Source organism: Diprion similis, chromosome 3 (genome assembly GCF_021155765.1).
Source record: "Diprion similis isolate iyDipSimi1 chromosome 3, iyDipSimi1.1, whole genome shotgun sequence".
NCBI classification, from domain to species: Eukaryota; Metazoa; Arthropoda; class Insecta; order Hymenoptera; family Diprionidae; genus Diprion; species Diprion similis.
The window spans coordinates 15355792-15427880 of NC_060107.1; the positions used below are offsets into that span (position 1 = coordinate 15355792).

Consider the following 72089-nt stretch of genomic DNA (forward strand, 5'->3'; position numbering starts at 1 on the left):
ACTCGTTTACATAACAATCTAGCACGAATCTTGACGCTTGTATATTACTTAAACCCACATTGGTTTCCCCACTCGTTACGAAACTGTATAGGTATATATACATGTGCATGTATACCTACTAGGGTGTCGTTATTATGATTGTCTTTTTTTTTTACATTTACATCGAAAGCTTGCATGAGTTCTTTAGGAATATATTTATAGGTCAGTTGTGGGAAAAATTTAGGAAACGAACAATTTTTATTTTATATGGAAAAGTCTGGTAAATTCGTATCAAAGTATCTTGTAATGAAGGATTTTGATTCTATGAAATCACAGGAAGTCATTTTCGTTTAATAATTTGTGTCAGCTCAAATAAGATGAATTCAGCCTTTGAAGACTTTGCTCAGACTTTGAAGGTTGCTTTTTTCTTCCCCGAAAATATGGAGCTCCAAATGTGATATAGTAACAGTTTAACGAAACCTGTTGTGTATTTTTGCCTGAAGATATTAATTTTTATTCTCCTCTCTTGAAGTTTCGGTGACAGATTTTCATAGATTCAAGTGTAATTGGGCCTATGAAACATCCGTGGAAGTTCCAGCAGAATCTACGATTCGAAGGGTTGTTACTCTGCTGGTAAGAGTCCTTGAAATGAAGATTTAGAAAAAAAAATTTCTATCCAAAGAGAAAAATAGTTGTTTTCAAGAACTTTGAGCAGCGAGTGCGTTTCCTCCCAAATTTTCCACACGGTATAAATAACGTGGTGAAATTTTTCTAGGCTACTCTTCTGATTTCTTCGAGTATCCGAACCCTCGTGTTTGGATTGTCCTCATCCTCCATTCGAACATAGAAAATAATCGCTGCGTAACCGAACGGCAATTTGTCCGGATCAGCGTCAGGCTAAGCAGATTATGGGTAAGCCGAAACGAACAGCGAGGCACAAGCGATGGTCATCAGGGGTGACGTGTAATATTTCTGACGAACTGCAACGCGACATCATCCAACGAAGGTACGCAGCGTCAAGTGCGATATAGAAATAAATCATTATATATACAAGTAAGATAATCGTCTTGTCTAGCTGTGCAGGCTGTACTAACAATTATCATTGTTGATATGATAACAAGCCCGACGGTATTTCGCGTGCAAGTTACATAAGTTTTTACACAGTGGAGGTGAATTCCGAAAAATATAAGGAATAGTGAAATTAATATTGAAAAAAATCAAGCCTTGCTTGATAAACAGAAAAATTAATTTTTTGGAAGAATAAAAAGAAGATTAATAATTTGCCGAGAAATTGTCATCGATTCTTTCTATGCATATACCTACTCTGAAGCCGTAAAAAACAATTATAAAAGAGAAAAATTATTTTCAAGATCCAGTTTGCCGAAGGCATCCATTTTCTGCTACTGCTGTGCCACGGCAACAGAAACGCCCATACCTTTAGGTTAGTATACGTGTAATTCCCATATCGTATATGTTTTTGCAGAAAAGCGGAACACTTGTGTATATGTACGAATGGGCAGGGCATCGCATATGGACAGGTGTGCTGCTTATAAGCAAATGATAATTTTCCCTCTCCAAGAACCACGAGAAGATCCCTCCCATTTAAGTGACTTGCTAACTGTTGCCTACTAGACGCAGTCAATTTTATTTTACTGGAAAAAACTTTATTCGAAAAGTTCAACATTTAAGAGCCGGATGGCTGTTCTCAGCCGTAAAGAAAATTCCCGGCTTTTTTCGGTTCCACAAGACTTTTTTCGAGCTCATTTAGTCGATTACATTTCAGTTTCAGATATACCTATTCGATGATACTGGTTTTTCTGCAATAAAAATAAGACTCATAGCACTTAGAAGGAAAAAAATTTTAATGTTGATGATCTGTTATGGAGAACATATGAACAGCACTTTTTGGAGTCAAATTTATATTAATTGTGCAACTCTTATTGTTGCTTTTGTAACTCTTATCATCGGATTTGTAAATCTTGCTCTAATTGCTATAGATTTGATTCCAAAAAAGTGCTGTCCATGTATTCACCACGAGAGATGTAAGATCTACAATATTTTTCTTTTCATGTAGGTATGAAAATTAGCTTGAACGGTTTGCGAAGACGATAATGTAGAAGTTTCTGCACCAATCGAATGAATAACACACGCTTAATGTTGTGACGGTTTGGAGTCGATTATTTTTATGTCCGTTATTGAATTATAGTAGAATCTTGTTAATTTGGACTATCGTGGACCCAGCCTACCTCGGACAATACGGACTAACAAAATTATCATGCATTTTTGAGTGATAACGAACATAGATATTATACTTTTCTTTTTAAACAAACAGACCTAAGTGTTTCCATTAATTCAAATACGTTAAAAAAACGAAGAGAAATACAAGTATACACATGTGGTCAAGACAAACAAGTCCAACTGCAACCGACATGTGTACTAGGAGCAAAAAAAGCAGACAATTTTGCATTTTACATACATGACGAGTTCGAATAATCGCAAACTCGGACGAAGCGGGCTTGGATAGGCGAGGTTCTACTTTACTGTGAAAATGTTAGCAAAGTTCCTAGATAGTGGCCGAAATCATAGCTTTTTCTCAGCTTTTCCCGATACCAAAAGAATCACGACTCATTCTCGACACGAGTGGTCAGCATATCTGATCACGAAGAAGCGCTTGAAACGTGTCTGTGAATTAGATATGAAATTGTTGAAGAATGTTTCATTGGTTCTTCATGCATTAGGCCAGTTGACCGGAACCCCAAGTCATCGGAAATAAAATTTTCGGGTGCGAGTAAAAAATTTTTAAAACGATCGTTATAAATAAGTCGAATTTCATCAGCCAGAAGCGTCAAGGCTCTGAATCATCGAATTATGAAGTGTTGAAAGGAGTTTGTCAAAAAATGAACGTGGTTGTGATTTTCGAAAGTTTTTATGGTGAATCCTTTGAACTCTTTGGATGAATTTTTTGTAATTGTAATATAACGAAGCATTTAACAGAGCAGAGTAAAATAATTTTTCGATTGCGTTTTCACCGCGTTTTCCTCACAGGACAAGAGTTTAACGATGTAACACAGTGAATAGGTTAGGCCTAAGGTAATGCGAGACTCTTTTTGACTTGGTAATAAACGAGAGTTAGTCAAACGAGGAACAGTTTAATTCGAAAGTACCCGACAGGCTTTGTCAAAGGAAAGCCGCCGCCACTTCCGGTCGTCTAACGTCTTCTTTCAGGTTTAGTTCCTCCCTGGCCTCAGACTCGCTACCGAAAGTCTGCACCGAGAACCACAAACGTCTCTGTATCTGCTTGTTGCTATGTCACGTGTTGTTATTGTTATAATTATGATTCCCTGTATTACTATCAGCCCAGCTACAGACGGATTAACGTTCGCAGACAAACAGGACGATGAAACCACTTCAAAGAAGCTTTTATACTATACTTACAAGCTCGAGATTGTCGGTCGGTAATATATATATGTCTCTTCTCCCAGAGCTTCGTCACAACTTCCATAAAACATACATGTGTGCATGCAGAGTCGTATTTAGTCAAGACTCACATGGCCTTTGCTGCGGCAACCAGATTCAAACTCCCTTACCTTTGAAATTTTACTATTTTTGACTTTAAAATTGTGACAATAAAGTATAATCAGAGGTTGCTGTTTAGAGCTTCGATAATTCTTTATACATTTAATCAAGCGTTTGTCGATTGTAGAAATATTTGACTGTTTTGGTTCAAAAATTTCGTACCTTACATCCAACGGTGTCCATTTTTCTAGAAAAACTGTACTGAAATGTACATAGAATAAATTTCTCGTGGAGTACATAGGTACACCCGACTTATTCCTTGCAGAAGAAATATGTTGTGGTATACTACTTTCCGTGAGAAATTTGAATCTTATTTTTTGGCACAGCGCCCATCCGGCGTTGCAGGTATATATTGATAGAGCTGACCACGCGTGTAAGTTACATGAATTTATATATTCTTCTCGTGGGCTAAAAGCTGCTGTACTGCACTGCAATTGGCAATTCAATTCAACCGTGAGCGTATATTGATTGCATTAAATTAACGTTGTGCCCACCCGATACGCAGATATCGCGGAACTTAATTGCTTTTCGTACACTTTTTTCGAAACACGGTAATTTTCTCTTCCTTTTTTGAATGCGATAGAACTTCGTATCGTCCTACGAAAAATGAATCAATTTTTTTTTATCCACCCACTATTGATCTCACCTCGATACAATTTAAACTTGTTTTGATCTGTTAGATGATATTTTTTACTTTCATCGGGCAAATGTGTTTAACTTTTTAAACACATCAACGCGGTCTAGACAGACGAAGAAATATTTCTTCAGTAACGCGTCGATAAACATGTATTTACATGTTCGTGAGTGTTTGCTATCTTTCATTATTTCCCAGTACTTGTACAATTTGACCCCAGGAATTCACATTGTGGTACTCGTTTTACTCATCTTTATGAAATTTTGGCTTCCCGCTTTCACGATTAGGTGACGAACAGCGTTACAACGCGGTCGTTGTCGTGTGGCAATTTCCACACTCAAGCATTTAAGAATCCACTCTGTGAAACCCAGCATCATTATTGGCTTGTCGAGATGTTCTCGATACTGTGGCAGTTCATCTCTCGACTCGTAGAGTCGATTCCAAAAAGTTGTGGAACGGCATTACCGGCGCTAGTTAATTTTTCTCTTTGCGCTATAATCCAGTCGACACGAAAAATTGTGATCAAAGATGGCGAATGTCTGTATATAACAGACTATTGGCGATATGATCGGTGTTGATTCGCTGCGAATATAGAGTATAATGGTGAGGAAGTGAAGAGTAGCCATGCAGTGTGTGTCTCGGGTGAACCTGCAACTGTAGGTATTATAAAGAAAACATGTCGGCTGCTCGAGGTATGCGGAGCGCTAACGCATGCGCGGTACTCGATGCATAAATAAGGACAATCATAATATCCATAAAAATAGTAATAAGAGGAATAATAACATAATTGCTTCAAGTGGTAGGTAGGTAGGTGGATAGGGTATACATTGCGATTCCCAGGAGAGTGGGGTCGCCGGGTGGCACCGGGTTTGGACCCCTCCCATCGAGTGCAGAGAACGGCGTCACCGACGCCCCTGAATAAGAAGAGGAAGAAGAATAATAACAAGTACACGAATACGCCTGCACCTCGCTCGCTCACACGCAGCGTAGCAAAAGCGTTTTAAACTCCGACAGCGTAAAACAATAAATTGGTGCTCACCGGGCGCTCGGGCGAAGGGAAAGCAGTCGCTGTCAGCAATTGCCTCCCCTCCTCCTCCTCCTCCTTTACCCGACCCCTCCCTCTTTGATATAAGAAAAAATGGCAGCTGCTGGTAGCGGCTGAATCAGGCTTAGTTATAAGACGCAGGCGCAGCTCCCGTTCCTCTTACCGAGAGGGGCAAATTACGCGGGGGGTTCGGGTACCAAACGGGTCACGCCGCGCGTTTCCGTTGCGCAGAATCCGCATCTATTGGCTGAGCACCACGTCCCGATGGGCGGAGCCTGGCAGCCCCAAAGGGCGGGGCTTGGGTTCGATTCAAGGCCACGCCCCATCGACCGGGACGCGGAGGATGCAGAGCGAAGGGAGGAGGCCAACCAACGACCATCCTGCCGAGTGAGGTCAGTCTACCAGGCACTAGGTCTGTTACGAGGAGCGTCCGCGCGTGCTTTTCACCGCTGATTCAGATTCCTGACCACCCGTCAAAACCGGACGCTGTTGAAACGGTCGCGTTCCGGGTTAATATATAAACCAACGTCGTTTTCCGTGCGGAGGATATCTACTGCGAGCTCGTAGACGAAGTTGCTTGAACGGGGTTGAAAAAAGGACGTTATTTGTACAGTGGTGAGAGGATCGGTGACCGATAAAGGTTTCCTTGTCGGTATATAATCGGTGGTTGGATAATCCTTATCTCCTCTTATGTCGACGCAATCATGTGTCCTTGAAGTACCGTGTCCTTAAATGTAATATGAATTTGTGTCCATATTGTTGTCTCGCATCAGTGCATACGATATGCAGCGTGATGATGTTTGACCGAGTGAGCGTGACCGTCGCCACCGTAACCGCATCAGCACGTCTTCAGGGATCCTTCTGTGTTCCTTTCGCGACCGACACTTGAGTCCTGCAGACCGTCTTAAGGGAGGAACTGGAAGCACCGGGTCGCCTCTACAAGGGAGGGAATGTTGCTGGAGTCGCGTACCTTGGCCGGCTGCAGGAAGAGACACGGACTGACGGTGCGGACTGAGACCCGGGGCGGTGGCGCTGCAGAAGAGGAATCCTCCTGCTCGCGCCTCCTCGGTAAAATGCAGAGCGAGCCTACGACTACCACGGTTAATTCTGCTGGAATACCGCGGTGCAACCGGGACGACGGCGACGAGAGCTCGAGCCCTTCGCCCAACAGCAGCATACCTGGGCTGCTCAACAACCTCAGTAACAATTGCAATTCCAATCGGCCATGCGCCACGGACTTCAGCATAGCGGCCATCATGGCACGGAGAGATTCACGCAACCAGCAACAGCATCATCACAATCGGAACTCGCAGCAACAAGCCGTCGGCGGAGGAAAACTCCATCAGCACGGTGAGTCGGTGACTTAAATTGCTGTTTGTAGTAATTCACATTCTTGACAGTTATATCCAAAAAACTTCATCGTCGAACCTTTGCGTCCATGCGATATCTCGAATTTGTCCGAGATTGATAGTCACTTTTTACTTTCAAGACTATCTTAGATACTCTCTTAACATAGTTGAGGAAATATGAAGTTAGTATGGACGGTATTTCAAACATCCATAAAAAATTACAGGTTCCGTTGGGGCACAAATTAGGTATTCTTAAATGGTTTGGGAACAGAAAAATACCCAACTTCACCAAAAGTTAGTGAAAATTTTTACGCAGTGCGAGTCATTTTACAAGATGACAATATTGCGTTAGATCGCGATGATGATAAATTGATTAAGATATTCAGTGATAGCAGGTCTCGCATTCTCATTCTGCGCAGTCTCGTTATACATTACGTTACTCGAATAGCATAATTTCCAGGAGATGAATAATATGGGGCGACTATTAAGTGTATAATTAATTATACTTAAGTCGCAGGGGAATTTGTAATACATCCTGCGAGGTCAATATTCATTTTGTAACCACTGAATTCGGAATATATCATCGGAGAAATGATCTCCACAAATTAAGAGGTTTATATAATTAAAAACTCACCATTCAATGTCTTCTTCTTCTTCTTCGTTACAAGAAGTATCTTGATTTTCAAAAGTTGTCCAAAGCACTTTCAGCTGGCAAGACTATAACGAAAATATGGATGTGAGAATAAGTAATGCAAAAATGATGGAATTTTGAGAATCGAAAAACACATTACTCAATTCAATCATTTTTCTGAGAAAATTCACCTCAGAAGATTTGCAAAACATTTATTGGCGAAGAAAACTATAATATGAATGATTAATTACTTGAAATTGCTGAGTAAGCGTTACGTTTTTGACTTGAAAAAAAAAAATCACAATAACGTATTAGATCTGAAATAATTGATAATCGGGATTTCGCAGCATTTAAAGATTTTTTCTGTTCTAAAGAGAAACCGGTTTAGATGGATTCGTCTAATTTGATTTTAATCACAGATTCGAAGCATTCGATTCACCAATTTTTTGCTTCGATACTTTCGTCTTGAGACTGTATACACTATACATCTTTAAAAACAATATGAAATTTTTATCGAATGACTTATTCGACGCAAACAAAATTTCAGAGCCTTTGAAATATCTGACCTAAATTAAACGAATTGCAAGAAATTGGACTGAGGACAAAATACAATATCAATTTGCAGCTTCATTATCCAATTTTCGCAAACATGCAGTGAAACAAACGACCAAACCACAAATAAGCGTAATTCGCATTGGTTCTAACACATAGATTATTAGCTGTTTCGATACTTCCGTGTTCTAAACTGCACAAAGATCTCTGGATTCTTTAAAAGGAGAGACAATTGTTGGGTATAACTTAGAATCAAATGGCAAGAAAGTTGATTTCGATTGAATTACACAAGGCAAGGAAGAGAAACTTGCAACAATTTTACGTAGGTACAGTCAACTCTTTCAATAAGGTCTCTCGCAATAGGGCCGCTTCCCTGCATGAGAGCTCAGCAGTTTCTCCCACTACTTCAGTTGAACAAAGCTTAGCCGCAATTGTGCCAGACATTCTCACAATAGGGCCGCCAACAAAAGTGAAATGTTGTAAGAAAATAGCGTAGCTGTTATGGACTTTTGGCCGCGCTATTGTACGTCAAGCTCGTTGGTGTGGCTGTACTAATTCCTAAAAAAACTCTTCCCTACACCCCCATGACTAACCCTACAGAGAGAATCGACTGTACAAAACAGTAGGTAAAATAGTCTGATCAAAATTTTTTTAACTATACAATTTTGGCAACAATTCAGTTGGATTCTATTTCATGGTACAGTGTGTGCCAACCTCGTTGACCGCGATGAAACGATTCGAGTCCTGCGTGATTCGCCGCAGACGTTGCCGTCCAAACGCGGGACCAGGTGCGGACCATAAAGACATTTAAGCGATCGGGATGGTCGAGCGGTGGTAGGGCAAAGGGAGATATCTCGAGACGAGGGATCCGTGGGTGCCCGTAGGTGCTAACCAACAAGCTAGCAGCCGGCCTAACTACTGTTGGAATGAGCCCTATCTCCCCCGGCATCGGAAACCCACTGGTTCGTTGTTTACAAAACATAACAATTTACGCGGGGACCGAACACGCACGCAAAGCGACCATTAATTTATCACCGAGCTCGGCGATCCGTGCCTCGAAGACTGACTTTGGGCCCGCCAGACTCGATGAGAGTCCATCGCCTCTTCCTTCTTTTCCTCCGTCTTTCTCTTCCTCTCAACGTTACGAACTTTCTGCAGGTAGGTCTGCTGCATCCCCGACTTTACATGAAAATTTGTGTATAGGTATAGAACACTCATATTCTATATGGACCACGTTTGCTTCGGTTCCATCAGCTATAGAGGATACAGTACAGTCAGGTCATATATGCTTCGTAATAATGGCTGAAAAAGTTAGGCTGATAGTTTGATCGGATTGCAAAAAATTTTTGTAATGAAGGAAAATTTTTTCGTTAATTTCAAACTTGAACTACTCAATTATTACTTTAAGCCTGCCATCTTAATATCAATGCTATCAGAGAAGTCATCACATTACTCAGTACCTAATATTCGGTTTTTTAGCTCCGTCCAATTCCAACTAAAAATTGCTCATTACTTTGGATTCATGTTTAAATTCTGGACTCGCTTGAACCAAATTTTTTCTCGAACATGGCATTTGGTGAAAAAAATCCGATACTGTACAATAGTTAAGTATAATTCATAGATGAGAAGTTTCTAGAATTTAGTAAGAAATACATTATTGTTATTGACGACGAATAAAGTGAAAACAACTGTTCAGTATAAAAAAAAAAAAAAAAGAAAAACGGTATAATATTGCGATTTTAGTGACATGATAATGTGTTCATAAAATTAAAAGTAATTGTAAAAATTTTTCTTTTTGTACCACGGTTGGAAATTTCGAAATTAAATGTAACAAGATCAGCTTCGCAGAGACTTTTTCGACCTCTGTTTTTTGAAATTTTTGTTAGACTTTCTTGACCTGACTGTACATCTAATAATTCCTTAATAGAGCTGTGCTTCTGTTCGGTGTCGTCTAGAAGCTGATAGCCTTTAAACTTTTAATTTAAAGCCTGATGAGGCAAGATGCCGCTTAGCTCTTAATCATATACACCCACAGTTTACACCCATACCACGTGGCTTCACTCATCGTACAAATCCTGCATCCGGAACGCCGAATCTTGAGTCTATAAAATGTAAACAGGATTGTTCGCGACAGCTAAAATCTGTGTAAAAATCAATGCGAATAGATTTACGTTCTTATTTATGTCTTATTAGTCTATCGAATGTTTCCTTAAATAAGAAAGCGAATGTATAATTGAAAGTTATTCTTGCATTGTGCTCGGATTTTTTTCTAGTAATTTGTGCGAATGAGGGGTAAAGATCGGACTTTTGTTAAAATTTTATCCACTTTACATTAAATGATCTGTTAAAAAGAGAATCGCAAAAAAAATAATTGTTCATCAAAAGTTTAAAAGGTCATTTGTATTTACGCCAAATATTTCAACAGTAAGTAAAATCACTACATGTACTTGAATGTTGCAAAAAATTGTTATTGACAAGCGTTTTTCGGCATGGTAGAAGTTTCATTATTTATGAGTGAGTCCAAAAAAGATGGACATTGTAACAGAGCCAAATAAGCGACAAGTGCTAACGACTCATGGTTGTACGGGTGCCATGCGGAAAAATAAGTTGGGATTCTAATCCGTTCAAATTCAGTTAGAAGATTAATAAACCAATTAACAAGTATTATAAGAATAGATATACGTGATTTTTTTCATCCGTTGAATCGCTATATACATCACATTTACTTTACTAATAACAATCATCGATTTTTGGTAATTTTTATGGGAATAAATGAGGTATTGTGAATTCTTTTGTCAAGGGCATAATCTTTCAGTAAGACCAAAAGCTTTGGTTTAGCGGTACTGAATAGAGCTGTTCAAATTGAGACAAAATGTGTAAAGTAATAGATTTTCATTAAAAAAGCTACAAGAATAAGTAAGTTATTACAGTTGTTTTTTTCCATATTTAGCATTAAAAAAGCTACAAGAATAAATAAGTTATTATAGTTGGTTTTTTCATAAGCGCATAATCGTCAACGCCAATGGCAATTACCATGCGAAAGATCAAAATTATTGGTTCGGCAATTGAAGCTAGATCGATTTAGAAGAAAAAAAACACGTCAAGTTTAGCATGAACCAAAAAATAGACTAAATCGAAGTGGATCATGTTTATAGACTTATTTCGGAGGCATTTGCAGCTTGTATGAAGAGCTAAAAAAAATCTCTTCAAAAAAAAAACAAATTAGTAAGGCTTTTGCATTTGGATGTTAGTTGTTGTTCGTAAATTATGCGAGAATTTGAATACATCGATATTCTCTCATGACAAGCGTAAAAACTGTTTAGAGGGTAACAAAAAGGCGCAGCTTTTGAAGCGTTGCTTGGATTGCGGATAGATAATAAATTTTAGCACTAAAGATAATTGAATTGAAAATATTTGCCATAAAAATGTAACATAGATTATTTATTGTATGTCAAACTAAATCAATTTTTTTACGATGATGATGCGTATGTTATGTAAGAAATGTGTCAAAAACTTTGTGTCTTTCCTATCCTAGAAATAATTCTTGTGTACCTACTTTGCTGAAAAAAATACTGTGAGGAACATTCAGGATACTTGTTTGACAAAGTCTAACTTTTGAAACCCTTTACATGAAGAAATTTACGCGATTGTGGGTGTAAATATCTCAATCATCTCTGAATTTTTCATTTCAGTCATTTAATTTAATGTTCCATAAGCCGGAGTTTTTCAAAAAAGTTTCTCAGAGCAATTTTAGAGCATTTTGCCGCAGTAGGTTACGTGTAATTGTCATGTGGCGAGTTTCTTTATTCAACCCATTGTAGTAATAAAATCGATTTTCCCCCATTGTTGACCAACACATACCTAATTTCTCCACAAATATTTAATATCATGGAAGTCAAAAATGACAATAATAACGCGTTAAACAGACTAAGCAAAAGGTATGCATCACACATAGCGTAACGAAGAACGTCACAATATATGATAAGATTTGGGAGCGTGAAAATCGATGAGAATGAAGTTAGCAACGTTACCGTAACGATGCATGTTTAGGAAAAATGGCTAATTCGTACCTTTATGACTTTCCGAAATTTAGTCAACCATTATAAACAAAAGATGCACTAATTCTGAAAAACAAACTGCTCGAAAGTCACCCTGAAATTGCCCGATAATAAATTTTTAACGATGTATCGTTGCGTGAACGTTACTCACTTCATCCTCATGAAAAACGGCCCCGCAAGCGCCAGTCACTCATGCACGTCACAGAGTTCGTCGCAAGCTTTCGACGTGATGAGAAAGATTCGGAACAGTAACAAGATTCTCACACCACGCAAGATCCCTGAGAGCTTAATAATCTGCAGCAAGGTGAATAATAGGTTATCACTGAAACAGATTTTACTAGCAAAAAAAAAAAAACACGGATCTCTGGCAAGAAGCTTGGCGATTAATGGCCGCTGATCTGTTGTCACTAGCCGCTAAATTCCACGATAAATATAGGAAAAAAACAACTGACAAACTCTCGAAGAATCGCGAGGAACGAAGCTTCACTCATTTAAGCTATGCGGCGTATCGAGATTCGGTGCAAGGTACAAGGAAACAAGGAATTAGTTAGAGATATTACTTACGGAGATACAGAGCGACGACATGGCACGTCGAGTCAGGATATCAACTGAAGAAGGAGGAACGCAATCATAACGTCTTTTCGCCGATAACTCTCTCTCTTTATAGAAGAATAAGCATGAACTTACGACTCCAGCGACGCGTTACTTATGCTCCTGATGGGAATCGCGGCGCTCGCCTTCACTTGTTTCGTCGTGTTTCCGAACGTCGTTGTGGGATGGCGTTGGTATCGAGAAGGTTGAGCGTCGCTGTCGCGGGTCCAATCTGGACGTCAGCCACTAAATGGAGATGCGTGAAGTAGGCTATAGTCCGAATTCAGTAACCACTACTGTCAGCAATTTCGTATCTCTGTTGCACTTTTTGGCACCAGTCTATCTTTGTTCTAGGGAATTTTCAGCCGTGATAATTTGTTCAGAAATCATGTACATACATACGTAGAAGCCCGTCTCAGTTTGTCTCGTGTAATTTTATTTATGTCTTGTAAAAATCAGATTCAGAAACTTGAGAGATACTTATACGAATTCACTCGCAACAATATCGCAGTTTTCTGAATAAAAAAATCTTTCAAATTGTAACAACACTGGTGAAAAGACGAAAAGGTGTTTTCTGCTATGTTTTGTAAATGTTTTTTTTTCCTTGACACTCGAGCGTAAGATTAGTTGTACATGTCTTAAAAAAAAAAAATTATTTTAGAAAAGTAAGAACGCGTGATAGGAGACTTCCGAGATTGGGCTACTAATTAGGAATGATGAAGTAAGTACAGAAATAACAATAACAAAATGAATGCCTTAGGAAGGCAAAAGGGAACGACGATCTGATTGTTATCTCATTTCTGTCACAAGTACATATGTGATTCCCCGCGAATTGCTCTGTTTTTTGACAACACATGTGATGTTCTATCTAAAACTTTTATACTATTATGTAGTAATAATATTATATTATACAAATATGATGGAATATGTTGTTTTGATGTCCAAAAAAAATCTGTGAGTATTATCCGTGAACATTTTCCATTTATTTCTTCTCGTAAATATTTAGAAAATATTTTTTTATTAATACTTATGCATGTAAGGTACAAAAGATGTATAATTTAGTTAACGCCAAAATACCGGCTGACCAGTTTAATTTCTACAAACTGTGCAGAAATATCTGAATTTGACCGACGAAATTTCGGCAGATTTATGGAAAAACTTTCGTGGTTCGTCAAAATTTCTACAAGCTTTTCATCATTTTAGTTTTATTGAAAACATTTTTCTACAAATATATGCAGGTTTTTTCGGCTGCATTTCAGAAAAATTTATTTCGACTATTTTCTAAATGTTTCAATTTTTTCTCAGAAATCCATTCTAGTTTTTCAAAACACTGTACCGTCAGAAAATACGCCAAAACACCATGACTAAATATTTTTCGGACTAAATATATAATAGACTAAGGACTAAATATTTTGCGTTTCCTGACACGGCAATCGCTTCCGCATTCGAGTATTTAAAAGAATTAAGGAATTAGGAAAATAAAAATAATTACACATTAGAGTTCATGCTTGGTTTTCATCTCAATTATTGACGATTTACTTGAAAATAATGAAAAATATTGTAGTAGGTAAAAAAAATTAAAAAACGTTTGGTGTGGCAGGCGTTTTTAGTCTCGCTTAATAGATGCAAAAAACGCAAAAATCATGCATGTGTGACAGAATAGTATATCGTGTAGCAAAGGATGAAAGTTGGCAATTGCGACGTGTGTGAAGTTAGCACCTGAGCGAAGCGCGCGCGGCAATTACGCGAGTTGCGATTGCCAACTTTTGGCCCGCGTTACACACGATAGTTTTTATGACAAGGGAATGAAAAGTGGCGAGGCTTTCCGTGGTAGTTTTGCGGGACGTAATTGATAAGTTTCTTCTCCCTAGGGACTAAAGTGAAGCAATTGTGGACTGCGCATGCGCGAACCTATCCTTACTAGCACTGAGATGAAGTTGACTACTTTCTTCGCACTAAACTGCTACTATTTGATAAAAAATAAAATTGCTCAACGTGTGATGGCGGAACATTATTTACGTTCACATTTCGAATTGTACTAATCTTGCAACTGCATTTTATGTATGTTTTCATGACACAAACTTACTTTAGGAAGCTCATTTATGTCGGGTGGACATGTTTTCATGTTGACAGGTTTGGAAAATCTGGAAAAATTAGGGATTACAGTTTGAACTCTTTACTGTAAGATTCGATATTGTTGGTATTGCAAAACTCATACATTTACAATTTCTTAATGTAAAAAAATGAATTGGTACGATTGAACTAGACAAAAATCATCGCAATTTGCAGTTTCAATTCGTCTTCTGAATTTCTTACAAGAATGTTTTTATCTCTTTTACTTTACACAGTTCCTAACTGAACTTCATATAACAAAAAACAAATTTATTTACAAGGTTGGAATGTTTTGTTCTTGAACTGAATATGATGTCAATGCAGCTCTAATAAAATGGGTCGACTCTTGAGAAGAGGTAAAAGAAGCATAAGCGAACAGAAGCATATATATATGTAAACGGATGTAGGTATATAATTGTCGTCCGTAATGACTGAAGTATTTTTAAATACTTGCTCTACCTTGACGTATAAATCTTGTAACGTACTACTTGCATTGAGTAAGTCACGAAGCATTAAGTGGCATGTAAATTTAGACGCCTTAATTAAGCCAATTAGATACATATTTCTATTACGGATGTACATATAAACACACACGCGTATCGTTATTTTTGTAGATTATCGTGAAATAGGATGTACGCACATATACCTAATGTATTATATATTCTCGAACTGAGACAAATAATTATTTCCAATTAGGGGAACAGTCAGTGCTGAAGTTCGAATGCTATATATTTCTATTCATTTTTTGTGATGACGAATCACGCATATATAGCAAAATATCGAAAAAGTACAGGCTATTGTCAGTTACAGTAGTTTCGTTTTTCAGTTGAAATATCGAAACACGTACATTCATTATAAAGTGTTCAGAAATTTTCTGGAAGATAATATACGTAAATTAATTTGCATATTCAGTAATCAAGTACCTGGAAGTAAAAATAATTTTAATTATTTTTCTTACAAAGTTTTTACAACATTTTCGAAAAAACTCTTAAAAATAGGTATTTTTTTTACTATCGACTTTAGGAATAAAATGGAATTTGGATACGTCTGAAAATTGTCGGGGAAAATTTTTGGAAAATCCTCAAAAAGCATTCGAATATCGAAGCCGGTTTAAAACACGTTTAAAATGTTTAATACTTTTAATGGAGAGTTTTTCTGAGTTCTTTATTCGAAAGAAATTTGATGAATATAGTAAAATTAATATGTTTCCATCAGACTCACGTGATTTATCGAAATATAAAAATTGAAAAGTGTGTGAACCTGTACTCAGAGAATTTAATTTACGCTGGTACTCCGTTCCTGCGTATGTTTGTCGTCTGTCAACACTCAGACGTAGAGTTTCCGACCGTTTTGAATGAACAATATCTCCGACAGGTCGCGGAGCAAGAAAGCATCGGGAACAGAGCGCCGCCATTCTTATAAATAGCATCTTATTTCCTCTTTAAAGAATTCCTGTCGAGGCATGGCATCTGTGCTCTGACGCCACGACCACTTCAGAAGCAAAACGCATCAATTGAAATATCACCCTTGTTATAGCTGTGTGTGAGCGTCTAGACGAACAGCGGAGCGTGTTTTTTGTCCTCCGTTAGTCGCAACTCCACGTTGACACGTTTCAAATTTGTATAATCAAAGTCATTGTGAACGATCGCTGGTAAGCCAGTCGCCCAAATTTTGCTTTTTGGTGATTAAAATTCAGTAAAACTGAAAACGTGAATTGCTTTTTTCAGAAAGGGAACCGGGTGGCTCAGGCGTTTCGAGGGGAAAACCGCCCCCTTTGGATAATGTTGACACGGAGGAAGAACCGGAAAACGATGACGCCGGAAGCACGAGTGGCAAGGCTGCGTCTCCCGCAAATCCTCTGCTCCAGGAGCGGTCGAATTGTGAAGAACTCAGGCACGTCGTCTGCCATTTGGAGACGAAGGAGCTCTGGGACAAGTTCAACAAGCTGGGCACAGAGATGATAATCACTAAAACGGGACGGTTCGTATATGAAATTTACGAGAATTAAGAATATTCGAATTCAAGATTGCACTGGACTCGAAAAGTGGAGGCATAAAAAATTTGAGAACGGAGCCTTAGAACCAATAATTGATCAAGTACTAATGAGTTTTATCGAAAAACTATCCTATTGCTGTGTAAGAAAAGTATTGAAAATTGCAAATTAAGATCGAAATATTTCACTATCGAGCACACACTTACTGATTCCAAACTCGTATAGTTGATTCAATTTCAATGAAAATTAGCTGAGTTTTGTTGGAGTCGGGCGGTTTTTAGATCATAAACCATTTACAAACAAAATAAGCTGTGATGTTCGACTTAGACTTGTTGAAGTACACGTTGTTCGTCTAAAAAAAGATGAAATAGTATATAGTTGTCTGAAAAGTTGTTGATACTTGAATTCTTGTCATGTAAATCCATTGGCTTTTTCCTACACATCCAGAAGGAACATTATTATGACCTCATTTTCTTATTTCACATTTTTCTCGTTCGGACGTCGTTCTGACTGAACTGTGTACAAATTAATAAATTCTTAACTTTGGATTATCAGGAGCGACAAATAGTATAAATACAATGGTTGATTGATGGGATTTTTTTTCATTAACCACAACTAAACATCGTTTAAGGACTATTCGAATGATGTCACTTTCTCGATTTGGATCTCACTGAATGTTATTTAAACCAAAACAAATAATCAAACAAATGATTTAGTAAATTAGGGAAAGCAAGTGAATGTATAATTGACTTACAAAAACTAAACTTTTATCACAGTGTATTAATAATAATGTTAGTACAAATAATAATAACAACAACAACAATAATACAAATAATGATAATAATAGTAATAATAATAGTCAACACTGCCTATTCCGGTAAATCCGAAAGGGTATGTCTCCATGATGTATTGTTAGCTTATGGGGGGCAAACGAGGAACGATCATTACGCGTCTGCAGCCGTCTTCAGGTGTTCCATAGAAATATTGGCATTTGCACGGTGGACTTGTAAAACAGTGAATTCGTTGAAACATGTTAAATCCCAATAAAAAACTGATCAGTCGATAAATGCAACAATCCCATTGGAAACGTGATTCGATTAATCAAAACCGCAACCTAGGATCGGGACCACATTAAACAGTACGTCGCCAGTTCAAGTAGCTTATATAAAATCTTGTAAGAATTATTCTTCTCGACGTTTTCCCAGCTGCCGGTCTTGTCCAGTAGTCAGATTAGATTTCCTTCCAAGTTGATGGTAGCCAAGAGATACGGATTTATGTCCGTGCGATCGCAGTGCATCTTCGAAGGTGTGAAGGAGTACCGTACGTACCATTCATCCAAGGAGTATAAATAACTGAGGACAAGAGCCATCGGTCAGCTCCAGCGCCGATCGCGGGTTACGCGTTATTCGATTAAAAAGCATCGAGAGACGGGTACCTATACCTACAGCCGAATGTGCTTAAAAGGTACAAACAGACGGTGCTGCTCACCGCGGCAGCGGCGCGAACCTCGACTTAGCGCATCGCTGCGCCACCCTTTAACCGTGGTCCGAGAATCCAAGAGGGGAACATTAATACAACGTCGCGCCCCCTGCTGGGCGCGCACTAAACCAACCACGGGGACACCCGCCGATCTTATCTGGACTTCGATCTCGCGACCGGTGCAGCGTCGTCTCCGAGTCGAGGAGGCGACTCGGTATGCATTCATCCCGGTCGAGCCTCGGGGTCGTGAGTAATGCTTTTATTTATCAACCCGTCCTTTGTTAATGAATTGAGCGTGCCGCAGGCGTCGGGCTGAGGGGTTGCTGCAGGTACCTCGAATCGTATCTCTTCCCACGTGGGAAACCCGGGACTTTATAACACAGGAGGACAGGTTTTTGGTGGGGGGAGGGAGTTGAGGAAGAAGGAAGCGAGCAAGCGCGCTACGGCGAACCGGAGACAAAGGAAAACCGACTGATGGGGCGGGACACGTAAGTTGACGGGTGAAGGGAGCGACGACCAGCGTCGCGACGCGGATCTAATTACCGAGGCGCTGGCGGACGCCACGTTACAGCACTGCTCGCGTTTCCCCCTCGCGGGGGACCAACGCTTGGTGAGCGCTAGGGCGTGGAGACCGTGCGGCGGGCAATTAGGTACCCACCCGTCGCCGTAGACGCCCGTTCTTACCCTCGGATTTTCTTCCTCCATTTCCCTCCATTTTACAACGATTAAGGGGAGGGGAAGCTTCGGTGCATGCTTCAAAGTCCGAAAGACTGTGATTTATTTTTTTAATTTGTTAATATCATTTGCATCGAATATCGTGAGCGAAAGATTATTCGAAATGCTTCTCTTCGGGTCTCCAGGTGAGAAAATATTCTGTGAATAGTTGTTGGGATGAGAATTATTGTATTTGAAAAAATTGTTAATTTTTTTTTATAAAATTCATCTTTTCTCGCAATTACTATTTGGGTTCAGACCTCAATGTTTTACACCATGAACATCGAAGAGCATTTCTAACAATCGTTTATTACAAATTTTCGATATAATTTTTCTCTGCCAAGTCGAATCCTCTTGCGAAGAGCTGACAAACTCACTGTGTTGGGATCTATCCAGTTCTCCTGAAATGCGAGGAAACCTCGAAGTGCAGAAATACTAGATGAAGGATTGAAGCATGCTGACTGGGTCGCATATTCAATTATGAAAGTTTATTTTTACTCTAATATTTTACTCTTTATCGACTTAATGTCACGAAACTGAAGCATAACCGTTTGAGCGAAGTTGCCTGCCCCTTAATAGTCGCATAATTCAGTTAAAACCGAGGTTCAAACAATCAGCTGATTACCTAGCGTGACGCCATATTGCTTGGAATCCCAATACATTCAGGAAAACCGATCAAACAGTTGAACGAAATACTCCAGTGTGCGAATATCTGAAATTGGCAATACAGATAGAATGAAGTAAAGGGCACGAACAGTTTGTAAATGACAGGCCGGATAAAAATTAGACTATATCACGTTCGCGTTCCAAGATGGACGCTCCGTTCTTATTCCTTGAATGTGAAAAAAAAATCGCGATGATAACGCCTGCCTCGTTTAACTCTTCGCAGGCGAATGTTCCCGACTTGTCGGGTGTCTTTTAGTGGCCTAAGGGCGGAGGGTCGCTATGCAGTACTGATGGACATCGTCCCCGTGGATAACAAGAGGTATCGATACGCCTATCACAGGAGTTCCTGGCTTGTAGCTGGCAAAGCTGATCCACCCGCGCCTGCCCGTCTCTACCTTCACCCCGACTCTCCCTTTACCGGGGAACAGCTGCGCAAGCAGGTCGTCTCCTTCGAGAAGGTCAAGCTCACCAACAACGATTTGGATAAGCTTGGACACGTGAGTCTTCATCGCTTATACGCCTCCTTTTTTCCATTCTTTCACCGCAATTCTCCAGATCTATGAACATCTAATCGCTGTTACAATCGAATTGCTCGTGTATCAACCAATTTTTCTACTAGAGTCCATTGGATACTACGATAAAAGTAACTAGTTGTTCCACACAGAATGTGATATTGCCACTTTTTCCCCTCTAATTTCTTGTCACTATCATAGTGATTTAGTTCAGGTAATTATATAGTTAAGAGTGATGGATGGATGGATATCCGTCAGTTTTTCAACCCGAATTAATCTGATACGTTAAGAATATATGTTAGCTGTTTCAAACAAAATCTGTTGCCACTTTTCGTCCCATAATTTCTTGTGACTGTAGCAATTATTTTGTTCAATTAATTCAAACTGATGGACGCATCGATAGACCGAAGTGAGAAAGCTCAGCAGTAGCGAAAGCTAGCGAGTTAAAATGATTCTTTTAAATTTCAGCTTGTGCTTAATTCGATGCACAAATATCAGCCTCGGATTCACCTTGTGATACGTCCCGACTCCGGTGCTGGAGGACCAATTTTGGATCTTGAGCAGGAACCGTACAAAACGTTCGTCTTCCCGGAGGCCATTTTTACAGCCGTAACCGCCTACCAAAATCAACTCGTAAGTCGCTTAGTTCTATTTTTCTACTTGTCAAGGGAAAGGCACGAAAACACTTGTAACTGAGTAGCGTTTTTCCTAAAAAAGAAGAACCAAAGGAAAAAGAGCCAAACGGTATCTTACGTTAGTAGCGGGTGTTTTCGGTAAATTGACGTCTGCGGTAAAGCTTCAAATCCTGAAAAACAGAAAACAAATTGTATTTGCTTACGTTGGAGAGAAGAAGAAGAGTCAACTCCTCGGAGGAACATACATGTTGTCAGCTGAGTCGAGGAATGGTTAAATTTTGCTGTGACAGAGTGTCAAAACTTACGCCCCAGGCTTACTTGTGATCTTCAATCTCGCCGCGATGGTTACAGTGGCGCAAACGACCAAGATTTGGTTTGAAATACCTCCGTTGATGGAATGAGCAGCGATAACTTCCGGTGTGCGTTTCGTATTATTCTTGCGAATATACGCTAGATCACATTGTGCGGAATTCCTTGACAAATTTCACTTCACTGCAACTTTACGATCGTGTTGTTTATACATACGTTTGGACTAAACGTAATGGGAAAGTTTCTTCGTCTTACAATTAGACGTCTCACGCTGTTGCACCGTTAAGCGGAAGATTAAGACTGATAAATGAACCTGGAATACGAACGAAACTTTAATAAGGATGCTGGATATTAATTATCCGTGCACTTACGCCATCGCGTAAGCCATGTTATGCGTACTCGCAATCGTCGACGTCCGTTATTGATTATTTGACAATCATTTTCAAACTTTAAATGTTCAGTCTACTCCCACGTAATTCGAACACCTTCATAAATTCTGTGTGTATAGATTTTGTAAAAAGTTTACAGAAATTTGCTCAAAGTTTCAGGTCAAATAGTAAATTTTGTGTAAAGTGTAATTTTGATGACTTAACCTCAAAATACACCTTTATTTTTGATTTCTTGATCGGAGTTATTCAGCAATATCTGAAAAACAAAGTTTACAAAGTATGTACGAGATATATAAAAGTATCCGAATATAATTACTTGGAAATAACGAGAGTTTACATAAATAAAACCGTACTAAGCATTGTCGAGATACTTGTTTAAAAATAGTATGAAATGTTTTGCCCGAAGGATCAAGGCGTTTGACTTTACGACCGTAGGTAGGTTCGAAGGCACGACCGAATTCCGGGAATCCCGGCGGAAACGCACCTGCGAAAAACGAGCCCACGCGTCGCGGTCAGCTCGCATAACAACGAGCCGGGTTGTGAGCACGTAGGATATTGTAGGTTTACCGAGGGCTGCGGATCTGCATTATCGTATTTCACGGGCGTCGTTTAGAGCGCGCGTGTGGTCCAAGCAGCCGCCGACGTCGCCGACGCATTCTCGGCCGTCGCGGCGCTCCCGCCGCTTCCTCCGCGTCCGCGTCCGCGTCCCGGAGTTTCCATCGAGGTTAGGATCGCCCGCTTTGAGACCTCCGCGCTCGCCGTCCGCACGCGACGCGTTGCAATCCCCGGAATCTGGTGCACCTCTGATGTCGTCGAAGTGACAATAGACGAATGGACGGCGCACCGGCTCGCTCTCACGTGCTCTCCTCGTCTTCTATTCCTTCTCTGCAATGACGCAACTCCCTCATAAGAGCTCTGCACTTTGCTTCACGAGAGCGAGAGAGTGGCGCGTGTGCGAGCGGGTGGTCCAGCTACCGTCTTCGCCGGCGTCTCAGCCGCGACGACTCGGCCCAACTGTTGATGACGATGATGAGGTGTGAAGAGATTGCTCCGGCAATTACCTACGCGCAGTTCTTCGTTCATCACTCCGGATTCCTTCGACCACGTCACGTCGAGATGTATCAGCTTCGTTCCTTCCTGCCAGCCTCTGACTCTCCAAAACGTCTCCCCGGATCTCGTTATCCTCTATGCTGTCACCTACTGTTCCGTTTCTCCTGTTTTCACAAATTCCCTCGTCACACCTACGTCGACTTTCTTTTGCTTTTGCGATTCACTCCCGGTTCGATTCGGCGCACAGACTGCAACAACCAAGCTCATCGTCGATTTGTAATCAGTATAGTGATTATTCTTCGCGATAACGAAGTGAATCAGATGTGATTCACTTTCAAGCTTTACTAAACGTTTTGCGTGACCCGTTGTGTATAACTTTATTTTACGGGGGGTCTTTTTTGCTCCATTCTCTCTTATTACATCGGTATTGTTTATGTTTTGTTTCAAGTTGATCTAAAACTTCAAATACAGTTTTCCGAAAAACTTGCTTTCAACAAGTTTTCCGAGATTTCCCTGAAGTGAAAACTCGTCAGTTAGGTTATATAGTTCTGCTGATTTCTAAATAAGCACAGTCTATTTTTATTATACCCTCGCCACGTGTTGTGCACGTATGTGTATAATGTAAGACTGATTCACGAATCTGTTTAGCTAATTGTGCGTTGACTAACATGATAAAACGAAATGACTAAGTCTCCATTTCACCTAAAATCTAGCTTTTAAAACTCCTAAACCGACAACCCTTTAGGGGAATTCTTGTCCAACACTTTTGTAATTGCTTGATTCTTTCCGTAAATTCATACTTGACCGTAGGAAGAAGACATATCGTCAGTGTCATACTGTAGGTGCAGATGCTTCACTATAACTTCATTGCATGGAATCGGGTTTTCAAAATATATGAATACATTTTACTATTTAGTAACTTATTTTACCAAAATAAAAGTGTAACTGTTTATACGAAATTTCCTTCCGAATCATACTAGTACGATTCAACTAAAAAAACCAGCTGATATTCAAACGTGACGCCATATTGCTTCAAGTCAACCGTATTACTTTCGAACCCAATTATACCGCATCGAGAATTGATTATAACATTTTTGAAGAGGAGATAAAAATAAGAGGGCACTTGTTTGAGTAGAAATTTGTGAGCTTAACTTTTGATATCTAACAAGTTTTGAAAATCTTTCACCACTGTGAAAAAAAGTTGGTATCTCATCCTCTCTCAGCGTTCCAAATCTGTTAGTAGAACACGTCGAGCTTGATAAATTGTATCAAACAATGCTTGACGGAAGTTGACGAGAGCTCTTCGGCGTCCGTCACTTCCCGAGGTTCCAACTGCGGCACATTTAGCTGCGTTGTGTTAGTTTTTAACGTGCCGGTTCGTATATTTCGTCGTTGAACTCTCGGACTTCTTTGCGGTAGGCTGGGATCGGTGGTTCCTGTCCCCTCCCTCGACTCTTCGCTCTCGTCTCCGTTTAACAGGATTTTTTTCCCTCCTTTTTCTCCTCCGACTTCCCGTAGCTCGCAAGCCGCGGAGCGCAGGAGCGAGCGACGTCGCATCACGCTGCGCCGGTCGCGCCGAAGTCATTTCACTTTTTGCCTCCATCTCTGACTTCAGTTCTCGACGTTCTCGTAATGACCTTACGAGCGTTTCGCATCCAACGTCCTTCTCACTCACACGTCATAATTCATAACTTAACTGCCTCGCTTTCCCCTCGAATTCTCCTCGATCCTCGCGCGCATGCCTATTTGTCTCTCTTCCTCCGACCATTCTTCAGAAACACACTGTCATTGAAGTGACGTTGCCACCGCATTCTAGAGTTGTTCAAAACGACAAAGACGTTGCTCATAATCTAATCATTCATAAAACACAGACGAGTTTTCCAAATCAATTTATACCCCCGTTGGTATTTATGTTCGATTGAAACAACTCCCAGCAATACGTCGGATAACGGCATTATTCAAAAATTTTATCATTCGAGAGATACTTTATTCTTGTCTTTTAAAATTACTTTTAAAGACTGCCAATATTTCTTCAACACCATTGAATGCTTCTTTTACTGGTTTGGTTCTACTGTGAAATTCGGATATACTTTTAAAATTTTTTATTTCAAATCTGATCTGGTTAAAATTCTGATTTCAATACCAATTCAGAAGATTCAGTCAATTGAGAAGATTATCGGAGCATGAATCAATAATTTTCCTCAAATTACTGAGACTGTTAATTTTATTCAGAAGACTCTTCTTTACAACCCCAATACAACTATTTCGTAACAAAATTAATTTGATCATCGCAATGCTAATCGTGAAAGAAGCAATGCCTAACCTAACCTAATTGTAAGAACAAATAATACTGATTGGAAATAATTGCGACCAATGATAACCAAGCAGGTTGAGATCAGTAGTGTGGTTAAATTTCGGCGAGATTAGCTCCCTCCCCCCTCCCCCCTCCCCCCCCTCTTGCTCCTCTTTTGCTTACTCTTTACGCGGTACGTGGCGCGTGGGTGGGGGTCAAAGAAGGAGGCGATGGTTTTAGTGGCTGCAGGCGTCGCCGTCGGCGGCTGAGCGAAAGAAAACATAAATAATCGGGCTCAAATGAGACAGCAGCTCGAAGCCACACACGGCGGTATCAGCAGCGTCGGTAGCGTCGGCGACGGCAGCTTGGTCTCTCTCTCTCCCTCTCTCTCTCTCTCTCTCTCTCTCTCTCTTTGCGAGAGCCATGAAGAGAGACGGTCACCAAGTTACGGTATGGTATAATGACTCAGAGCGCTCCGCGCGAGACGCTTTTCAATGAGTGTATCTCTATTAAATATATAAATAGACACGCCTTTACCTACGTGCAAAGATTCAGACCCTCTATCCCTCTCTCTTTCTCTTTCTCTTCCTCTTTCTCGACGGTCGCGTTACAACTCAATTTAACAAAAGTCGATCGCCGGCTGAAGTTGGCTATCATTATTGTCAACACCGCTGACGGTTAAGTTATGTTGATTAGTTTTATTACCGATTTTTTTAAATCCACTTATATATGAATCTCAGATGTATAAGAAAAAAGAGTTATGTGATCCTTTATACTGCATCAGATGTTCTCATTACTTTATTCATGAACCAAACCGATTTAATTGTACTAAATAATAATAGTAATAATTATAACTACTGAAAATAATTATTATAGTTAGTTTTGCTTAGAAATTCTTATCCGAAAAAAATCTGTGCTATACCCTAACCAAATGTCAGGGTTCCTAACGTTTTGTCCAAATGGCCATTGCTCTGAAATTCTTAGAAGTCTGAAATTTATTTGAAAGGACTGCTGGGTAAAGCAGAACAATTATGATTTACCATCGTGTTCGATTTTGCCGTAATTGGATTTATCGTAAAAAAAAGACTGAAATACTTCAATACATCTTTGTTTCTGTGTCAAATGAAAATGTATTGGAGTGTTTTTGTTTAGAATTGCATTCAGAATCGCTTTGTTAAGCCTTTTTCACGATTTTTTGCGATACGTGGAGTTAGATATTTGGAGATGTATATGTCAACGTTCAAATCGACTAGGGCATCACATTAACCTCACGTCACTGTTCTAACCTACAAAATCTTGATTTTGATACATTGACATGTTGGAATACTAATTAATTACATTATCAGAATGTTGCATGAAAAGGCATTTTGCAATCAGTTCTTGTGATTATCTACAGCTGCTTTAAATCATTTTTCTCAATAAATTAAACATATAAAGCAGTCAATCGGTACGATCGGTACAGATTTCTGAAGCCCATGTTTATAAACGTAATTGGTCAGAATTTAAGAGAAAATTTTTTTTTTCGGATAACTCAGTCTTCATTTCGTAAACCATTTGAACTTCAGCACTTACATATACTTGAAAAACGATATTTTGGAATTTGGTAAGTCTACCTAAAAAACAAATCTAATCGGTAAAGCATAGATTCAGGTTACATTCAAGTGAAGTAAACCCAAATAAATTTATGAAAATCGTTGAATTTTCAAAGTTGTGACTTACGTTTTAGATTTGGACTTTGACTATGACATACACCCGTTTCCTGTGCAATTATATATATATATATATATATACCTGTGTAGTATAGTATTAGCCCTGGAAATGCGAAAAAATGTTAAAGTGTTGAGGATCAGGGAACGTGGAAGTGGTCCAGATGTTTGGCTAATGATGTCAGCGGATTCGTTACTGTGTGTCCAGAAGAGGACCCGGACAAAAGAGTCTTATTACCCCGGCTAAGGCTTCACTTGCCTCCCTACGACTCGGCGAAAGCCGGGGCTGCACGTGGTGCTGGTGCCGCGCGAACACCCAGTCTAATTGGACCACCCACATGCTTCACTTCGCTATACCAACCTACTTCACTTCGGCATGCCATGCCCTTCTGGATTTTCACTCTCTTTTTCTTTCTCCCTGCGTTGTAACGCCGTTCGTTCCTCTTCTTCGTGTTGTTTTTCACCTACGAACCTTACACAACACGATTGAATACAGCGATCTTATCAATGAGTTTGAGAGATTTTTGAGAGATGCCGATCTCTTTCTAATGATCACGCAATCACGGCCGTAAATCTTATCGATTTTTGTTATTTGAAAAGACTCGATTCTTCCGGAGAAGGGAAAAGTGTAAAATTTGAATTGCTGAAACTGTCGAAAAAACAGAATAGGAATGAACCGAGTTGGCAAATTATATTCTATACACTCTTTTTCTTTTGGCAAATGATGGAGTATGCAATTATGTTTGTAGGGTGATTAAAAAAAATTCAAAAAATGAACGAGATCTCACTAATTTTGTTGATTTTTAAAAGATTTTTTTGTACTCATTCATCAATTTTTTGAACTCTTCTTAATGGCCACTGCAGCTGCATCGTAAACTGTATAATTCTCACGAATTTGAAGAGATTTCATCACTCTAGCAAATGAAAAAAGTTTAAAATACGGTTTTCCCAACCTGTCGGTGAAACATTGGAGTTCGACCATCCCTTTAAGGCGAGAAGCATCTTTACGGATAGTTAATACTGCTTACAGAGTAATAAAACCGTTGAAACAACGTGCGGCTGTTGAAACCGATATCCACAGTAACTTCTCTGTCCGTTACATTTTGGGTTGAGCTGAGCATTAACCGCTCGTTTATCAGTCTAGACAGTGAACCAGCGGAATTGAATATTGCTGAATAGTTCAAAGAAAATGTATTTTTTAATGTCTCAACCAAACAAATAATTCGCTAACCGTTGGCGATGACGTTGCGTGACGTGAAACTGAAAACTACAAGAAACGTCAACTCTGGTGGATCGCATTGTATAATTCTGGCGAAATCCAGCCAAGTTTCGAATCTTCTTAGGAGTAATTTGAACGCTTTAAATCCTGTCTTATGCCGATTAGCATCAGGTTCACTGTAAAATTTGTCCTTTGGCGGTGAATTCATTGACAGAGCTCAGAAGGCTTCTGCAATAAACGACCACCGTGTCGGTGTACTTAAAACCTGTCGACATCTGGGTGCGTGCGAACAACACGCGGACCTTTTTTTTAAGCAAAAGCATAAGCGTGACTCGATCGCATCTAGGAGAGGCTTCTCTTTGTTTCGGCTAATCACAGGAACGGGTTTTGGCACAAGGTTGTTTAAAATTAATAATTGTAAATATTGAAGAAATTTATTATGAGTGTATTTTTATGGGATTATTAAATTACTAATTTGAATTTAATTGTTACACAATCCCAATAGAAAGTCGGGAGTTTCGATCAAATGAATTAAATTGGTGTTCAAAAACGATTCGCTTTGATTTCAGATTACGAAACTGAAGATTGACAGCAATCCCTTTGCCAAAGGTTTCAGAGATTCTTCTCGACTAACTGAATTCGAGAGGTGAGTGTATAACCTGATCCGACGAATTTTCATCATACTTTGGTTACAATCCGCCTTACGAGAGTAAGTAATCAGCTCTGATACCTTGCTGCATATTGAACATATTCATTATACATTGCGCAACTCGATTTCGTTCAATTTCAAACCGAATGACACGCGAAAGTAATAACGGTGTCTGATTCGAAAAGTGTGAGCCTCAGTTGCTAGATTGTATAAGCTTCACAATTATTCGGAAACATATACTTTACGAAATAAAAAGAAATACAGATTTCCCAAGTAATCGTAATGTATGCAGCAATTCACCAACCGGCTATATAATCATGAAAATATATTCAATTTTTGCATGACGACTTTTTCGTTCTATCTTTATTATAATACTGTCACAATTTTGATTTATTCAGCAATAGACTACACTTCTATGAAACTGTACACACAAGTGCAAATTTCATTTTTTGATTGAACTAAATCTCATTCGGAATTTCTTTGCCGTCTGGTTTGCCAGCTTGACGAAAGCAGGCTTTCGAGGTTATTTTTAATTTTGAACTGATACATGATTTGTTCCACAATGTTAGCAATTAACTAGTTATTACGTATAGCATCAAACTACTTAGTAAAAAATTGCTTTTTCCTGCGAAGTTGACCCAACCAGTCGGCAACTCGCCACAACTTCAAGCACTTAGAAATGTGAACGAAATCAGTCAGGATCTAATTGGGCGAAGTTGGTCAGCCTGCTTGAGCAGGCGATAAAAAATTGGCGCCTGCGCACTTCAGACTACAGTTCCTTTATACTGTCACGGCAGATTCTACACCTTGGTGAAAATTCTGAAACAGAATATTTCAGACAAATTTTTCATTGATTTGCATTCCACTAAAAATTTCGAATCCACAGAAGATTTTAGAATAATAGAATCTAGGGTAGAGTGAACATCAGGCTCTTTCATGAAAATAGTAGTTCTCTGTTGAACTTGTAATTTTCAAGTAATGAACCATGCTCAAATCGTGTTTTCGGTATTTCACTGCACTCTGATTTTTTTCTCCTTTCACAACCGACACGTGTAATTCCACGAGAATCGTACTGACCATCGAAAAATCCCAGAGACGACCTGAGGACTTTTTTCATCAAATCTGCACTCCATACAAAGAAATAAAAAAAAAACAAAAAATCAGTTATCTACGAGTGTACACTTGAAAGGGGATATTTCGTTTCAAATTGCAGAGAGACGATGGAGTCGATGCTGGCGGAGCAGCAGTACCTGCGATCGCCGCTGCGGCTGTCCTACGAAATGGAGCAGCTCCAAGCGGCAGGAACCACAAGCAACCTTAGTCTCGAGGAGAAGGCCCTCCTGGCAGCTCGATCTCAGCTCTTCCTGCGGGCGGCAGCAGCCGCGGCGGTTGGGCCTTACACACCCCTGGTGAACCCGGCGTTGATGTACTCTGGTGTCGCCGCGGCAGCTTCCTCGAGTCACCACCAGCAGCAGCAGCACCAGCAACAACAGCAACAACAGCAGCAACAACTCTGGTGGGCCTCATCGATCGGGCCCACTCTCTTCGCGGCGGCGCATCATCACCACCAGCAACAGATCGCGGCCTCGAACGCGCAGCAACAGGCCGTAACTGGACCAGCAGCGCCCCGCCCACTTTACCCTTCCGCCCTGGCCTTGGCCCATCACCGTTTCTCTCCGTATCACACGGCTAACCCTGTCTCAGCAGTCACTTCCTCCGCACCCTCACCCTCGCCCTCCAGGAGGGCTACACCCTCACCGACCGACAGTCTTTGTTGCGAGGCCCAGGACCTCTCGCCCTCCTAGTCCCCCGCCTTTCTTCCTCTGCGTAAATGTCATCAGTATTTTCAACCCCCTCGATCACAAAGCTCAGGCTCTTCCTCACCGACCGCTCTGACCCACTTCTGATCCTCTGTTTGCACGAGGGAAAACTTTTATCAATTTTGCCAAATATGTCTGAACGACGATTTTTGTTGTTAGTATCCTCACGGAGAAAACCCGATAACTTAATTCACAAAAAAATCGAAGGTGCGAATTTATACCCACGGTTGACGGGTTTTTTTTCTGTAAGGGTAAGTGAACCAAATTCCCACGAGTTATGAGAAATAATTTTTTCACCGTATTTGCCGATGCCTTTTCCTTGTGAGATTAATAATTCTATGGGAAAAATCAGAGAAATTCAGGAAAATTCAGAAAATATCAAAATTATTTCAATATTTAATTTCCCTAATTATTTCTTATCATTTATCGATATTTCTCATCTTTGAAATTTGGTACTTATTTGAAAAATTCGTCAAATTTCCGTAGACTCATTTTTCAGAAAAATTTTGTAAAATTCCGATACATTTAGAAAAATCAAAACAAAAAAAAACGTCGAAATCTTCTGCGGAAACATTTGAGGACACTGTTTGTTCCAAATTTTTTTTTTTAGCACATATTAGATTACAGTTTTTCGGGATAATTTTTCAGAGGAAGATTTTCAGTAGGGCATCATCGTCACGAGAAAATAATTTTATCACTTGGAATGATACCGAACATGTTTCAGTGAACAATAACGTACGAAATTTTCCACCTGATGAAATTCGATCCCTGCAGCAGATCAGAATGAATGTAGTGAACGAGAAGGACTCGATGGTTTTTTGAAAAACTTTTATTGTCGCTTAGCGTGGTATCGAGTAAAAAGGAACTGTCGTTTAACAAAAAATACAAAACCTGGCAGTAAGTCTTGTGAAACTTGTTCGGATCACTGTTACAGCTGTTCGAGAACGTTTCGATAAAGGCTCGAGATGGAATTCTTGTAAATAAATTTCTGGAGGAAAACATTATAACTGTAACTTGGCTACGCTCGAAAGATGTACGACATTGTATCGAGTACTACTATGTAAATATTAACTATAGGTTATCCGCCTCTATTACTGTAATATAAGCTGTATATTTCGTATCATGACTTATTGTTATTGTTATTTATGTTTTAACGGCTATTCATTGCCATTGTTAAAAAAAGTACAGGATACGTTGTCTCCGTAGTTCATATCCATTGAAAGTGAACCACAGGCGAGATATATCTAAATTTGTAAAAAAGAAACCTACGAGTGCAGAAGTTAAGAGAAACAGATCCCCAGAGTTTAGTTCTTTAAGATTCTAATACGTTTGTGAGTGGTTGGCCACTTTCTTGTGATGTTTATTCTTATTTTTCCAAGACTATCATAACGCGAGGGCCTCGGGAAACTGTACACCGAAACGCGCATGCGCCAGATTTTTTCATCTGCTAAAGCAGGTTGACCAACTTCATCTGATTGGGGATCCCGGCTCGATTTGTCCAGATTTGTAAACGTTTGAGGTTACGGTGAATTGTAAGGTAGACTAATTGTGAGTTACGGACTAGTCTATTCAATTTCACAAGGAAATGCAATTTCGAAGTTGAATAGATTAACGCGACGGACAATAAATAGTTAAATCGTAATAAGTATTGTTGATCAACCAAGACAAGTTGTTTAAAATTGAAATTTAAATATCTTTATTCAGCATTATCTCAAACGCATGCAGTTCTCATCCAGTTGGCGAGCCTGACGAGTAGACGAAACTTGAATCGTGATTTGGTCCGATCATCCAATGAAATCGCATTATTTGGCACATTTACAATAGGGTGTACAGTTTCTTAAAATTGTCTCACCATTTGCACTTCCAGAAATATAATGTATTTTGTACTATTTTTACAATTACATCATAATTATATGATTATTACTGCTACCATGATTAGTATTAGCGTATAGCGAACGTTAAATTGTTAATGCTTGTGTTGTGAGAACGCATACCTATCACCGTGCAAGTTGTCCCTTGTAAATATACCCTATAATAAACTCTTGTACTGAATCGTTTCAGCATCTTCACTTTCCGGATTTCTTTGCAATGTTCAGTCAAAATTATCCTTTCTATGCCTGTATTCGGATTCCCTCGGAGAATACATGCCGAGTAGTCCTCAGGACTCAGGACCTCAAATGTAAAAAGTTATGAAATTGAGGGATTTTTTCAACCTTCCAGTCTTACCGACAGATTCAGCAAATGATATTCTACACGTTCTTCTTCTTCGGAGTACGGAGATTTCTTTGAACTTTGAAAACTGATAAGATTTTGTGCGAGAAACTATAAACACACTTGGAGTTGTTTTTCAATCGCTTTGAGGTTATAGCGCACTATTGTGTGGCTGAATCCCGTATTTTTTCATTAAATTTATGAATTTTTTTCAGTGGCCACACAAGCACCATCATATACCCTGTAATTTCCTGCCTTCTAATGCGATTCAATCGCCCAGGAGAAGACGTGTAAAATACGACCTGCTGACTTAGTCGGTAAAACAGGAAGATCCAAAGTATCCCTAACGGAGTTAATTTCATGTTTTATGTTCATTTGAGACGATCTGACTATATATTCGTAAGGTAATTATGATTAGTGGATGAAAATTGACGCCAGAGGTGTTTTTTCCGTAACGTGCAGCACAAGAGTTCGTCCGCGTACTATTAAATCGAAAAACCTCTCGGTTCTCGGGGACGGTGTAATTCCAGGGTGAAAATGAACCGAAGATGAGCTAAAACGAATACCGCGTATTTCACCGAGGAGCCATCCATCATCCGAAGGGCTGCTGGCGAGCCCGAAGGCCTCAGAGGCACTAAATGCCCCCATTACCGACGCGATCCCAATTCCCATAAGCCCATCTATATTGTAATTTGCTAAATGCTCACGCTCTGACCTCCAGCTTCTTTCAAATCATTGATCGTCCGCCTCATCACCACGTATTTTCCAGCCACATGGCATAGCAAGATATAACTGTAGAAGTGTTCCTTATTATACAACTGATGCAATTGAATTTGCCATTGCAGAATATAAACTACGAAAAATTACTTCCCGCAGAATGACAACAATGTTTTACATGTTCAATTTATCAAGAAAATTACAAAAATAATTGAAAGTCCGTATAAACTATAAGGAGACTAGACTCGTGACGTCACTGTTAGGTGTTTCATTTCCTGTTGTAGGTATACTAAATGGTGATCCAACGAAAATTTCCAGGAAAAGAGACCATTTTAAATGACTGTCTCTGTCTTTGAAAATTTTTAGACCATTCAAAACGATTGGAAAAACGGGGTTCCTTTTGAGAGTTATAATAATCATATAAAAAATTCCCGGTCCAATCTGAGAGGACAAGGGTCAGACCCAAGTTGAAGTGATATGGAATGCCCAATATGCAATAAAACGATGTCAAATATTTGAAAATTTCAGTATTTATGAATAAATTCACCGTTTGAGAGCATGAAAAAATGTATCAAGGCAAACTCAATCACCAAAATGATTTTCGCCTAATCGCCGCCACTCTCACTGCAATCGAAACATATGGGTTTCTTGATGGGGTTGTTGTCAGCGGTCTGCTCAATATGGAGCTAGGGTTGGAACCAGTCAGCTTAGGTATTCTCATGGGAGACAAAGACATTAGAGTACAGTAAAAAGCTCGCTTTAATTCATTCCCCAGCGCATGATGGTAATGGCTTTATAGATTTTTCCCTAGCATCAAACCAACAGTTGCTTCTGAAGTGGGCATTGACAAATTTCCTGAACACACCCTTCAGTCTAATTTGGATTGCGTAAAACAGTCACGTGGAGTCAAGAAAGTAAATTGTTTAAGCGATTTCGATACACTAAATTTATTCCAAATTTTTTCAACAAACAATCCTAATTGCCGCTGTTTCAATGAATTATGACAATATAGGGAACACTTCCAAATCGAAAATGGAACGTCGGGCATACTCGATTATTGAATTTATGATTATACAGGCAAAAAAATGAGTTAACAAATAGAATGATTTCCTGGTTCAAATTATACGAAAAAGGTGAGATGTGTGAATTGAGAATTATGAGTGTGGGGATTTCGACACAGCATTAAGATGACGATCAGCGTACAATTTTCGCGACGGGGTAGCTCTAAAAGAAGGTAAAAGGGAGCCCCAAGGGCTGAGTATCGGTTGGGTGAGAAATTAGCGGAGTTTTAATGCGAAATAAAGGCATTATAAACCCATTAAGAAGGCTGCTACCTCGCGTGCAAGTCGACGCCTGTTCTCTCAAGTCTTTCCCTATAATGCTCTTTATTTGAATACACAAAACATCAACGGCTAAGACCGCGCCGCTGTCTTTTTTACCCCGAAGCATGGCGAGTGCAGGCGGCGGCTATAACGGCCACGACGAGTTGGCGAGTATGCGGGGTAATAACGACTTGGATAAACTGATGTGTGTGCACCGCCTTAGGACCGATACTCGTGCACCGTGTCTGTTAAATCGTTAATTACCCCGGGAAGGAGAGAACCGAGTGATCTGAAGCCGCTACGCCGGTGAACTGACCGCCACTCGACGGCGGCCAGCGCGAAACGCCTACTTCCGGTTACTCGCGCCTTTACGTGTCTCACAGGTTAGGCGAGGTTTTGTTAAGCTAGGTTTCGTCGGATCACATTATCCCACGGACCTGCTTAGAGGAAAGGTAATTCAAGGCAATATCGCACCCTTTATTGTCTGTTAGTAAAGGGTGTCTCAAAATTCAAGTAAGATTTGAATTTGGCGCCATTTGTGCGGTAAAGTGTTGCCATCAAAAACAAACGACAGCGTGACAGCTGACAGTTCAGGGTTATTGAAAATTGAGTGATACGCGAAAGAAAAAAATTAGGAAGGTTGGATCAATCGGAGATCCTAAGAATTGATGTTCCTGGACTCTAAGCAAAACTCTCATGAACTGCTTCGAAGTATTGTGTTTAACGACTTGTTGCAGGACGGCCTGAGTGTTTAGGATTTCTGATTGATCCAGTCCTCCTAAATTTTTTGATCAATCTCCTCACAGTGGATGAATTTAAATCACCATTCCGACCATATTTTATACGAAAATTGTGAACTCTAGCTGCCAAGCCTTGATCATTTTTTAAATATTCCTTAACAATGAAAACGCGTTGTTTTTTCGTGTAGAGTTAAATTTTTAGTGATCCTGAACTGTCAGCAGTCACGCTGTCTTTAGTTTTTTGGTGGCAACACTTTACCGCAAAAATGGCGCAACATTCAAATCTTGCGTGAATTTTACCCCTTAGGTGCCTTCACCGTTCTAGCACTGGTACTCTTTATGTTTGTTTTTCTATTTTTGTTTAATTTTTCAATCTATTGCAGCCGATATTCCTAAAATGAGAACTGAGGTAACCACACTGTCAACCGTATTTGAAAGATCGAACGTATTTTTAAGTCTATTTGTTCCGTTTGTTTACACTGTTTGCACTGTCAAAACGACAATAAGAGGTGCCGATTATAACACGGTCGCATAGGGGAGTTGCCAGTCTCTTATATACGTCCATGCATTATCCTATCCGAGTAGCTATATTCGGGGAACATTTTTGTGGTAGAAGAGTAATATGGCGTCGTGTTGGCTGATCAGCTGGCCGTTTTAAGCCAATTTCATGAATGTCAAGGCATAGACAACGTCGTGCAGGCTGTTAGGATCACATTTTATGAAGTTGAATCGATTTAGAGTAGAATATGCTACTTAAAACAGCTTTTATTATTAAATACGGGATTCAGTTGGTTATGTAGTATATTTAGTGCCGTCGTATGGCGTGTTCCGAATACATTGATCCCAACACAATCAAGCGATGTGTAGCAGATCCAACAAAATCAATGCTGTGACATAAGCTAATCACGATAATGCAAGTTTTTTTCGGTTTGACTCACTGAATTGTATGCTTTTTGAACTCTGGAACTTCAAGTCTCGCCGACGAATTCAGAAAAATATAGAAATAATGGATTCAGTGATTCGCTTCGTCACTTCAAAGCGCGATGACAAGAGCGATGAAAAATCGGGTTATTTCCAAAAAATTGAAGTTTTTACGACTCTTGAGACAAATAAGGTGTAAAATATGATTGGCTGAATCTGGTGGTAAAACAGGGAAGGGAAGTCGTTGCGTGATTCCTACGTTTCGACAACAAACATGCCGGTAATGGTTTATAGTATTAGGTATCGCTTTTTTCACTGACTGTACTTTGAGGACACTGAGTGAGATTTTCCTAGGACTTCGCTTCTGTGAATGGTTGAAAATTGGGGAAATCGTACTTAGTGCGCTTGGAGTACAAACAGTGAGAAACGCTATTATTTCTTTGTTGTTTAGCAGACAAAGCCTTGTGTAAGACGCGTCGCTATAGTGAGCCTAATTTGGAACCTGATCAAGTCTGTCGGGACAGATTCCGCCGAAGTAAATCTGCCACAACATACGAGGTGTAGGACAAACGATTCATATTATATTCGACCAGTTGGTCATGCCCTCAAGGACAAATAATTAATCGCACGAAGACTCCTGTCCGAACAGTACAACGAAGTCGCCCCCCCCCCCCCCCCCCATCCCCGTACCCGTGGTGGGTATATTTCGCCAATTACCTTGATCCCAATGCATTATATACCGTTCCCTGAAAATATTTGTACGCCGTGAACACATGTTGTTTAACGATAATCCTGGTTCTTCATAACTGTCAAAAAATTTGTCATTAAGTGTGAGATGTTCATCAGCCAAATCGCAAGCCATTGATGAACGATCGTCGAGTCTGCAATTTTTTTTCTCTTCGCGTGACAATCAATTATTACAGTTATCAAGTTACCGAATCCATGGTGCCAATGGAACCCCTCCTGTCAATGTGCATTATATGATTTACGGATATCCCCAAAACGGCTAAATTCGATTTCAACTTCACAGTTTCCATAGATTCTAATTTGTGTCTAACAATAAGTGTGACTTGTTTCTTTTGAAGATTGCTTTCGATAATATTATATGTATGAACGTGTGTTCCCAAATATGAAAGTGTATTAAGAAATCAGAACCCTTTCGCATTTTTCATATAATTGTTCATATAATTAATAATTGATTTTGAAAATACTGTCAGCTGTTGAAACGATTGAATTCGGATAATTGCGCTGCATATGTTTTATGCATGACGCTAAGCATGGAGCGTTCCCTTTTGTTTTTTTAGGCGACATTTCTCCCAAGCTGCACACCCCTGTAGAACAATTCAGAGGCAGTGGGTTTGGTTATTTTAAGATGGGCAAAGAGTGCTCCTTCGCTTCTGACAGACTGCTTATGAAACCCAACAAACTTCTTTCGTTAAGCACCACATGTCACACACTGCAGCTTGACTTCAGATTGTGTGAAACCCAATTTTGCTGTGCGAGAACTGAAGCTGATTGGTCTGGTTTTCGGAGGAAATAAAATGGTGAGATCTTCCCAAGTTTTGAAAATTGATTCGAAATACTCTTTCGTGGACTGAAAATTTCTCCAGAAATTCCTTAAGTAACAAATTGATATAGTTTTTTACCCTCGGAACTCTTTTTTTCATCGGAGGGCAATTGAACACAACCAATGCGGATGGAGTGTTCCTATTCAAATAAGTCACGATAATATCTTTCAAACGTAACGTTTAATCTAAAAATTTTTTAGAATGAAATGAAAGTTGTATCGAGGTTTTAAAAAGGATTCAATGTGGCTGAATATCAGTTTGGTTGTGAAACGAGTCTGTTTGAGAAATTATTATGCAGCTGGAAAGTTTTGATCAATTTGAAGCTGAAAGAAATTCAAATTTTGAATTAAGTGGAAAGTTGAAAAAATTCAAATTTCACACCTTAAAACTTTGGCCTTAACACTTGAATGTCCTCCATCGTTACTTTGCCATGACATAAAACAAGTATTGTTGACTTCACTTAGTATGGGAAACGATACGAAATCGCATTCATTTTACTGTAGAAATAATAGCAACTGACATGTTTCATTGCTTTATTTGGTAAATTGGACAAAGTGTATTTTAGTTCCATATGTTTATAATCCATTTCATAAATCCAGTTTAGAATCAGCTCTGTGATGAAGACCTAATGAAAATGGTGAAAATTTCATCGAGTGGTGAAGCTTAATGACAAAACGAAACATTCGAAGTCAGATGGAAGAGAGGCGTCAAAAGCAGACACGCCCCGTAGGAAAGTGCGGAGCTATTTAGCAGCCCTTAGCGGTGATTTAGTGGGGTTGTGGTACATGGTTCGGTTGTGTAGTAACCTTGTCAAGGCGTGTATAGCCGAGGTTAACTAAGCAAGGGAGAGCTTCGCTCCTGCAGCGCAATGGCTCCGACCCACCGAGTTTGCTCAGGGTGGCCTAAGGCCACCCACGCTGCGGGGGTGCAGCCTATATTAATGATGATTTTATTCCACGCCGCCTGCTCCCAGCTCCGAGGGATGAGCCCAAGTGTCGCCCTGGATCGGGGATTATCTGCACCCACGAAAGTTTTGATAAGGCACTCCGCAGCCTGACCTTTTTCTAGTGACCAATGAAGAAACCCTGGATTATCTTTAGTCGTCCAATGCCGTTTCTGAGAGGGTCGACAAATACTTTTACGATCAATCTTTCCCACTCCCCGCCTCCTGGATATTATATTATACCCCTGTAGGCCGGTGAACGCGTTTAGGGTATAATTTTTAGTAGGGTGAAATGGTCCGACTAAAACAATCGGCGTGAATTAAGTAACAGTATTTGATGTTGAAACTTATTTCTGCGGAAAATCAACGTTGTTATGCAGGGGTTGGGAATATATTTTTCAGAGAGCTACCCTTAAGCGTAAAAGTACGAATAACCAAAACTGTACCGAAATAAAATTGAGTGAAAAGAAAGTATTTAGAAGTATTTAGGTAATTTGTCAATCTAGGTTGTGTTCCGGAATTAGCTCCCAGTCTGTCGACAATCTTTTATCTCTTTTGCACTGCCGAGTTCGTGAGTAGCTCTGCTTCTGTCCTAAGTAATTTTTAGCGGTGCCAGTTAGTTTTGGAACGCACCCCTAACATAAACCCCGAATGAAGTGTAAATTTGGCTTAAAGCAAAGGAAAACGTCAAGAATCGTATGAAACGTTGTCGTAAACATTGACTGCATAATTTTTACAATTGCAGCGATGAATTTCGAACGATTTCCATGTGAGGATGCAGGTATGAGATATCGAGACGTATTATTATAATTCTGAAAGTTAACTAAGCCGTAAGTTTTTCGAGACGTTAGGTAAAAGTTCTGCAGCTATAATAACCGCAAGATACTCGACAGTCTGGATAAGCGACCACAGATGTCTCATGAAGCAGCGAGCAGTGAAGCGGAAGCGGGAAAATCCCTGTATATAAGAGCTCGCGGTTTAATTCAGAGTTAGTTAACTGCGAGAAACTGAACCAGATGCGCCCTTTACACGCTCGCCACCAATTATCGTCCGTATCGGTTTGAGGTTAGGTTCCCATGGACCAGCGGCGCACGTACGCGCCGAGAGTTTCCCGATTTCTGGGCAACCTGATACCCATGCGAAGGGCCGTGAAATCAAGATATATAGCCAGCCGGAGCCCTGGAGGGTGGCTAAGCGCTCCGCTCGCCCTCTTCGCTCTCTTTCCCCCATTGAGCGCAGAAGGGAGCTAATAAATATCGCCATGACGGAATATTCTCGCTCGCGCCCCTCGATCCGTTTATAAGGTACAGATAGCTTCGACCCAGGCACGTGCACACCGGACCCTCAAATGACTAGATTTTATTGGCAGTAATGTCGCGGGTGCGAGAGCGATCGCCTTTTTTACGATTAGCAGAATCTCGAGATAACATTTATTGATTCATTTTTTTTGCTTTGCGTCATTTACACCGCTTAAACTAAGGGAACTTACTCAAACTGATGTTTTTAAATTTCGTCAAAGCTTCATATAAATAGCAGACTCAATTAAGATTATTTCCATGGACATCGGTTTTAAGAATATTAATAATTAAAAATGTATGCATTTTTTCGACATTTTAAACGCTCATGTATCTATAGACTTTCCGTGGATCGTTTCTGCTAGCAGCAGTAGTATATACAGCTCCATAGTTAACTACCTGGAATGTGAGGTTATGTTATGATATGTTCTTCGTGACCTGAATTTACTGACAATTAAAACAATGATCCTTGAAAATATTATCAAATACTTGAGGTCATAAACAAATCTCAGTGGCATGTATGTCCAGGTTTTATACCGAACGGTTTTATCTTATATCTATACGCAATCAATAAGATAAGGATCTATGGAAAGGCTAAGTTCGATAGAAGCTCCGAGATTTGGTTGTGAATGATGTCGTAAAAGCTTAATAATAAGATACGATGTATGTACAAGTATATTCGGTTATAGAATTGATAGAAAAAAGAAGCTTTAACCCAGATCATTTTACACGTGAATTTATAAGATGGAGGAAAATCAAAATGACCGCTGATCAGACACTTGAAATTTTATTTCGACTAACGATCGTTTTCAGTACTCGGTATTTGGACAAGCGGTATTTCACACCAATGATAACGATGGCAAGAGTTGCTGAAGTACAACTCCGCAATCAACTTAACGTCCTGAAATCTAAAAACTTGGCTGACAAAATTCAGCTCACCTGATTTTGCGGAATGTCAGTAAAGAAAATATATACAAATGGGGAAGTTTCAGGGTGGCGGGACATGTAATTAGCCATTCAAGTCGGTAAATGAGGAGAGACTACTTGGGCCTTCGGTAAAGCAGGGCGAGAAACCGTTGCCACGTTCAAGAGGCAGAGACACATACACGTTAGTAAATACGCGAGTATGTATGCAAGGTTTGGTACGGCATGGCTGCCGCGCAGCCGACAGATGGCCCCCACGCCGGTACCCCGGCTACCTTGATTTGTGGTCGAGCATTTTTCAAGCCATTTGGCTCGCCTATAATTTCGGCCCTTCGCGTGTTTTTCTGCCTTCTGTTTATTTTCTTAACGGTTCTCCACGCGCTTGCGGGTACCTACTTTAATACTTGCAGGCTGCCGGAGTCACGGCTCTCTTCCGAAAGGCTCTAGTGCGTTCGATTGAACAATGCGACGTATTAGCAGCAAGCCCGAAATCAAATCGGCCAATAAGCGCACTCGGTTATACGGGATGACAGTCTGCTCTATTTTCGAGTGTATACCACATTGCATTCGACTCGGACTTGACTTATCTCAAACGGAAAATACTGCCGACGGATTTAATTGTAGTAAGACAACTTAAAGGGGGGCGTATTTGAGGTAGTTCAGATACGAAATCGATTACGAAAGAAAAATTCGTATTCAGGTACATAAAAATTGAAGCCTACCTGTGCTATCAGAATATGTAACTGGTATTATGAAACCGATGTTTGTTATATATGACAGGATCTATCCGAAAACACGCATTATTATATTCTACAGCTCGTATAGTGTTCCACATATTATGTACAACAAATCATAAAGTCATCGACTTTAGCAAAGAGATCGAAAGCGAGTTTTCTATGACGAAGAGGTTGGGATTCCCCTACAGGCAGTTATTTATCCATATCGCCAATCTTTGCTTGATTATTAGATCATTATCAACGCATGAACAGGTGCGTGTTTTACATGTCACTGTCGAGGCGCTCGCAAAATTCAAACCTTCGTATTCCAGCCACTCTGGAGATTTGTCGAATTATTCTAGGCGACGTTGGGAATATTCTTGGACTTATTTTACAGATATAATAAGATTGACCAGCCATTAACTACTTCGGGTTTATAGTAGATATTAGGTGAATTTTTACTATTCTGTCGGGGTTGTCGGCTTTGAGTAGTTGAATGATGTGTAACCATAGTCGGCTCAATGTTTTCCCTATCTCTTCTCCCAACCTCTTGTTAGGTAGTTCTAAATAACCTCAGGGGTCTCGGGACTGAGGACACGAGGCGCGCTTGACCGCTAGAACGGCTTAAAAAAGGGTGCAGGCAGCGCTTCGGGACAGAATTATAATAAAGCGGAATATTGCGAACGTGTATGAGAGACCATAATTGGAACTGCAAGTCTCGCCGACAACCTGTTGTTGCTGCTGCATTAGCTGACGCCGTCGCAACGATCTGTATATGCGACCATCATTACCATAAAGTGGGCCATTACCTTGTAATTTTTGTAAAATCATTCGTAGCACTAATACCGGAAATTATTTGATAGAGCGGTCACATGTTTTCCTCATCTCAGCTGGCTCTCCCAACTTCCCCGAATCGAAAATAAGTATCTTAACCGTAGAACCTCGTTTATCCGAAGTAAAGCTGTGAGTACTGGGTATGCTTAACAATGAGTGGCATTTTGGATAATACGGAGATTGCATCGTAATACTTGAAAGTGATAACCTGAGATCGGTTTTATTCAAGGTTTTTCGTATTAATAGAGTATACACTTTGCTTGGATGAGTTGGATGCTTTGAATAACGCGGAGTCTCGGTCAGGTGAAGGCTAGTGAACAAGGCTTTACTGAACATGTCCCAAAGAATATAAGTTTAACTGATTCTTGTCAGTTTGTACCAAATCATATTTATTTTCATAGTAATTGTTTCACCAATTTCCTGTTAGCCAACTGATAAGGAAAATGACAAAGTGTGAGACACGATTTTTCAAACCTGTCTGTAAACCAGGAAGGTCCGAGACATTTTTTTTCTCTGTGGGACTGTTTAGAATCAAGAGATATATCGGCGGGGGGGGGGGGGGGGGGGGCTATTCACCTAGACCTTCAGTGTACAAGTTAAGTTCCGTGACTTCTAATGATTTAAAGTGATTCCGGATGATTTCAGATGGTCTTGAATGATTTCATTATGATTTCGAAGCGATTTTTATACCTATTCCAATCGCTTCTACTTGATTTCAGCTGATTTCATCTCAATTCCGGTGATTTCGCGTACAGTTGCTGTGATTTCCTTCTCATTTCGAACGACTTCAAACTGATTTGAAACTGTGGTGCACAGCTGATTTCAAGGGTGAATAGCCCTTCAGATACATCTGGATTTCTGACCTCAGTGGTGAATTGTTCAAGGTTTGTAAGTTATGTGTAAAAGTCAGGCGATTTCACCAGGTAAGAATAGCATCTCTGAAGGGCATGAGTCATCGACGACGTGACGTGCGGCAAGAGCTCGAGACCACACCGAGACCCGGGATAGCGAGCGACGACGCGACCCGTAACCCGTAATCCGGGATCTCGACGTGGCGGAGGGCATGACTCGCATTATGCTCCGAGTATTTGAGTGGTGGCGTCCGACACGCCCGGCGCGTGGCAGCACGACGCCTGTCCCTAATAGTATTAAGTGTACGAAGTGTTCGAAGTTGTAACGAGATTGCACATCCAAGCCCCTCGCGGAGAAGATTCGGGGCGCATCTCTTTCAGACAAATTGTTGGGGCTGGGCTGGGCTGGGCTGGGATTAGGGCTGTCATGGTGCGTGGCGAACACGCGCGACGAGAGCGAGACGCAGGTTAGTTAGCCCGCCACAATAGAGCGACACTTGCCGCGCGCCGCCTTCCTCGTTGCATTGTATTTATCTCTGAGCGGTTATTCACGCGTGCGACCCCCGCCTCCACCCCTCCTTTGCTCGCTTTTCCCCGCCGCGGCGCCACCATCGCTATGGCAACACCGGCGCAGCGTCGCGTCAAGGGATCGAGCCACGCGCCACTCGCCAACACGCGCCCTCCAAATTTCATCGCAGCCGCGGGAATGAAACTGAAACTCTCCGACTACGGAGAAATATAAGGCCGCTGAGGGTGAAACAACGCCGACGCCGTGTTCCTCATCTTCGCCAAGTCAATCGAGGGATCGGGTTACTCGGGTCGCGTCGCGTCACCCTGCTAGGGGCAAAGGTTGTAATCACATCTCAGTCAATGGAGCGGGTGACCAGCCCCCAAGTAATTGGGCTAGACGTCAAGTGGATGATATCCATTCGGATTCAGATGATATCCATTCGGATTCAGATCTCGGCTCACACTTTATGGTGAGAATTTTTCTGTAAAAAATTTTTCTGAAGAACTCTGATATTAAATATTTCTCACAAATTGTGTGCTTTGATTCACCAAATACTTGAAATTTTTTTCTTTTCCTTTTTGTTGGGGCCTGTTTACGTGAAATTCTGTGTAAAATTGACTCCACAGCTTTTCAGATGAACAAACGTTCTATTATGGAAAGTCACAATTTTCGTAATTGTTCCGAGTTCCGAAAGAAATTTCAGAGAAAACTTTTCATTTCGTTGAATTTGGCCTCGCGTTCAGGGCATATGTATCAGCCCAGCGCTTATCTCCCGAATAATTTTTGTAGTTGTTATCTGAGAGGTGTTGATGAGTTCTGAAATAAAAGCAATTTTAAATGTGAAGATAATTCCGACAAATAATCTTATGTAGTCGCGAGCAGATTTTTCGCGTTTTTTCATGCGTATTTTCCGCATGCAATGTACCCGTTTTTGCAACGATATATAGAGTGAGCCTGCAAATGTGCATGTGCGCGGTACAGAAAAGACTACGTTTAACTTCTACGAGATTTTCGCCTTCTTGTTACACAATATACTATTTCACAATAAAATTTAGTCAAGTCCGCAGAATGTGTATAACCGGCTTGATCCTTATATTTTTTCAGATTCCTCCATCATCTGGAACAGATCCAACAAACAAAAGTGATGCTTTCATTTTGATAACGTAAGTACTTGAACGGACGTGAATGGTTGACCACCTTGCGTGTAATTCATAGCATTATTCCTTGTAATTTATTGTCCCAAAGTAACTGGTTATACGTAGTTTATTTGTTGGGAATTGTTTGAAACGCCATTTTTTAGTGCGTTCGTCAAGTACGCGGTGTACAATTGTTATTCTGCACGCGTGTGCTGATTTTTTTATTTTTTTTATTTTCTTCGCTACCATCTAACGGTGACCAATTCTCACATCTCGAAGGAGAGTTTTGGGGTGACGTTTAGCGGCCCGTGTTCTCCTAGCCGGCAGGCGCCTCGCGTCTCCTTATTCAAGGAGATTAGACCCGGTCGGCCGTTTGTAGATCTTGTCAGGATACGCTGATGGCTCACTTGTTCATCGCTGCGCTTGAGGGCCGAGACCTGCAGTTCGTCAGCGACCACTTCCGGGCTCCGTGGCCGGCGCGCATATTCACTTAAGTGCGTCTGCCGCACTGGCGCGGTAGTGCATGCCGTCAAAAAACCACGGATCGCAACAATAATGTGAGCGAGACACGCGATGCTGCAGAAAACCAGTACGGTAATACGAGGCGTCAAAGGAACTTCACTTTCCTGCAGTCCCTCGTGCGTTATGAATGTTCATTTCGCACATGCATAAACCTGTTGCCAAACCGCCAATACACCTACAGTTATTCAAGCTATTAATTTTATGAGGATTCCTATACGTGCGCACTTGCATACTTTAATCCTTAAAAGTTTAAGAAATCTGCAAGTGAATGCGCATACACCCGTTATTTTGATTTTATTGGCTGATTAAACCAATAGCGATGAAATTTTCGTGTGCACAGTAGTATTAAGATAATTTACTGTCCGAGTATATCGACGTCGTGAAGATATTCAATTTCGATACTGTGTAGATCAACGAATTTTATCGGAAAAAGTGAAATTGTAGTACAATTGATTCAGAAATACAGTGATTATCCATCAAAACATCACTTATGTCTTATTAGAGATATTCATTACAGCTGAGGTCTAAGAATTTTAAGTACATAACAGTTCTATTCATTTCGGTTCTATTCGATTGTCGTTTTCATCAATCATTAGTATTTCTTAGTGACGACTATTATACAATCGACTGTTTAGTTGTGCATGTGCATGTTAACATAAAGAATTCTATCTAGTATTAGAAATTGCATGGCTTACGAAATTGAATGAACCAGTTAATCACTTACTTCACATTATAATGCAATATAACCTTCTTCAAGCATACAACTGGGCAAAGTTGGTCAGCCTGGTTCAACGCACGGAGGAAAAAAAAATTATAGCTTGCGGAAGCCGGTGTGAAGGGTTCTAACATTGTCACGCTAAGAATAAACTAAAAACGAAATGTGCAGCAAGACTCTGAAAGCCTCAGAGTATCATTTTGACATAATGGTTGTCTGAAAGTAATAAATTATCATATAATTTCAAATTACTTGTACAGACAGATTTGTTAAGGTTCTTCCTGTTTCGAGATCATTTTATAGAGTGACATTCTTTGGTTAATCCGTAATGCAATACCACAGTCAGTAATTTTTGCGTCTGGTCCTATAATTTATCGTATGCAAATCACATATGAATAGCAAAGAAAAAAATTCTGTTGATTACGTTATCATGGAGGTTTGCATCTGATTATTCAGCTTGTTTCGTGTTTGTCTATTAAGCCACGTGACAATATGACGAAATGAAGAAAAGAAAGGAAACGGGAGATGTATTCTTCACGACGGAACCATATCTTAATGCTCACGATAATATATAGTTAGTGGCTTACGCCCTCTTAGTTTCACCCCTCGATAGTACAGCCTAATTTATCCCAGTGGATTACATAATGTATAATAATTTTTGTCGTCAGACAGGAAAAAGAAACGTATATGGTTCAAGTGACAGGCGCGGCGGCAGTTATGGCCCATTGTTATTTTTTATTATTATCGTGTATACTTTTTCATTCTCTTTCTTCTTCCGCATAATGGTTCGTTAGAACAGTTAAATGCAATCTCAAGACAATCCTAACCGTTATATACAGACTGCAAGTATTTAGTGGACGAAATAGACCCTCAACTTTATGGCATTTCGATTAATTTTATCGGAACAAGAAGTGTTCAAGAAATACAGTGGGAACATGTTCACATGACTGACGATTTAAGAAAAATAGGGTATCAACTATACCGGAAGTTCTTCTTGAAAGGATCTGCTTGTAGCGTGCGCGATTCAATTTGCTTAATTTTTATTGGCGCACATCCGTGCTCGCAGCATGAAGTAAACCTTTCCTGGCAAGATCAAATTCCCTAGAATTGACCGGTTGATAAGTCGATCATAACCTCTCACCTATGATGAATCACAACGCATCGGCCACTCTGCCTACCATACTGGTAATTCTTTTACAAAGTTGGCTATGTTTATAAAGTAGACGAGTTGCAATCGTCGAGCAGGTCCTTTCAAAAAGAACTCTTAATAGAATAGTCCAACCGGCAACCCGTACACAATAGGTTTATTGTGAAGTTTTTCCTGCTATTGATACCTTTAAGTTGATCAGACGCCATTTATGGTGGAAATAAAGTAACTATAGATATACCAACTGATTCTCATATTTAATCATAAGTGATTTTTTTAATCGCATATTATACGATACATCGATTTCATGTCACAAAATGAGACTTTAACAACTTGGACAATATTTTATGTGCTCTAATATTAAGTGATATTGGACTAAAACTATCAGCCGATTACCCATCACGAGACTTATGTTGTTGAAAACTAGGGAGATTTCGTGTCACGAAGGGATTAAGAAAGCAAGAGGAAGAAGATGGCTCAGGAAAAAAGTAAAGAGGGGGGGCGAATGTGTCCGTGGTAATTGCCGGTAGGGGTCACGGGGGTCGGCAGAATGACGAGTCACGAACGATCAGTGGCCGTGAACAATGCGCCGCAAGTCTGGTTCTTCTGCAGCGCGAGTTTTTTCTCGAGCCCCGAGCCTCACGCCGCTGCACCGATATCTCGATATTGTAATGTTGGTCATCAGCTTGGCTGTTGCCGGAGTCGCATCGCCTCTGTATAATGCTTATTAGATATGATCAGAGGCTCAGATTAGCACTGAAACAAACGTTATTTACGAAGAAGTCATTACGAAACGGCGTTTGATGACCCCCGATATTCGTTTCGAGGGGTCGAGGCCCGCCGCTCTCCGGCTTTGAAGCGGAAGAAAGAGAGGGAAGAGAGAAGCGGCGCGATATCCTCCCTGCCCCCCGCCAAAGTCTCCCACGCCACGGGCCCCAACGGGGCAATCGAAGACAAATTAGCCTTGCGTGATGCGCGCTGATCCTCCGATAGCGGAACACAACAGACACGTTACGTCGTGTCCTTACGTACAACGTGGCCAAGGGCCACTGCTATAAACGAGACAACAGAGACATGGAGAGGAATTGCACCCTAGATACCATCTAACCGGTACCCTCTGGGATATTTACCCTCTCTCCGGACCCCCTTTTCATGGTTTGGTACTTAACACAATTACAAACTCGTATTTAATACAACCACTCTTTGGGTTCGATGCTCATCCTGCCGCAACGCTGCGCTGATCATTGGAAAAGCATTGTATCTGAATTTTGGTGTCTGTTGTACTCACCGTATACCCGAAGTTAATTCCGAAATTTGTGTCGTTACACTTTTAATTTGTATCAAAATTATAAAATTCACAGTCCTGGATAGATTTTTCTGACTCCAGATCTGTTGCAGAATATACCTACAGAATACTCGTTAACGTCGTTTTAAGATCCTTTAAACAATGATCTTGAATTCATTTTTTATCTTTTATTAAGCATTTCACTTGGAGAAAGAAAAAAAAAACACAAAACATTTGCCGTAACACAAATAAGTATCAAGCTTGTGTTATAATAAGTATAGAATTTATTTCTGCCAGGAATCTACTAGAGCAAAATCTGGCAATGAAATACCAAACTATTTTCAAGTTTTCTAGACATAAAATGCTAAAGGAAAAATCATAGAATAGACTTATAGAGATACACTGTGTACTCTTACAGGGCTGCTGAAGCTGACGTCAAAGGACAGAACTAGTTCTGCAGTGATTCTTTCTTTGTCGCACGATCAAGAGATTGGAGAGCAGCCACCAGACGGGTAAAGCGATAAGACAAGCGAGAGGTATACTTGGATAAGTCTATGCGTTTCTCCACCAAGTCTCCGATTAGAGTGAGAGAGAATGCTGCAGGTCTAGTTCTCTCTGTCTTGTCACGGCTTCAGCCGGGCACACCGAGTGCGTAATCTATTTTTATAAGCCTATGAGACAAACTGACACGAGTTTTCACGAGCATGATTTAGAAACGAATTATGATGACCGAAAATTCCGTAGGATAAAGTATGGAGAGTAGAGATAAGGAAAAGTACCTTATATGGGTTTTCAACTGGGAAAATGTCCGTCATACAGAAGTAAATAGTGGTTCGAGAAATCACCAGAATGGCGCTGATAAGCAATAAGGGTTTATTCTAAACTTGGCCATTATAGATGAAGTGAAGTTCATCGGAGAGAATTATAAAAATAGATAAGTACTTGTAATGACTAGATTAGGTGATAAAAGTGCCCTGAATGCCTGGTCAACTGCTAACATAGTGAAATGAAAATACAGTCTTATAACCTCAACTTATACACGAAAGTTGTCCTCCTTACCGCTACCCTCCATGAGCAAAAGGGACACATTTAAGAGAAAGCGGCAAAAGTTATTGCTCTTTGCTCGCTGCTTTTGAAAAAACTTATTAAATGGCATTTTCAAGTCCCAATTAAATAAAGTTATTAGTTCCATTGATTAAATCTATCGCTAAGAAACAGTGAAGCGTTGTCTCTCTCGCAGCTAGACAGTCTTTCAAAAAGCTCATACACCCCTTTCGCGGGCGTTACTTTACCTCAATCACTGACATAATATTTTTGCTTAGACTGTACCACGCATGCGCAGTAACCAGTGTAGAAAGAGACAGCATTTCACCTTTGAGCTATCTCTCTCGGCTGAAACTTCACCACCGCAGTGAGCGTTCCGTTCTACTATAGTTCAGTGTTTCGGACTGTAGCCTACGTCACGCATCCCCATCTGATCGGCGAGGCCCTGATCCGATTGCGGCAGCGACGCTCAATCTTCACACTCCCAACGCCATCCCACAACGACGCATAGAGACAGCGAGACAGCTGAATGCCGCGGGACTCGTCAGGACGTGGACGACGCATCACAAGAGTCATCAAGTTCGTGCTAATATCCCCTCGAGTTACCGGCAGAAAGAACCTGTGACACGTGATTGCATTCCTCCTTCTTCAACTGCCAGCCCATATTATCATTTCGCTCGGTGCCTTTGTGAGAAATACCTTCAATTTCCGAGTCTTATAATACTTTGCACTGGGATTTGGTACACCGCATAACTGAGGTAAATGAGGCTTCGTTCCTGGCGGTCCTTTGAGAATGTATCTGTCATTTTTTTCAATTGCTATCGCTGAATTCAATAGCGGATGGCAACAGGTCGGCGGCCATTACCCGCTACGCTTCTTCTCAGTTCGGGTTTCCCTGTTTTTTGTATTTTTGGTATTTGTTTCTTCGATAACGCATGCATTGTCATAATAGAATGTAAACTAGACTGTATCAAAAAAATTGACTATTCATTTTTCAAAATTCGAGTGGAAAATATTGTTCGAAATGACGAAAAAAAGATGCTGTCCAAGTTTCAGCTCTTAATGTTAAGGACCTTAAATAATTTTTAAAAGAGTAGATCTATCATAAAATGAAGTGACCTTTTTTGTAAAAAGTTCAATTCCCTACAAAAATACGTTCTGATCTTACTAATGCGTTTGCGTATACTAATGCGTTGGCCAGTTATAAAGTTCCAAAGTTTAAAACCAATTTTTCGCATATTATTTAAATGGGAAATCGAAAATTGCAATGAGATACCTCTAAATATTGATATTCGAAGCTGAAACTTGGACAGCAGCTTTTTTACGTAATTTCGAAGAATATTTTCGACTTGAATTTTTTCGTATATAGTCTAAGGATTTCAACTCTTCATAGAAATAAAATCCCCTTTTGCTGTATTAGAACCAATATTCACATAAAACTTCATAACACTTTAAGTTTCCTTTTATATATTAGTTATGTTGAATTCCTATGACTTTCTGATTCAAAAGTGATGTGAAAAAAGAGAGCCTTCTTACCGACGTTACCAAATAGTTTTCTAATTAATCTGAACACATCACTTTTTATTCGTTGATAAATCCTAAAAAGGTATATCTCCTAAGCTTTTTATGCGACACATTACAAGTCCTTTTGACATTAGAAAAGCAAATTATAAATCGATTTTTTTTCAACGCGAGGGCTCTTATTTATGATTTTCTTACTTTTTGTGATCAATTTGATAGTGAGAATCAAAAGGGTTTTCAAGGAACGTTTAATCTTTAAATTGTCCATATTAACCTTCTATGCAATAAAATTAAATTCAAAATATAATAACAACATTTTTTTTACATCAAAGATTCAAACGGATTATCAGATATTCGGGAAAATAATTTTCTATCTGTCGGGTTCGCAACAATTTGATACCAGCGTGCAGACGAAATCTGTCTCGCGTAACGAAAGGACAGTCCATTAACAAAATAATCAATTTCTTCAGAAGCATTGAATGTCGCAAGAGGGTATATATGCACACACACATGCACACAACGTATTCGTGCATCTTTTACATATGCATACATATATATATGTAAAGGCACCTTAGGCTCGCAGCACAATTATAATTACAGAGCGTGTTACCCCTCAGTGTTAAGAAATTACCCCTTCAAAAAATAAATCACTTTTGCCCACAGGCTGTAGCTTGTATCTGCTACATAACATGTACCTAAGCTGGATATATAAGCGCCTATATACCACTCACATAGTGGGACAGGTATAAAAGTAATTACCGCAAGCGAAGGGGTGTCAAGTATAAAATCATTACTGGAATCTACACAGCGTAAGTAATCTGCCGAAAAACGTACTCCTTGAGTTTTCTGTATACCCTTCACTTTCATTTACTTTGTTACTTCTACCGAACGCTGTGAAATGCAGTGAAACGGAACACATTAGTGAATTAGGGAGTGAAAAGCAAAGACAACAAACACGAAAATTTCCGGGCTTCAAACAACAGTTCTAAAACTTCGCGAGTAACTTAGGGGTAACTTGACCGATGTCACTAAAAATTTAGCCAGTTCTAAGTTAATCAAAACCGCATATATTGAACCGAAAACCATTGAAATACGTTGATTTCTTCTCGAGATATTGTCAAACAGCTAGCCGTCCATCTGAAGACATCGATTTGTAGACATCGAAACGTGAAGTTCGATTAGAAATATTGAATTTTCATTCCGTGGGTGATTAAAGTAACTTCCCCTCTTATCTGAAAATAAAGAAACGAGAAGTTGAAAAAACTTGCATGTTGAATTAAATATCCGTCTAGCAAGCGAAGTGAATACATCTATCTTGGGCATGCCTTCTCTCAGTCATAAATCAAAGACCATAGTGAACATCATAGACCTGCCATCGCTGCAATAAAAACACACCGTTGACCGCGCGGGGGGGCTCAACTCCGGTTATGCAAGGCAATTAACTCAATTGCCCTAATGGAGCGTGCCAAGATCTCTTTTGACAATTGAGTTGGCAAGATTCACGAGCGACTGTTTAGACAACCTTATAGTATAATCCCGCATCATTCACCAGCGTGTAATTTAATCAGTAAATAGATTCTCTCTAATCTATTACGGGAAACGGTTGTCATTTATCCACTTGATCTTTATCAGAATTACTGCAGTCATATTACACGACGAGCTTCTTGATTCTTGAGATAACCTTTTCATTGTTGGAAGTTCATGACGTACCGTTTTGGTTATAATTGTTAAGACAAATTTAAGAATGCTGAAAAGTCAACAGGCTGATGGAAGAATTCCGAAATACGTAAAAGTTACGTCTTCGTGTGACTCTTCTTTACCAGCTGGAAGACTGTATAATCAAATCTCGCAGTCTGCCTGTCAAGAGTCTATCATTATAAACGAGTAGTTTCCATTAGGAAATATTGGTTCTGATCGCGGGTTGTTAACGCGTTGAGAGTTGATCACACCCTCAACTAATAGGAGATTCCCCTTAACTGTAGGCCAGACCTTCAAGTGAAGAGTCAAATCTCAGCTTGGCTATGCTGACTAATTCACTCTTCAAATTTGTGGGTTACTCGCTTGTTTCCAAAGGTGATCCTTCGGTCATCATTTTTGAAACGGTGCTTGAGTGTAGAACATGTCATTTACTATTCTCTCATAGTTACTGTATTTCTTAAGTTTTATCAGTGAATTAAATGAAATACATTTTACATTTTATTTTTTCCCTGAGGATCAAAATCTCTTCAAGCTTTGAAAAATGATAGGATTGTGAGAAAAATTTTGAAAATTTATGAAGGAGGGAGAAAATTATAGGATCTATAGTTTTTTCATCGATTTTTCAATCCCTTTCAAAGTTTCAAGAGATTTCATTGTTCAGTAAAATGAAAAAGTGGTACAAGAATAATTTGACATTATTCAACTTGACAGAAACTTGATTCAACTCAAAGAAATTGGTCATTTTACTTCTGCAAGGTATTTGTAAATAATTTCGTACAATCGGTGAAATTCTCATCATTTTATTGAACATTGGTAGAAGTAATTAACAAAGGTTGTTTCAAGTTGAATAAAATTAAACAACTTCGTAGAATCAAAGCACCAAGTTTATGAACGATTTCGGGGACATTTTTCTTGCTTTACGATTTACCGATTTAGTCGGTGAAACGGGAAGATTCGAAATACCCAAGGTTGAGAATTTGAAAGGCGGCAATGCTCCTGATGAAAGTCGGACGCAAGTTTCTTGTGACTCAAGTCAGCGTTTGTGAGTCAGTCAGTCATGCCAGTCACGGCTGTCGGTTGACTTTGGTTTCGCGTCTACTTGGTGAGGTGATGGAGCGAAGGCGGTCTGGTTTGCCCGTCGGTTCGCCTTGCCAGCAGCCGCCGCTCGGCGCACAATGAGATCAATATCCCGCTGTGGGATCAACCCTTAATCCTCGGATCTGTAGGCCACCTGCGGGCGCGTGTTTCGTCACGGCTACTTCCCCGATGGCTGGTCTTGACGCCTCTGAAGTCGAGCCTCTCGACCCAAAGTTCCGTGACAAGTTGTCATCCGCTTTGGCATCGCGCGATTTCAAATATTTAGACAACCATGGGCTGTTCGGTTCTTTGTCCAAAAATGCCAAAACTTTGGCACGTTGCCATTCACCGATTTGATCGATCGGCTTTTCCGCTTCGTTTTACTCGCTTATTCTCCACTCAGACCCACAAATTTCTTTCATCTTTTTAGTCCAACGGACCACCCGGATTGATCAAGTGCTTGCTACAAGCATCGATTCACTCTATAGAACGTCAAATTCTGAGACTGACAACGCGGTTTCAAAGATCCTATTTTTTACAAAATTTCTCGGAAAATACTTATCCGTATTCTTCTTTCTCTCACAAATACAATCCTCAGGCTCATCGGATCTTTCGGCAGCAATAGATGTCGATAAGGTACCGTGACGGTGTTATTATTTTATGCATGCTAGACAGGCATGTGGGCTTAGCTTACGTTCCTCTTCACCCTTCTCAGTGAAATATTGATCCGAATCCATGAACGGTTCTAACTAGTGAAGAAAAATCCGTCCGTCAAACGACAGGCAAGTAATCGACATTAGAAGAAATTATTCAACTTGTTGGTTTTGTTAGTTCTCTAGTTGGTTTTCCACCGGACAACTCGTCTTTCCGCACGTCAGTCAGAGTTAGTTGATATTTCGCGGCTATAACACTTCGATGTCCTAGTTTGAAAATTATAAGTTTAATTTAATAAATTATGGTCCATCTTTCCAGATGATGGAACTTTCAAAGATTCACTTGTGGATTGCTTTGCGAGTTCCCATTATCGATCAATGTCTAAAGTATTCGACATTTCTAGAGTCAGGTCTTCATTGAGTAGTGTAAAAACTTGGAATACAGAATCTCTGTACTTTAGAAAATGATCGCCTCGAGCCGCTTCGAACCAACCATATAACTACAACCCGTAACCAGATCGCATTTCTGACTTCAGTTAACAATTGGGTTAGATTTAAAGCCTGTATAAAATGCGCAACTGGGTCTGAAAGAAAAAAGCTCCTTGTTAAGTTAATCTTAGATGATATTTGATCTGGACCGTTGGATCGACCGCCGTGCAGTAACAGCGATACCGACGTCCTCCTCTCCCTCCGTGAGTGCAACACCACTTCTTCAAATCCCGTAGAACTGCATAACCTCGCTTGTCGGGAACACGAGGGTAACCCGAATCCTGGAGCCTTGAGCTGGCCTCGACGAGGTTCTCTCATTTAGTCGCGTGCGCGACCTCCCGCATGTTTCTTAATCCCGATTTACAGTTGAGCCAAGTCAGCTGTATGGTATCCAATCGAACTTAGGTACTTCACATTCCGAGTTACACTCACACGCTCCGAGTTCTATTCCCCCAATTTATACCATGTAATTGGAGGTTCGAGTATAAAGAATTGAACATCTTTAAGATCCATGTACGAATTTATATGAAATATTTTCAATTTCCTTAAGGTCGTTCCAAATCTTAAGAAATCCTGTGAAATCCTGTAAAATATAATTAGTAACGAAAGACTAGTTTTTCAGCTATGGATTACGTACCTATAAGCTACTATAGCCAAAATTACGTAGCAAAGAAAAATGACTTTGTCAATCAAGGTATTAAGTAGTATCTACAATATTACGTGCCATTAATAAATATTTACATTAACATAAACTATTCCACAATCTGTTACTCGACAAAGTCGATTTCACGAAAGGTAAAAGGTGGTCGACTGGAACGATAATCCCGTCGGCCGAGCCTGGAAGAGCTGGAGGCAGTCTCGAGGGCCCCAATTTGAACAGGACGAACCCAGTGGCCGCACCAGAGATCATGCATGTACGCGTACACACACATGATTGCAGACATCGAGAGGCACGGGGTATATTCCCAGGCAGAAATCAATTTGTAGTTAATTCCACAGTGCGGTGTCTACGTTCGCAACAAAAACACGTCATCGTCTGATGGTAAGGTCCTCGGTGTGCGGCAGCCATCAGACTATTCCGGTACACGCACGTATGCAGTACAATTCTCGTCGGGCTGCACCAATATGCACGCGCAGAAATCGCGCAGCTCAGGCTTCTTGTCGACCCGGTATTGGCCAGGGCAGCATCTTGACGCCGACAAAGCTGAAGATTTCCCGGCTAATTACTAGGAGACTAATTGAATACTGCTGGCTCGCTCGCTCGCTCGCTCGCTCTTAGCTCTCGTCTCATTCATATTCATGCCGGCGTAATAGTCTCTCCCTGAAGCAGCTTCCTTGCCTCTCTCGACGGTTGGCCGCCCTGCCGGACGTTGCCTCACTTTCTTACGCGCAAGGTATAACCCTGCACCTTTTACTTCCAACTTATCGGAGTCTGCTGCATTTGCCTCGAGCCAATCAGGTTTTGTTTCGACCGATAGGTCTCGCTTAAATATCCATAGACGTTCAGCCGTATCTTCTTCGCCAAATTTTTCGCAACGTGGATTAAGCAACGAGTTATTCAATGTGGAGATCCGATATACTTGTATTATTATTTTCAAAACTGAACTCAAATGAGGCATTTGGTTTCAGGTCGAGCTGGTATGCACCCAAAGTGATGCTTCAGATTGCAATTCAGATTTTATCAGGTTAATATACTTACAATTAGTTGCGAAGTAGAATTTCTTCGTGAGGATCATTAACCTAAATGCTTTGAACAATATCGTGAAACCCTCACGATTTTTGATAAAATTAGCTAATATATCGAGGAGACGGAAGTTTGAGTATGACTTGAGGTTGAAATTAAGTTATTTGGCGCATGCGTATTTGGATGTGAATTTTTGAGACCATGAACAATAAAGAGCTTCCTCGTAACTTCCATTTATTTCATGATATATCATGCGTTTACATCTGTCCATAATTCGGTTAAGCCTCTCGAAGAAATTAACCGGTCGTAACACGCCCCCCATTGAAATTTAAGGGCAGTAGGTACGTGCAGGTATATAAATGACTGGGATGCTATGCAGCGCGACGGTGGGGATCCTGGGGGGCCTTAGCAGCGGTGCGAGGAGACCCTGGAATACATACGTATTCGGATGTCACGCTGCGGCGTCGCAGCAGCAGCTTGAAGCCCGCGAAATCTCGTCTGACCGTGAAGTTGGCCGTGAAAAGAGCATTTTCGGGATGTAAACACCGAAATGAAGATCGAAAAAGGCCCGCTCGTTCTACGCCCATTTACATCGAGTTAACGGTCCCCGTTACTCAATGGACGCGGCTCTCCTATTTTACACTTTATTTTCGGAAAGAAACACAACGGGGTTCCCTTCGTCACGGGAAAACCTTCGCCAACCCTCGCTCAGCGTAACCTGGGGGGCTCCGGAGAGGGAAAGAGAGAGTCTGAGTGTCCCCGGGGTGCATTGCGAATCGAGGGGTCGCTTTTGTCGCTCTTACCACAGCGAAAGTCAACACGGCACGACGCAGCGGGTGACGTCCGGATATTGTGTCGCGATACCAGCATCCAAGCCCCCCGAATCCCGCTGTAAGGCTGTCTCGACCATAAACGTGTCTGAACGTTTAAAAGTTGACTTTGGATCTTCGCTTTCGGATATTCGGATCACCTCAATCATCCCCAATTCCAGAATTACTGGTCGTGTAATGTAGCTTTCCATCAGACTTGTTATAATGATGCAACTTTCTTCATTATCGAAATCGCGGTGGATTGTGAGTGTGCAACTTGGTGGGACCGTGTAGCTTTCCAATTCATTTCAGACTCGTGATATCGTTCCCTTTTTAACTGTCTCCAAATCAGTTTTAATGATGATTATTGTCACCAATAGAAGATCGTAATGTAGATTTTCATCTTAGCTTATTATTTGTGATTTCTTCCATGTCTTTTATTCTTTGCTGGAATAGTAATATTTTTTATAAGTATTTATACAAGCGAACAAGCTTTCACTGCCCTCGGAAATGTTTTCTTGTAGACTCTTGAAGTCTTGTGGAATCTCGTTCTAAAATTCTCTGAAATCTTATGAAATCATTTGAAATTGAAATCTTTGAAATCACATGAAATCTTCCGAAGTGCTTGAAACTTGTGAAAACCTTTCCAAGCTTTGAATCCCCGTGAAATCTTGGGGATTTTACGAAATTGTAATATTTGAAATCGACATCTTTGGAATCCAATTGTATCCTTTAGAATTCTAAAAATCATGTGGAATTATTCAGAATCTCTGAAATCTAGCATCGTGCGAAAACTTTCGAACTGCTAGAATTTTGAAATCTAGTCTGTACACAGAAACTGATGAGTAATTAATTCTGAAAACATTAAAAAAAACAAAAATCTTATCCATTGATCTGTAACTAGTTAGCATTCACTTCATTTCGATTCTCATAGAATCTGAAGTAGATGGTTTGTTTTTGCTTACATATAATAATATTTTCCATTTCCGGCTGGGCCCTAACGATCGTACAGCTTTCAGGGAGCATCAGATCTCGAGGGTAAGCTACAGCTGTTTCTCTTTTCAAATAAGCTGGGTATTTCTTGTTTGCCTCGCGCCCAACCAAGAGTCGAAATATTTGCCGGACCTTGGGTGTCGAGCGCACGGGTCGCCGGACAAAAGTTACCACCGACAATATGTTTCCACGCCTGACAGATTCTAGACCAACAAATATTTTCCGCCAATTCTATGCGGACGTTAGATGAGAATGAGAATCTCGCACTAAGATCACCGAGCTCGAGCACGCTAAACCGAATGCTGCTTCAATCACTGGTTCATGTCAAAACAGTGGGGTTAGATCATACTAAACGCACTAATCACGGCCAGAAGAAGGTCTTTTATCTTAATCAACCCAAAACTAAAATGTCCGATTTTTGTCCGACAATGTCTCGAAAACCAATTGACGGATCTTAATGATTTCGATGTCAACAGATTTGGTTCTTCTTACCTCAGAACGAAATAAATTTTGACTAAAATTGGTCCAGCTATTCCTTAGTTATTTGCAGGAAGAAATTTCCTCGCTCCAGGCATGATTTGAAAACTAATGAAACAATTCAAATGAAATTCGGTCCGTTGTTAGATTTTATTAAACTCAGAAATGATTCTATTCTCAGAAAAACCGGCTTAGTCGTGTCTGACAAAATGTTATTTGCAAAAACAATGGAAACCAGTGGGATGTGACCAATTTCAATTTCTGAAAGACTTAAGTGGGCACTTTAGCAACGATTTATATCGATTAAATACACTCTTATCACTTGAATGACAGTGACAGGATCCTGACGGACTGACACCACTGCCGAAGCAATTATACAAGGCACCATTGTTTGCTCAAGAGTTCAAACTTCCTTCGCGCCTATTCTCACGTGCAAAGTCGCGTGCCTGGACCGTGCAATTTACAACCGCTCCCGCATCCTGTTTCCGGTTAATCGCCACTCACCGATAAGTAACAGGGTTCTGGTTCTTCACGACATCGAAATACACAGAATAATGGACAAGAGTTACAGTAGATAAAACTCAACTCAATAGCTATTTTCGAATGAAAGAATTTTAGTTATATTAGTAAAAAGCCACGGTACTTTTTTGGAATATAAAAAACGATAGAGTTGTTCTGAAAATAGTTGCAATAATTGGAGGGTTTTAACATTTTCTACGTGAGAGGAAAGTGTCAACTTCATTAGTTCAATAGGATAATCTCAATCTCATTATTAGTTCACAATCTTTCATTTCGATACATCTTTGAATAAAAACAATATCTTAAAAATGACCTGTGATAATAGTTCATTTGACTATTCGTATAGTTGATTTGACCATACTGCACAGTCAGTTAATCATTTTCTGTAGTAGATATTGTGTGTTTTGCATTAGCACAGATTTATTTTCCAGCTGTGTTAACTGAATATCCCTAATCTCAGTGACTTCAGAGGAGATTTGAAACCTATTTAGCGTCCGATTTATGCTTACGTTGAGTTTTGTCGTTGGTTTTTAACCTTGGAGAAACTTTGGGGTGAAATTCTCAGTACATTAGGTCACCGTGCTGTAAATAAGGAGAGGCACGGGTATTACGCGAAGATAAAAAGAAGAATTTATGGTGAAAATATTTGAACGTTTTTCTCGCAGTAGGAACCGGGCCATGGAGCCCTTAACAAGGGTGTGGCGCATTGACAGTTTTGTTGAAAGTTTTGACCATAAATCGCCGCTCATATTGTCGGGGCTTCAAGTGGAAACCCGCAACGCATTGTGTCGCACCTCCACGACTGTTGTAAATAATGGTTCCACCCATACCCTGCAGGACCCAGGTCAGGAGGAGGATCCCGGACTTCGTCTCTGCGTCCGAGTTCGTGACATAGAAGCTAGTTAACCGAGCAGAAGAGGAGACCGTGAATGATACTTACTGCCCTGGGAAGCTTAAGGCGTCCAACCTGTTGAGTTTAAATCCTATAAGCATCCATAAATCTGTCCGGTAAGTTAAGCGCATTATTCGTTGCCTCCGAGCTTTGCGTCATTTCAACCGCGATCCATGATTATACCCCGTTTACCCAGATTTCGTAGCGCGGCTATCAGTATCAACATTAACGATACCTAGTGTCTTCCTGATTTCGGTCTAAGGATCATTTAAACTCGCTGTTTCGTCTGATTCCTAAGCAAGGAAATTGCGGAGTTGACTATCGATACTTCTTTGTATTTATCAGATTCGTAAGATTTAATGGTTTTCCTAAGATGCAAGAAATTTAAAATACTTGAGTTATAAACCAGAACTTAGATATCGGTACTTCGTTATAAATTACTACGCAACAGCGAAAAGTTTTTCTACTTTACTCTGCGATTATTTATTTTTTACGGCACGGGGATTGAAAAGTCCACTTTTTGTGGCAGTTTTCGTTTCGTAAAGTGACGCTTTATACGGCAGCGAACAAAGTTGGGGAATAAAGTCTTTATTCCGCAGTTTTGATGCGCAGTTTGAAGTGTGCATCCCAAACTGCCGAAGAAAGTAGCTTTGTCGAACAGATCGCGACATAACCTCACTCTTCGTTTTGCTTTTCAATGCCCATACCGTAAATAATATTGTATGTGGCATGCCCGTAAACCGTTTTTTGTCTCCGATAATTTCAGTACTCGCTTCCGGCTCGCTTCCGGCTCGCCTTCAGCTCGTCCTAAAATCTTTATCCTTGCCAAAAAAACAGGCGGTTTACGGGCATGCCATATAAATAGCTTTTATCCATAAAACTATTGTCTGTAATGCCAACGAGTCAGTTTTTTTTACTGTGTTGGCATAGTTGAATATTTAAGTTTTCAGCATTACGCTTATATGGTGTATTGTCAACAAATGACAATATTCCATTAACTATAAACAAAAAAATCCAAACAGTTTCAATGAATTTGTGAAAAATAGTTTTTTCCGTAAAATGAGCCATTGTCGTACAAAATCAGGTGAAGAAGATTCGTCGTACTATCATTTTTAACTAATTCTTCCATCATTTTTGGTGTGAAAGGGTCAGTTTAAAAATTTTCGAACGAACGCCTGGAGTCACTTCTACGAAATGGAGAAAATAGCTCGAGTCCTTTTTTTACCTACGGCACATAATTATTTCCGTGTGTAATTTTCAGTAATCCTCGCTGCAATAACGTCGCTTTTATAACAGAAGCTTACATCCGGCGACGTGCATTTAAACGTTTAATGTTACTGTTTACGCACATTCTCACGCTCAATAATTTCTCATTATTGTATGGATAGAGTCATTAACGCCCAGCTAGCTACCTGTCTGTATCCCTAATCGACCGTTTGGTACCAGTAAAAAGTTTCCCTACTCCGTAATAATTTTCTTCACGAAAACATTCCGCCGCCCTCCTGCCGTAACAGCATAATGCTTCTGTCACGGTGCGTTTCAGGCAATAACTTCAATTCCCACAAAATTATATCTGAACGCCGTTGTTTTTGCAAAGCCGAAGATCGCTGACAGCCCAAAAAATTTCTCATCGCTTCCGGTGAGAGTTGTTTTAAGTTCCATCTGTTCTATCCTTGATCATTTTTACTGGCGATATGCCATCAAAAGAACCAGATACACATTAGTCTACTTCCGGTACGACGATTCAAGATCTTCAAACTGGCCAAATGGTCATGGATGCAGACTGTCAATTAATGCATTCTCAATCCAAGAAATCGACAAAATATCGGCTTTAAATATTTGAATCACTTGATCTCTCTTTGAAGACACTGAGTAATTCACAGGGTCCCAGAGTAAAATACCCATATCAATATTATATTGACTACGGAAGCGATATTTTAACATTTAGTCATGGTCCAAAACACTTCGACGTATATTTTGAATCGCTTTAAAAACGCTTATTAGTTGGTTTTTGCTAACCAGTACTTTTTTCCGGTAGTACCTAATCCACTGAGATGCCGCTAGAGTGTGCTGTTGACAGTGAAAACACTCCGATCAGCATAAGCAATGTCAAATATGTTTGAATATGAATCGATCAAGACTGCGTTCGAACTTGACGCCAAGCGTGAAGTGTGAAGAGAAGGTTGTGACTCGAATGCATTACAAAGTTCATGCATAAGTTTGATTCCTTTGTCAGACCCGATTTCAAGTGGATTCGATGAAATCTGAAGCAACTATACATGAGGTTGGCTCGACGGATGTGATGAGTTTCCGACCACACGACGCGTTCGGTTTGTAATTGGACGAATTTCACGGTTCCTTTTTACTGCTGGTGTGCTACAACTTGAGATGCGTAGGCCCTGCAGTCCCACAAGTCCGTGTGTGCGTGCCAGCGGTGGCAACAGAGAGAAGGAAAGAGAAAAGGAGATAGAAGGACTGGGAGAGAGGCTGCGAGAGAACCGGCAGCAGCCACCCACGGTGACCCAGCAGCCCAACCGGCCCGTCTCGCGCGTCGCTACTTACTGATATTTATTGCGCCCAGAAATGTGTATGGGACTCATAAATCTCCGCATTCACACGGAGTTTCTAATTTACATATTCCACTCGCCTTCTACGCGCCTTCGCTACCACTGTGCTACCCCATTGCCTACCCCCGGATGATCAGACGCAATGCAACGCGAGGCCAAGACCCCCCCTCGCATCCAGCAATCCTCGCCGATCAATCTTGACCGCTGTCCTTACCTCCGATTTCGCTCACACCGCTCTCCGGATCGTATAGATCTCGTATCACTTACACGCCTGCACGTCTTGCCGTGTTCACTCTGTCACGTGACAGTTGGATATATTTCCTATGGAGAGTCAGCATTGCCAGACTTACATAAAACATTCAGGTAAATACATCAATTGATCGTTAACCTATTGCCCGAACATTCCTTTGGTGAAAATTAATTTCGAAATAGTGAGGCATGATTTTTGAGTGAATTTTCATTCTTCGACTACGGAGAAGTGACATCCGTAAGACGAAGTCGTTGCGTTAGTTTATTGCTTGTAGATATGGAAGACCAACTCAATCCATTGTTGAAGGTGTACTTACTGTGGCCTATGATACGAAGTTTTTATCTGATTATGTACAGTTATACAGGGTTTCCCATTTTAAATGATACAACTGTATATGTTGAGAAGCAATGGCCATAGAGGGTCAACTTCGGTTTTATCAATGGAATCATGTTTTTTTATTTCTTTATCCAATCGAGCGTTCAACTTTACACTAAAAAAACACTGTAACAAGAATGTGTGCTAAGGATGAATGGTTCCGAAGTCTACGATTTTCAGAAATCTTTTGAACGTTCATGTTTAAGCGCGTTTGTTTGTCGGTTAATGCACAATCAACCATCATGAATTGATCAGATGCTCGAACACATTACCTTCCTGGTTGATATGCAATCGTAGTCTATTTGTAAAACTGACCACTTTGAACTTCTTCTTTTGGGGATTCGTCAAGAACAAAGTTTTTGCAAAAGCGCCAACCGCTGCAATAGATATGAAAATACCAAGAACTGTCTTTTTCCAAACGATTGAAAGTCTTAAACGTTCAAACGTTTAAACGGTTCAAACATGCACGTTCAAAAGATTTCTGAAAATAATGGAATACCTTGGGAACCATTCATCTTAGCACATTCTTGTTCGAGTGTTTTTTTTTTATGTAAAATTGAACGCCGAGTCGGATAAAGAAATAAAAAAACATATGATTCCATTGATAAAATCGAAGTTGACCTTTATATCACCTTTGCGCTTTCACTCACAGGATAACCAATATCACCAATATCTGTCCCCTTCAGTACCCAACAACTTTTATATGAAACATTTTTCACTACGACCATTGCTTCTCAAGATATTCAGCTGTATTATATAAAATGGGACACAATGTATGTATGATAATTGCTAATTAATAGTTTAAGGTCGAAATTGAATCGATCGATTCGTCATTCGTGTATTGCAGTTTCAACGGTTTTTTCTCACGTTCAATTTCATATTTGTAACCACGATATTACGATGAAGATCAGTTTCAAAATCAGGTTCCCTTCATTTATATCTCTACTGATGTTAGTGGAATAAAATTTACCGAAGAGAATGCGTCATGTGAGTGTGATAAATATGATATTCACTCTAGCCTCGCATATGCTGACCACCTAATATCACTCTACTCTCATCTGTTGCTCCCTACCGCGTGCCAGATTTCGCCCAGTAGCGCACTGCCTTCGAATTCATCACGGCGTCAGGAGATTTGATATTAATGGGTTGAGTTATGCATGCTTAGACTTCGGTTTTCTTGAAACAACATTTCTCTATCTCAAGGGTCCAGTTACGTAAGGAAATATTCAACTTTCAAGTTGACAAAACCATTTGCTTACTACGTTGGAAAATTATTTCAGCATTGAAGATGCTTTTAGAATGCAGTAATTCCTGCTGAATGTAGTAAAGTAATATCCAATTTTTCAACAATTATGAATTCCGATAGCGATATTTCGCCGTCTGATAACAATCGAAAACATGAAGTCTATCGAATCCGTGTAGTCGTTAGGAGAAAATTATTGACACGTCTGCATGTGATGAAAACTTTATTTTTTCGAATCGTTGATTTGACTATGTTTCATCGACATAGATATACATGTATGCTCTATAATTTTTCTGTATCCTCTAGGAAATTCAGTACAAGGCAGCTTGTAGCTCTGCGATTTTCAGTCTAATAGTACCAAACTATAACGATATGCAATCGTCGCCATCGTCTGCACATCCAACGTGAAAATGAGGTAGAATTTTCAGTCGAATGGCATCGCGTTAACTTGTGTACAATACCGTTTGACAGCAGTTCGTTGAGTTTAAGTGCGCAAGCAAATGAGAGTATTTTCACGCTAACTCGACTCCGGGGATTATCGTTGCAGAGATAACTTTCACGCCTACCTTATTGATTTAAATCACCTATTTGCGTGCAGGTATGTGCACACCTATGTGGATACGTTCATTATGTACATAGCAGAGAAATACGATGTAAATGTGTCACTAAATCGATAGAGCATTTCAAGTCGCTGTGTTCTCTGTTACGTTTAGCGAATATTTCGTCTTCCGTCATTTCCTCGTATGGCTGTCATTTCAATGCTTACAATCAGTAGTGGGCTGGATAAATTACACCATATTTATTATGACTTTGACGTTGGGATGAATTGAAGCGTGTAAATCACTTCGAAATATTTAACTTTTTCTTGAAATTAAGCTTAGTTTAGGAATAGGGTCAACAAGTGCGTGTTTAATCCGTCTTTATCGCGAGGAATAGTCGAAATCTTTAATGAACATTTCTGAGACACTCGTGTTTGACAATTTCCTTCCAACTTGGACGAGGGTATAGAAGGAGAGAGTAATTGTCTGGAATGGTGGAGAATAATGAAAAATAGGGGAAAAATAGAGAGGGAAAATAGATGTTCAGCCTAAATTGGAATTGGGATATCCTCTCGCTCTGTTCTCCGCCTCTTCGTTCACCGGGGTTGACAGATGGTTGCCTTCCACCTTATTTCTCCTCCGCGCTTTCCCGAAAGGCACCCGTTTTAGAAACACCACTTCTGACACCTAGACACCGTAATTACCAGTTCCTTTTTGGATCTGGACATCGAAGAACCTCGCCTCCTTCATTCTCCGGTTTCGCGTAAGGCACAGAAAGATTCGTTTCAATCAATCCGGAAGTAACGAAGAGATAAGACATATTTTTTACAACGCATAGTTGATGTCTTTGGAGAAGTGAAAGCGTTTCCCGCACGAAACTTGGAGATGGAAAAACTTGACATTAATTGTAAGACAATGTTGGAACTTCCTGTTTTTTTAACAGAGAATCCAATTTTTTTTTTTTCTAATATTGTTTTACCAGTTTCACAAATATTTCTCAATGACCACACAAGCGCGATGATGAATCGTACAATTTCCCAAAGTTCAAATTGAAGCATAATCCATCTCGCAGGAGAATGAAAAAGTGAGAAAAACCAGATACTGAATTCGTCGCTAAAGAAAACACGGCAAATGTTTTTTTTTTTTTTAGATCAACATTGTTTACGTGTAGGTACATTCCGTAAAACCCAGGCGCCGTTAAATTATAATTTTCCACCAGGTATTTTTAACATTCATTTTGGAAACTGGTTCTGCGACCGCAACCGCTGGAGATTCATCGCACCTTCAAGTGCCGTGTAATTCTGTTATACTTATCTGAAATGAAATAAATTCATTTCACGCCCTGTCAGCGCGCAATTATTTTAGATGCAGCAATTTCGAAGTTTCGTTCCATGACTAACACCTCGACCCTTCGGTCTCGGCCTGAACTCTTTCGGCCGCAGGTCTGACGATGACCGGACGGTCTTTTGCACAAGGAAATCGATTAATCGCAACCTCTGAAACACCTTTATGGTCTTTGACCAGGCATCCTTTTTTCTGTATCTCATTTTCTCACTTCCCCAGCGATTTAATTCTGTACACTGAAAAAAATGTTCCACCACCTTAAATCGTAAGAATGACAATTCTCAAATCCTCCTATTTCGGGAAAGTCAAGCCACGAATTGACTTCAATGGGATATTTTTCTTACAGCGTATAGCTGCAGGTAAGGATCACTCGAGAAGTACTGCCTTGAGTCCCTCGACGGTGTGGCGGGATGTCGGATAGTTGTGATGGGAGGAGCAGAGTGTGACGAGGGACAGAGGACGCGGCGTGGGCTTCACAATACACGTGTAAACACATACTGCAGGCAGGGATGTGTGGCCGGTATGGGAGCAGAAGAAGGCCGGCTTCCGAGCTTGTAATTACGTTGATACGAATGATCTCTGGGGCCGTCGTTGGCACAGCCTCCAGCGGTGCTCACCGTCTGCTCCTTCGGCCGGGACCCGACCGCTTTAAGACCGTAGCGAAACCAGTTTAAGTGGTTAAGTGTAGATGTAATTGATTTCCATTTTATGAGCCACCGCCGCACTGAGGAGGATGCGCTCTGACTTCTCTACTCTCAGAATGCACGAGGCCATACTGTCCGTGATACCTTTCTCCGGTCATTTGACAGTCTGCGTATCGATCGTGCGAAACTCAGCGAAGTCAATTTATTTCTAAAGCTGTATTATTCACTTGTGGAGATGCCGGAGCGGGTGTCCGAGTAGATATATTTATAAACAAATTTTTTTTTTTTTTGCCTTTGAGTAACTATATCTTTTCGAAGTTTGGGATCCTATGGAATTTGCAATTGTGCATTTGGAATGTCCAATTTTAAGGAGATTCACATTTTTCTGTTTTACCGACAGTTTTTTTTTTAACTTCTGAGCAATGGAATCGTATCGAGATTTGAGAAATTGTAGAATCTCTGATTGTGCTTGAGTGATGATTAAAAAGAAAAAGAAATATGGATATACGCTATAGTAGGGAGAGATCCCATATTTTTTAACAATTTCCAGAATTTGTCTTAGCGGCTATGCACACGCGATTCTATACCCCACATTTTTTGGAAGTTTAGAGCATTTTCATCGCTTAGAAAAGGGAAAAAGCAGGAAATACGATTATGTGAACTTGTCGGTAAAACAGAAAGGTCTAACATACTCTTAACTTCAAAACTTGCAGATTCTCCATAAGAGTAAATCTAACATTTCTTTGCTGTTCTGAATTTAGAATGTTTTCTCTCAAGACCCTTTGAGTTTTCTACAGCAATATTAGAAATCGCTCTAACTCAGAACTAGACACTTAAAATGACTGTAGAAATTATTGTGTTTGCGAATTGTTGAAAAAGGGAAGTTCTGGAATTCACTCACATAGAAATAAGACGCTACTACAGAAACTATTAGGTATAGTCACGTTATCGCAATGTCATTGATACGAATGGACTTGCTGAATATACGCTAAAACACTAGTATAACCAACGATTTCGACTTTATTATTCGGTATGAAATCCCATGATAATAGCAAAGAATTTTTTATCCCTACTATTACATAAGTCCGTTGTGAAATTACAAGTGATGGAAAAATATTATAAGCCTTATCTTTCAAGTCGCCTGACACATTAACATTTGGTGTTAGGATACAACTTCTGCAAGACACTTGGTTATAGTTTACCACAAAATGTAGTATCAGCAGCAATGATTGCTGATTGTAATTACATCAGCCATCAACACTTAACTTTCTCACAAATGATGTAGCATAATGAAATGGTGATGTAAGGTTAAAATTTTGGTCCGGTTTAGCACCGTGTGCATGAGAATTACCTTGAGCATTCTGTTTCATAAACATAATTTCAACGTCAAGATGACAAAACAGCATTGCTGAAATACCCTGACAGAATTGACTGCATTATATATAATACTATGTTGTTCTATTTGAGGTAAAGGATATAGTAAATCTACGTAAACTCGTTGTACCTAGAACAATCGAATGATGCTATGGTTGCATGATTTTTTTCACCAAATTATAGTCAGCGGACAACAGTGCGGAGCGGAAAGTTTACAGCTCCGAAAATGAAAAAAAGGAAAGCTAACCCCTTTGGATTTTTAGCGAAAAATTCGACTATTCTGAAGGGCGCTGCGAACAATTCTTTGATGTACTCTTCCAACGTGGTTTTGCAGGAAAGATCCATTGAGCGCAGTCCCTATACGCTGCGAGCGACGTATCAAATGATACAGCCAAAAAACGGATTGTTCATTTGGTCATTTTCCTGCTGCTGATTTTTTGATCGCAATTCTTCTGGCGATGTTCCTACCCTATTTTTGCTGTGTTTTCTGAAATCCTAAGGGTGTGAATAATCTAAAAAAAGTCATACAAGTCGAATCTAAGGCAAAAAGTTTTCGGCTCCGTGAAAGGTAAAAAATGTAAAACTTACCCCTTTGTATTTTTAACGAAAACTTGGACAACTCTGGAAAGTGCTGCAAACGATGCTTTGAGGCACTGTTTCGACGTGATTTTGCAAAAAAAATCGATTCGATGCAGTCTCGATACGCTGCGAGCGATAGCTGAAAAGTTACGGCCGAAAAACTCGAGATTTTCCTCGTCATTTCTCTGCTGCTGGTCCTACGCTTTTTTTCATGAGTTTTCTGAGTTCCTGGGGGTCGAATTACTCGAGAGATGGTCATACAAATCGTATTGAAGTCGAGAAATTTTCGGCTCCAAAAATGACCAGAAAAGTAAGGCTAACCCCTTTGTATTTTTGACGAAAATTCCGACGATTCCGAAAAGTGCTGCATATAATTCTTTAGGGCACTATTTCGACGTAATTTTGCGTGAGGAATCGATTAGGCGCAGTCCCAATACGCTGCGAGCGATAGCTGAAAAGTTACAGCCGAAAAACTCGAGATTTTCATCGTCATTTCTCTGCTGCTGGTACCACGCTTTTTTTCATGAGTTTTCTGAGTTCCTGGGGGTCGAATTACTCTAGAGATGGTCATACAAATCGATTCAAAGTCGAGAAATTTTCGGCTCCAAAAATGACCAGAAAAGTAAGGCTAACCCCTTTGGATTTTTGACGAAAATTTCGACGAATCCGAAAAGTGCTGCAGCGAATTGTTTGATGCACTATTTCGACGTAATTTTGCGTGAGGAATCGATTAAGCGCAGTCCCAATACGCTGCGAGCGATAGCTGAAAAGTTACAGCCGGAAAACTTCAGATTTTCATCATCATTTCTCTGCTGCAGGTCCTACGCTTCTTTTCATGTGTTTTCTTAGTTCCTGGGGGTCGAATTACTTCAGAGATGGTCATACAAATCGATTTGAAATCGAGAAATTTTCGATTCCAAAAATGACCAGAAAAGTAAGGCTAACCCCTTTGTATTTTTGACGAAAATTTCAACGATTCCGAAAAGTGCTGCATCGAATTCTTTAGGGCACTATTTCGACGTAATTTTGCGTGAGGAATCGATTAAGCACAGTCCCAATACGCTGCGAGCGATAGCTGAAAAGTTACAGCCGAAAAACTCAAGATTTTCATCGTCATTTCTCTGCTGCTGGTCCTACGCTTTTATTTATGAGTTTTCTGAGTTCCTGGCGGTCGAATTACTCTAGAGATAGTCATACAAATCGATTTGAAGTCAAGAAATTTTGGACTCTAGAAATGACCAAAAAAGTAAGGCTAACCCCTTTGTATTTTTGACGAAAATTTCGACGATTCCAAAAAGTGCTGCATCGAATTCTTGAGGGCACTATTTCGCCGTAATTTTGTGTGAGGAATTGGTTAAGCGCAGTCCCAATACGCTGCGAGCGATAGCCGAAAAGTTACAGCCGAAAAACTCCAGATTTTCATCATCATTTCTCTGCTGCTGGTCCTACGCTTTTTTTCATGAGTTTTCTGAGTTCCTGGGGGTCGAATTACTCTAGAGATGGTCTTACAAATCGATTTGAAGTCGAGAAATTTTCGACTTCAAAAATGACCAAAAAAGTAAGGCTAACCCCTTTGTATTTTTGACGAAAATTTCGACGATTCCGAAAAGTGCTGCATCGAATTCTTGAGGGCACTATTTCGACGTAATTTTGCGTGAGGAATCGATTAAGCGCAGTCCCAATACGCTGCAAGCGATAGCTGAGAAGTTACAGCTGAAAAACTCAAGATTTTCATCGTCATTTCTCTGCTGCTGGTACCACGCTTTTTTTCATGAGTTTTCTGAGTTCCTGGGGGTCGAATTACTCTAGAGATGGTCATACAAATCGATTCAAAGTCGAGAAATTTTCGGCTCCAAAAATGACCAGAAAAGTAAGGCTAACCCCTTTGGATTTTTGACGAAAATTTCGACGATTCCGAAAAGTGCTGCATCGAATTCTTGAGGGCACTATTTCGACGTAATTTTGCGTGAGGAATCGATTGAGCGCAGTCCCAATACGCTGCGAGCGATAGCCGAAAAGTTACAGCCGAAAAACTCCAGATTTTCATCATCATTTCTCTGCTGCTGGTCCTACGCTTTTTTTCATGAGTTTTCTGAGTTCCTGGGGGTCGAATTACTCTAGAGATGGTCTTACAAATCGATTTGAAGTCGAGAAATTTTCGACTTCAAAAATGACCAAAAAAGTAAGGCTAACCCCTTTGTATTTTTGACGAAAATTTCGACGATTCCGAAAAGTGCTGCATCGAATTCTTGAGGGCACCATTTTGACGTAATTTTGCGTGAGGAATTGATTAAGCGCAGTCCCAATACGCTGCGAGCGATAGCCGAGAAGTTACAGCCGAAAAACTCCAGATTTTCATCATCATTTCTCTGCTGCTGGTCCTACGCTTTTTTTCATGAGTTTTCTGAGTTCCTGGGGGTCGAATTACTCTAGAGATGGTCATACGAATCGATTTGAAGTCTCGAAATTTTCAGCTCTAAAAATGACCAAAAAAGTAAGGCTAACCCCTTTGTATTTTTGACGAAAATTCCGACGATTCCGAAAAGTGCTGCATCGAATTCTTGAGGGCACTATTTCGACGTAATTTTGCGTCGGGAATCGATTGAGCGCAGTCCCAATACGCTGCGAGCAATAGCTGAGAAGTTACAGCCGAAAAACTAGAGATTTTCATCGTCATTTCCCTGCTGCTGGTCCTACGCTTTTTTTTATGAGTTTTCTGAGTTCCTGGCGGTCGAATTACTCTAGAGATAGTCATACAGATCGATTTGAAGTCAAGAAATTTTCGACTCTAGAAATGACCAAAAAAGTAAGGCTAACCCCTTTGTATTTTTGACGAAAATTTCGACGATTCCGAAAAGTGCTGCATCGAATTCTTTAGGGCACTATTTCGACGTAATTTTGCGTGAGGAATTGATTAAGCGCAGTCCCAATACGCTGCGAGCGATAGCCGAAAAGTTACAGCCGAAAAACTCCAAATTTTCATCATCATTTCCCTGCTG

The 72089-nt window shown here is 40.3% G+C and overlaps 1 protein-coding gene across 1 annotated transcript; it reads left to right on the forward strand.

Annotated features, from left to right (window-relative positions):
• The first annotated feature begins 5900 nt into the window (after positions 1-5900).
• LOC124404407 (T-box transcription factor TBX20-like) lies at positions 5901-30053 on the forward strand. The gene is made up of 6 exons (XM_046878503.1): positions 5901-6584; positions 16255-16507; positions 19603-19876; positions 20360-20524; positions 28062-28138; positions 29355-30053. Exons 1-6 carry the CDS (start codon positions 6185-6187, stop codon positions 29944-29946), a joined length of 1761 nt encoding a protein of 586 aa, XP_046734459.1. The 5' UTR covers positions 5901-6184; the 3' UTR covers positions 29947-30053.
• The last annotated feature ends 42036 nt before the right edge of the window (positions 30054-72089 follow it).

What these genes read in the sequence shown, in the direction of transcription:
- LOC124404407 (XM_046878503.1), top strand. Translation starts at nt 6,185, where the DNA reads ATGTTGCTGGAGTCGCGTACCTTGGCCGGCTGCAGGAAGAGACACGGA. An exon ending in CCGCCTACCAAAATCAACTC is followed by an intron (nt 20,525 to 28,061) that starts GTAAGTCGCTTA and finishes CTTTGATTTCAG; the next exon opens with ATTACGAAACTGAAGATTGA. An exon ending in CGACTAACTGAATTCGAGAG is followed by an intron (nt 28,139 to 29,354) that starts GTGAGTGTATAA and finishes TTCAAATTGCAG; the next exon opens with AGAGACGATGGAGTCGATGC.